The sequence below is a fragment of the Pinus tabuliformis genome, chromosome 5_1 (genome assembly GCF_031772625.1).
Source record: "Pinus tabuliformis cultivar Carrire ecotype Pingquan chromosome 5_1, CPIR1, whole genome shotgun sequence".
NCBI classification, from domain to species: Eukaryota; Viridiplantae; Streptophyta; class Pinopsida; order Pinales; family Pinaceae; genus Pinus; species Pinus tabuliformis.
Genome location: NC_142305.1, coordinates 948,992,486 through 949,064,574, shown reverse-complemented (window position 1 = coordinate 949,064,574; position 72,089 = coordinate 948,992,486).

The window sequence follows — 72,089 nt, the reverse complement described above, 5'->3', positions numbered from 1 at the left end:
ATCGTGAAGGATCATGAAACACTGCGTAAGATAACGAAATATTGTGAAAGATGATGAAAGATGAAGAAAGACTGTAAAAAAATCCTAAAATATCGTAAAATATGAAAAAAGACCGCAAAAGATGATGAAACATGATGAAATATCGTGAAACATGATGAAATATCGTGAAACATGATCAAAGATCGCGAAAGATGACAAAAGACTACAAAACATCCTAAAATATCTCCAAATATGAAGAAAGTTCACGAAAAATGACAAAAGGTCATGCAAGACCGCAAAATATCTAAAAATATGACAAAAACTGATGAAAGATTGCGGAAGAATGTGAAACATCCTAAAAGATCGTGAAAGATGATTAAAGATTGCAAAAGATTGTCAAGGTATGCGAAACATCCTAAAAGATCATGAAAGATCACAAAATATCACGAAAAATGAGAAAGACCTCAAAAAATGCTACATTATCATGAAAGATTACAAAACATCGTGTAAGATGACAAAAAATCACGCAACATGATGAAAGTTCACAAAATATGACCAAAGGTTGTGAAATATGATGAAAGATCATGAAAGATGATGAAATATTGCAAAGATTGCGAAAGTCCGCGAAACAACCTAAAAGATCACAAAAGATGACAAAATACCGTGAAAGTTGAGAAAGACTGCAAAACATCCTAAAATATCATGAAAGATGACAAAAGATTTCGAAAGATGCAAAACATCCTTAAAAAATGATGAAATATGGGGAAAGATGAAACATCAAGAAAGTTCGCAAAAAATCATAAAGTATCGCAAATAATGAAAAAATATTGCGAAAGGTGATGAAAGATGACAAAAGATCGTGATAGTCTACGAAAGATGACGAAATATCGTGAAAGATCACGAAAGATCACAAAACATCTAAAAGATGACAAAAGATGCTAAAAAATCAAGAAAGATCACAAAAGATGATGGAAAATCATGAAAGATCACGGATGATCCCAAAAGATAATGAAATATGAAGAAATATTACAAAAGATCATAAAAGACCATGAAATAACATGAAAGGTCACAGAAGATGGAAAAATACTGTGAAAGATGAAGAAAGATTATGAAAGATTAGGAAAAACTGCACAAAATTCTAAAAGATCACAAAAGATGAAAAAAGATCGCGAAAGATGATGAAATTTGATGAAAAATCATGAAAGATTATGAATGATCACGAAAGATCATGAAAGATAACAATAGAACGAAAAACTTCCTAAAATATCTCGAAAGATCATGAAAAATCATAATAGGTCATGAAAGACAACAAAACATCATAAAAGATGATGAAAGACCACGAAAGATGACAAAATATTTCAAGAGATTGCGAAAGATCCCAAGACATCCTAAAAGATTGCAAAATATGACTAAAGATTGCAAAAGATTTTAAAAGTTTGTGAAACTTCCTGAAAGATCATGAAAGATTGCAATAGACCGTGAAAGATAACAAAAGACTGCAAAACATCCTAAAATATCACGAAAGATGATGAAAAATCACAAAAGATGCAAAACATCCTTGAAAATTATGAAAGAAGACAGAAGATCGTTAAAGATAATGAAACATCAAATAAGTCCATGAAAAATATTAAAAGATCGCAAAAGATGATAAAAAAACACAAAAGATGATAAAGATCACGAAAGACCACAAAACATCCCAAAAGATGATGAAAGGTCTTAAAGGACGACGAAACGATGCAAAAGATGATGAAAAATCATGAAACACCACGAAAGATTGTCAAAGATCATAAAATATCACAAAACATCCTAAAAGATGATGAAAGATGACCAAAAATCACAAAAGATGGCAAGAGATGATGAAAATCATGAAAGACTACAAAAGATCATGAAAGACCGCGAAAGATTACGAAAGATTGTGAAAGATGATCAAAGATCATGAAAGACCGTAAAAAAACCTAAAAGATTAAAAAAGATGAAAAAACATTGTGAAAGATGATGAAAGATGATGAAATATTATGAAGCATGACGAAAGATGACAATAGATGACAAAATATCACGAAAGATGGAAAAAGATCACGAAAGACTACAAAAAATCCCTAAAGATGACTAAAGATGACAAAAAAGTACGAAAGACCATGAAATACCATGAAGCATCCTAAGAGACTGCAAAAGAGGATGAAATATTGTTGATGTCTGCTAAACATCCTAAAAGATCACAAAAGGCTGCGAAAGATGATGCAAGACCGCAAAACATCCTAAAATATCACAAAAGTTGTGAAACATTGTGAAAAATGATGAAAAAACACGAAAGATTGCCAAACATCCTAAAAAATGATGAAAGATCACAAAAGATGATGAAACATCAAGAAAGTCCATTAAAAATCATAAAAGATTGCAAAAGAAGAAAAAGATAGTGAGAGATGATGAAAGATCGGGAAAGACCACAAAATGTCTTGAAAGATGATGAAATATCTTAAAAGATGATAAAATGTCACGAAAAACAATGAAAATCACAATAGATCATGAAATACCACAAAATATCGCAAAAAATACAAAATATCCTAAAATATGACAAAAGATGATGAAAAATCACAAAATATTGCAAAAGATGATGAAAGATGATGAAAAATCACGAAATATCATAGAAAACCGTAAAACATCACGAAAGATGAAAGATCAAAAAAACTGAAAAGATCACAAAAGATGATGAAAAACATGAAAGATTGTGAAAGATGACGAAAGATCAAGAAAGACCACAAAAAAATCCTAAAATTTTGCAAAAGATGATGAAACATGATGAAATATCATGAAAGATTGTGAAAGATCATGAAAGATCACGAAAAATCATGAAACACCATAAAACATCCTAAAATATCACCAATGATGACAAAAGATAATGAAAGATGGAAAAAGGTCTCGAAAGACTGCAAAATATATGAAAATATGACGAAAAATCATGAAAGATTGCGAAAGACCATGAAATATCCTAAAAGATTGTGAAAGATGATGAAAGATCGCGAAAGATGATGAAAAATTGCAAAAGATTGTGAAAGTCCATGAAACATCCTATAAAGATCACGAAAGATCGTAAAATAACGCGAAAAATGATAAAGACAACAAAACATCCTAAAATATCTTGAAAGATGGAAAAACATCACGAAAAAGACAAAAAAGCAAGAAAGATCACGAAACATGGCAAAAGGTCACAAAAGACTGGACGAAAAGACCGTGAACATCCTAAAAGATCGTGAAAGATGATGAAACATCGCGAAAAATTATGAAAGATTGCAAAAGATTGTGAAAGTCCACAAAACATCCGAAAAGATCGTGAAAGATCATAAAATATCGCAAAAGATGATAAAATATCTCGAAAGATGAAAAACATCCTAAAAGATGATGAAACATCAAGAAAGCCCATGAAAAATCATAAAAGATCGCAAATGATGAAAGAAAATCGTGAAAGGTGATGAAAGATCATGATGGATTGTGAAAGGTGACGAAAAATCATGAAAGATGACAAAAGATGACAAAAGATCATGAAAGATCACAAAACATACTAAAAGATGATGAGAGATGATGGAAAATCAAGAAAGATCACAAAATATGACAAAAGATGATGAAAATCATGAAAGATCACAAAAGATGAAGAATTATTAAAAAGATCATGAATGACGATGGAATAACAAGAAAGATCTTTGAAGATGACAAAATACCGTGAAAGATGATGAAAGATTGCAAAAGATTATGAAAGATCAAGAAAGACTGCAGAAAATCCTAAAAGATTACAAAAGATGAGAAAAGATCACGAAAGATGATGAAACTTGATGAAAGATCGCAAAAGATGAGGAAATATCACGAAAGATCATGAAAGATAACGATAGACCCAAAAACATCCTAAAATATCTCGAAATATGACAAAAGATCACAATAGGTCATGAAATTATGCAAAACATCCTAAAGGATCATGAAAGCTCGCGAAAGATAACTAAAGATTGCAAAAGATTGCGGAAGTCTGCGAAACATCCTAAAAAATCACAAAATATTGCAAAAGACCGCGAAAGATAATGAAAGATGACAAAACATCCTAAAATACCATGAAAGATGACAAAAAATCACAAAAGATGCAAAACATCCTAAAAAATGATGAAAGATGACAAAGCATCATGAAAGATGATGAAACATCAAGACAGTCCATCAAAAATACTAAAAGATCATAAAAGATGAAAAAATATCGTGAAAGACCACAAAACATCCAAAAAGATGATGAAATATCTTGAAGGATGACAAAACATTGCAAAAGATGATGAAAAAAACACAAAAGATCATGAAAGACCTCGAACGATCGTAAAAGATCACGAAATATCGCAAATATCCTAAAAGATGACGAAAGATGATGGAAAATCACAAAAAATGGCAAAAGATGATGAAAGATGATGAAATATCATGAAAGACGGGAAAATATTACGAAAGATGTACAAAGATCACAAAAGATCGCAAAAGGCGGTGAAAGATCACAAAAGATGACGATATCACGTGAAAGATGACTAAAGATTGCGAAAGATGATTTTAGATCAAGAAAAACTGCAAAAAAATCCTAAAAGATCCCAAAGGTGACAAAAGACCGCAAAAGATGATGAAACATGATGAAAGATTGTGAAACGTTATGAATGATCACGAAAGATGACGAAAAATCACAAAAGATGAAAAAATCACGAAATATTGAAAAAGGTCACAAAAGACCACAAAACATCCTAAAAGATGACGAAGGATTATCAAAGACAACGAAAGATAACAAAAAATCACGAAAGATCGCGAAATATCCTTAAAGATCGCGAAATATGATGAAATATTTGGGATGTTCGTGAAACATCCTAAACAATCAGAAAAGATTGCAAAAGATGACAAAATACCGCAAAGCATCCTAAAATATCACAAAAGTTGACGAAACATCACGAAAGATGATGAAAAATCATGAATGATGATGAAAGATAGTGAAACATCACGAAATATCACAAAATATCCTAGAAAATGATGAAAGATGATGAGAGATCGTGAAATATGATGAAACATCAAGAAAGTCCATGAAAAATCCTAAAATATTACAAAAGATGAAAAATAGCGATATATGATGAAAGATGACAAAAGATAGGGAAAGAGCACAAAACATCCTAAAAGATTATGAATTATCTTGAAAGATGATAAAATGTCGCGAAAAATGATGAAAAGACACAAAAGATCATGAAAGATCGCAAAAGATCACGAAATATCAGAAAACATCCTAAAAGATGATGAAAGAGGATGAAAAATCATGAAAGATTGCAAAATATGATGAAAAATCATGAAATATCACAGAAAACCGGAAAGATCATGAAAGATGAAGAGAGATCACAAAAGACTGCGAAAGATCATAAAAGATGATGAAAGAACACAAAAGACAACGAAAGATAACGAAAAATCAATAAAGAATACAACAAATCCTAAAATATCGCAAAAGATGAAAACAGATCGTGAAATATGATGAAAGCTTGTGAAAAATGACGAAAAATTGCAAAAGATGACAAATGTTGGTATTATGGCTAATGTGTTGTCCTTGATGGCAACCTACTTCATAAAGATGTCAGCATGATTATTATGAAGATGCTACGGGTGATATGAACACAGGAATATCAGTTCAGAGACAGATGGATGGTAAAGGTAAAGTTTGAGAAAGTATACGCGGGTCTTATGAAGCAAGACCGCGTACATACGCACGTATGGTGAAGAGAAGTTGTGTACATAATCTGCACCATGGTATTATGAATACCAGGGGCCTTTATCATGGTATTGGCCCATAGTAATGAGCACAACAAAGGTTATTTGATCCATCAAAGAATACCAATGGCATCAAATAAGGACATGGGAAAATGGTGTGAGTTCCATAAGAGCTCCACTCACAACACAAGTGAGTGTCGGGCCAAGCAGTCACCAGTGGCCAAGTTGAAGGCTTCTAAATTAGATGCATGTTTCGACTCTAAGTTAGAACCTCATGATGGGAATGATAAAGGGAAGCAGATCATTGACGTGGAGCCCAGTGGCACCATGGCCACCACCAAGATCCAAAAGAATGAGCCTAAAGATCTAGAGGAGGGGGAATGCCTCTTCCACTCACAGATGTGGGTGAAAGGTTCTTCACTGTAGTTCATTGTCGACAACAGGAGACAAAACAACCCCATTTCAATAGAGGTTGTTAAGCGGCTAGGCCTACCAATGACAACACATCCGCAATCGTACACCGTCAAGTGGCTTCACCAAGGATGAGATCTTCACATCAGCCAACAATGTTACCTTCCCTACAACATCAATCCCTTCACAGATGAGGTACTGTGTGATGTTGCTCCTCTTGACATTTGTGATGTATTATTAAGACAACCATACTCATGGAAGAAACATGTTGTATATGAGTCTAGACCTCACTCTGTGATTATTACTTTGGGAAATAATTTGTACAGGATACTGGAGGTAGCCTCGCCTACTGCCATCTCTTTGATCACTACAAAGCAATGCAGTAAGATCATTTCCAAGACCATGAAATTTTTTTTCCTTATGATTCCCCCTTAGGGCAAGAAGAAGGTTGTGGCCATGACTTCCAGATAGAGCTCCTCCACACAACAACAACAACAAATGGACGAGGTCGTGGAGGAGTACATGGACATTTTCTCCTCACCTACAGGGGTACTTATGCACTATCAGTTCAAGCACTCCATCGATCTAACTCCAGACGCGCCATTATCTAATGGACCGATCTATCGAGGTTATGTTCTGGAGAATGATGAGATCAAGAGGAAAATTCAGGGGATGTTGCAGAAAGGGCACATTAGGCCAATCTCATCCCCCTCTAGGAGCCTGATTGTATTGGTACAGAAGAAGGACGGGACTTGGAGACCCTGTATTGACTATCAGGCACTGAACAAGATCATTGTCCGGAATAAGTACCCAGTCCCATGGATTGATGACCTTCTGAACCATCTCGAGTTGGGAAAATATTTCAACAAGATTGACTTGAAGTCCGGTTATCACCAGGTGCCTATCGAACCCTCCAATGTGTGGAAGACTACCTTCAAATCCAAGGAGGGCCTTTTCGAATGGTTGGTTGTGCCTTTTAGGTTGATGAATTTCCCCACAAACTTCGTGAGATTTATGGACGACATCTTGTGACCCTTCACCAATGCATTCGTGGTGCTATATTTAGATGACACCTTGATCTTTAGCTAGAGTTAGGAAGAGCACCTCCACCATATTCGATGGGTCATTCAAACCCTACGACAAAACAAGTTGTGTGCCAATTTGGAGAAATGCAGTTTTGGCATGACCCAGGTTAAATATCTGGGGTAAATCATTGATGAGCAGGGTGTGCATGTGGACCTAGCCAAGATATAAGTCATTCGGGATTGGCCAGCACCAACCACTCTAATAGAGCTCCGTAATTTTCTAGGTCTTATCAATTTCTACCGCAGGTTTGTGTTGGGGTTCTCTCATATCACTTGGAATTTAAGTCAAGTCACCAAGGGCAAAGAAAAAGAAAATATTTTTTGGTCTGAAACCCAACAAACGATCTTTGCTTAGTTGAAGCATCGCCTATGATCTACACCAGTGCTCACATTACCAAACCTGCAATAACCATTTGAGATTGAGACAAACATCTCTGACTATGCTATTGGTGAAGTTCTTACTCAGCGGGGGTATATAATGGCTTACCACAGTGAGACACTTTCAGACACAGTCTGAAAATATCCCACTTATGACAAAGAAATGTATGCCATTGTGTAGGACTATTGTCAATGGAAGAATTACATTCTGGGGAAGGAAACAATCATCCACACAAACCACTAACCCCTGCAGTTCATATAGGCACAAGGGAAGTTGCAGAACGATTGCCATAAAAAATGTTCCACATACCTACAAAAATTCCATTTGAACATTAAGTACAAGAATGGAAGCACCAATAATGTTGCAGACTGCGTCAACTGACCACCAGTCATCGCACTGATCACTGTGCTCAACTCCTGTGGGCATGAGACATTGGGGTGGCTGCATCTTTACGAGAGAAATCCAGAACTCAACATTACATACCAAGCACTCTTGGAAGGTAAGAAAGTTCCAAATTTTCACCTCCAGGATGCACTGTTATGCCACCTAGGACACATATGTGTTCCTTCAAGTGAGCGTGCCAAGACAAATTTGGAGGTGCACTACAGTTGAGTCGTTGGACATTTCAAAGTAGAGAAAATAGTGGCAGTACTACAAAAGTATTTTTATTGGCTGAACCTTCGTCGGGATGTTGGGAGGTACATTAAATCCTGCACTAGCTGTGCCATTACCAAACCAACCATCAAGAAGCAAGGCCTATATACTCATCTGCCTACTCCTAGTTTACCTTGGGAATCCATATCCATGGATTACATATTGGGCCTTCCTTCTACTAAGCACGACAATGATTGTGTTTTCGTGGACGTCAACAAATTCTCTAAGATGGCCATTATGGCAGCTTGCAAGAAGAGTATCACAGTAGAGGCCACTACTAAGATCTTCTTTGAGAAAGTGTGGGTACACTTTGGGATCCCACAACCCTTTGCCTCTTATCACGACATCATATTCCTATGTACATTTTGGTTAAGTCTCTAGTCTATGCGATACCAAACTCACTAAGTCCACGACTTTCCATCCCCAAACTGATGGCCAAACAGAAGTCGTCAACAGGATGATCGTGCACATTTTGAGCATGTACAACTTGAAGCATCCACGCACATGGGATGAAAGCCTCCCGTATGTTCAACACAACTACAACAAAGCTCTCTACAACTTAACAGGCCACAACCCATTTCAGGCAGGCCTAGTATTTCAGCCATTTTGACCCATTGATGTGACCATACCATTTGCAGCTACTCAGATAGATTCAACTCATGTCCAGTTTGAAGCTGACAGGGCTAACAACTTCATTGAGCTCATTCAACACATCCACCAACAGTTCCATGATATATTGGACATAGCTAATGCTAAGTACAAGCAGTTCCATGATCAACATCGGGTGTCGAACAAGTTCCAAGTGGGCGACAAAGTTTGGCTACATTTGCAGAAGGAGTGCCTCCCTGGATCCCATCGCAAGCTTCTCCAACTTTGATATGGCTCATACACCAATACCAAGGTTGTAGGGGACAATGCCTTCGAGCTCAGCATTCTATCATTCCTTGGTCTGCACTTAGTGTTCAATGTAGACCGCCTTCGACCATACTTTCCACCATTGTTGGACACATCCGACATTGCAGAATAACTCACACCAACAAAGCTTAACCCAGACTACATGGAACATGCCATAATTGATAGGATCACGGACACACAGATCAAGAACACTCGCCAGTAGAAGATCCAACTATATCGGGTTGTCAAAGTTCGCCAACACCTACACCAAGGCAAGTGGCTCTTCAGGGACCAAGTTCAACTAAAGTTTCCCCATCTCATGGAGGCACTCAATGCAATGGGGACCATTGCTTCCTAAGGGGGGAGGACTGATCTAGGTGATATTGGTGGTCATTCGCCTATTCCACTTGGACCCCCAAAACTGTCTCTTTTAGTTTTTCAGTTTCCTTAATTGTAGCATAATTTACTATTTTTGGCAGTTTTTTGGGTCCTAAAACTCCAGAGCCGTTTTGAGGCCATAAACAACGTTTTTAGGGAAAATGGAGAAACTGAAAAAGGTCCCCGACTATATTAGTATTTTTATTTTGCCCTCCTCTTAGAGATATTTGAAACGAGGTATTATGATAGCCAAATGGAGAATGTATGCCAAAGTTACGACCCCGGGAAGTTGATGTACCAATTTACCCAAACAGGGCCCACAATTTTGGCGCTTCACCTCCTAGGGTTAGGTTTTTGGATGTTTAGGGTTTTACATTGTTTCTAAACAATAAATAAGTCTTTGACCCTCATTGTAACATAGTTTAGAGACATGTAGCCACCACATCTCTTCTCAAAGATAAGCTACCATCGCCCAAGCTAGTTTATTTCCATTCTGTTTGTAAGCATATTTCAGTATTATGATATTAATGAAATGAAGTGTTATTTATGTTGAATTTATGTATTTATGGTTATATTTTTAATTTGTTATGTTCTTGTTTAAGTTCATATCAGATTCAAAACAATAGCATATACATTCTGACATATGTTTGATCAGTCTTTGTAGTGACAACATTTGGTTTCTGTGATGAACAATAAATGGTAGGGTATATTTATGAACGGTTGTAAATTCATATGATATGATATGGATTTGTTTGATCTAACTGCATTGGTTGAATAAGATCCAATGATTGATTTGATACTTCAGTTGGTTTAGTGATCATAATGATGTGATTCAGTGGTTAGTTTCAAAATTGCTACTTGGTATTGGGCTTAATGATGGAAGTGGATCTAGTATGAAAATATGATGAAAGGTGGCCTACAGGCTTGATGGTTTGAGTCAAGTGGATCCAGTATGAAATATTATGAAACATGGTCCATAAAGGTGTTGAGGGTTGGAGCCTTCAATGAGGGAGTCGAAGCTTCCTTCAGTGAGGGAGTGGTAGTTGGTAAATATTCTCAAGGGGTATGAGCTCCCTTATGGTAGTTGACGGTAAATGAGATCATGGGGTTGGAGCTCCCTTCCAGTGGGTGCTGGAGAATGAGAGAAGGTTGTATCCTTTTGCAGGTGGGTGCCTACATACTTGTATGAGTATGCACCAGTACAATATTGTAAGATGTTTTTCTTTATAATAAAAGGAAGACAAAGATGATGACAACGATGGTTTTCTCCCACATTATATTTCCACCTAAAATATTGGTGTTCATGTGTGTTGATATGTTTCCTCTGTGTTGATGATATATTTGCTTCTTACTACTCATGATTATTGTTTAATTAATGAATAATGAAGTAATGACACACTAGTTAGAAGATGAAAAGATGATGAAATATAAGAAAAGTAGTTAACTAGATATATGATGTTTTTATTCATCACAACCGCATACATATGTAGGTTATCTAAATGATAGTAGTGTATGGAAATCAACATTAGAAAAAAAAATTGAAGTTAGTTTAAAATGCTGATTCACCCCCTCCCCCCTCTCAGTATTTTTCTAAACAACAAAAGACCAAAAAACATCCTAATATATCATGAAAGATGAAGAAAGATCATGGAAGATGACAAAAGGTCATGAAATACCACAAAATATTCTAACAGATGACTAAAAATCATGAAAGATTGTGAAAAACAGTGAAGCTTCCTAAAAGGTCTTGAGAGACAATGAAAGATTATGAAGGATGATGAAAGATCGCGAAAGATGATTAAAGATTGTGAAAGTTAGGGAAACGTCCAAAAAAATCACGAAAGATTGCAAAACATCCTAAAATATCATGAAAGATGATGAGAAATCACAAAAGATCACAAAAGATGCAAAAAATCATAAAATATGATGAAAGATCACGATAGACCGTGAAATGTGACGAAAAATCGTTAAAGATCACAACATATCACGAAAGATCGAAAAACATCCTAAAATATGAAGAAAGATGATGGAAAATAATGAAATATTGAAAACATGATGAAAGATGATGAAAAATCATGAAATATAATGGAAGATCACGATAAATCCTAAAAGATCACAAAAGATGAAAAAATATCACAAAAATATGATGAAAATGACAAAAGATCATGAAAGATGACGAAAAATCAAGAAAAAACACAAAATATGATGAAAGACCCCAAAACATCCTAAAATATCACAAAAGATGACAAAAGATCATAAACATCTTAAAAGATGACAAAATATGACAAAAAATCATGAAATATTGGAAAAGATGACGAAAGATGATGAAAAATCACGAAAGATCACAAAATGGAGCAAAAGATCATGAAAGATGAAGAAAGATCATGAAAGATCACAAAAGAAGACAAAATAACATGAAAGACCGATAAAGATGATGAAAAATCACGAAAGAATATGAAAGATCAAGAAATACCACAAAAAATCCTAAAAGATAGAAAAATATGAAAAAAGATTGTGAAACATGATGAAAGATCACGAAATATGACGAAAGAATGCAAAAGGACATGAAAGATGGTGAAAGAATGCAAAACATCCTAAAATATCACCATGAAAGATGACGAAGGATCACAAAAATGACGAAAGAAAATGAAAAATCGAGAAAAATGACGAAAGATCACGAAAGATGATGAAAGATCAATATGTTTGCATTATGGCTAATGATCCGGATTTAGACAGGAACACAATAGATTACAGCAATAACCATAAATACAGAGATGCAATAACCATAAAAAACAAAGATGCAGCGGAAATAATACTCCATTTCATTACTGTAAAATACTAAAATATGCTTACAAATAGAAATGGAAATAACCCAGCTAGGGCGATGGTAGCTTATCTCTGAGAAGAGATGTGTCGGCTACATGCCTCTGAACTGTTCTCCCAAAAAATTGTGTTACAATGAGGCTCGAGGGCCTATTTATTGTTGAGAAACAATGGAAAACCCTTCACATTCCAAAACCTAACCCTAGAAGATGAAACGCCAAATTGTGGGCCTCGTTTTTGGGTAAGTTAGTACATCAACTTCCCGGGGTCGCGAATTGGTCGTACTATCTCCATTTGACGCGCATGATAGCCCGTTGGAAATATCTCTCCAAGGACTACGATGAAAAAGACGATTTTTAGTCAAAAAAATCGCTGGCGATGGATTTCCCAAAAAACGTTGTTTAGGGCCTCAAAACGGCTCCGGAAGTTTAGGACCCGAAAAACTGCTAAAAATAGTAAACTGTGCTATAATTAAGGAAACAGAAAAACTGAAAGAGGCAGTTGTGGGGGTCCAAATGGGATAGGTGGGTGGCCACCAACATCCACCTGGATCATCTAATGTGTTGTCCTTGATGGAAACCTACTTGATAAATATGTCAACATTGTGATAATAGGATAACTATGCAGACTAGTACATTTGTTACAGGCGATATGGACAAAGGAATTTATGTTCAGAGATAGATGGATGATAAAGGTAAAGTTTGAGAAATTATATGTGGGTCCTGAGGAGCAAGGTTGTGTACATACACAAGTATTATGAAGAAAAGTCACGTACAGAATCTGCACCATGGTAATTTGAATACCAACGGTCTTTACCATGGTATTGGCCCATAGTAATGGAAGTGATTATAATTATTTGATCCCATCAAAGAATACCAACGACATTACTAAGGGATTGGCCTAAGGCATTGGTTAATGCCAAAGCTATATAAGGATATGGATATCAAGGTGTTGTTTGTGAAAGTGATGGACTATGAATTATTTGATTTGAAAAATATGTGCACCAAGGAGCATGGAGGAGGCTTAGATCTGATAGATCTAAAAGTGTAGTGAAAACTAATGATAATACTGGCCTGATCTATTCATGTTTGTAATGTTAGATTTGTAGCTATGATGATGAATTGATCCAAATGTAGTAAAGCGTGTCGAGATCTGGTTTTAGAAAACGTTGTGATTTCTAGCAACTCAATAATTTGAGATCTGTACGCTAGTGTGTTTTTGAATAGTCACATACACACGTGGATCTGTCTCTGTAGGGTTGAGTATAAATGTTGTGAATTTATACTATATGTTGAGATATGTACATGCGTGTTATGCATGGTAGTCACGTACATATGCAAATATGTTTTGTGGAAGTCAATTATATATACTATGGTTTTGCAGTATAACTTGTTGATGACATTTGATCAGTTATGTTTTGTGTGTTGTTGTCTTCCAATGATGTCTCTATCATTATAATTTGTGTTTGATAATATTGATTGCGTTGAGTTGGTTATGGCATTGAATGTTGATTAGTGTTGATGCTACAATGTGGTGATCTATAATTGGTTCAGTGATTTGTGATTGTTTCAGTATAATATTCCGTGGTTGTTTCAATATTACCATGATTCAGATTCAATTGTCAGTGATTTGAGATCTGTATGGAAGTATTATAAAAAGTAAGCGTGTATATACGTGATAATGCTTCAGAACAATAATGTATACATTTTGAAGTATATATGATCAGGGTTTGTAGGAGAAAAACTGTGTTTCTGTGATGATGAACAATATATGGTTTGGTATATTCATGAATAGTTGTGCATTGGTATGATCTAATGGTTTATATATGATATGGAATGGTTTGATCTAGTTGTAATGGTTGATTGAGATGTAGTGATTTGTTTGCTGGTATTACATTGATTTAGCTAGTTTAGTGGTTATCTTTCAGATTCAGTATTCAGCTTGATATTGAGCTTAATGATGGGTGTGGGTCTAGTCTAAAACTATGATGAAAGGTGGCCTACAAGTTTTGATGTTTTGAGTTAGATGGATCCAGTATGAAATATTATGAAACGTGGTCCACAAGAGGAGCTGAGTGTTGGAACCTTCAATGAGAGAGTTGAAGCTTCCTTCCAGTGGTAGATGGTAAATTTATTTAGGGGGTAAGTGCTCCCTTCCGGTAGGAGCCAGTAAATGAGATCAATGGGTTGGATCTCCCTTCCAGTGGGTACTGGATAATGAGAGAAGGTTGTAGCCTTCTGCAAGTGGTTGCATGTGTTTGTTAAGACTCTGAACTAGTACAAGATTGTAAGAAGTTTTCTTAATAATAATAAAATGAAGACAAAAATGATGGCAGTGGTGGTTTTCTCCCACATTGTGTTTCCACCTAAAATCCTAGTGTTCATGTGTGTTGGTATGTTTCTTGTGTGTTGATTATCTATTTGCTCTTTACTGCTCATTATTTTTACTTAATGAACGAATAATGAAGTAATGATGCAATAACTAAGGATGAATAGTTAATGAACTAAATGATAAATTTGTTATATGGATATATGTGGTTTGCATTTACCACAATCACATACATATGGGTGTTTCCTAAATGATAGTAGCGTACAGAAAGCTAAATATGAAATGAAAAGTAAAATAGAGTTTAAAATATTGATTCACCTCCTCCCCCCCCCCCACCCCCTAAATATTTTTCCTAACACAAGAAAGATTGTGAAAAATCTTGAAATATTGCAAAAGATGAAAAATATCGTGAAAAATGATAGAAAATGATGAAAGATCACAAAATATGACGAAAGACCACAAAAAATCCTAAAATATCACAAAATATGACAAAAAATCATGAGATATGACAAAAAATCACGAAAGACAAAAGATGCAAAACATCTTAAAAAGGATAAAAGATGGAGAAAGATCAGGAAAGATAATGAAACATCAAGAAAGTCTAAGAAAAATCCAAAAATATCGTAAAAGATGAAAAAATATCGCGAGACATGATGAAAGATTGCGAAAGACCGCAAAACATCTTAAAACATGATGAAATATCTTGATAGATGACGAAACATCGCAAAAGATGACTAAAGATGACAAAAGACCACGAAAGATCACAAAACATCCTAAAAGATGATGAAAGACGAAAAATCACAAAAGATTGCAAAAGATGATCAAAGATGATGAAAAATCATGAAAAATTGTGGAAGATGGCACAAGATCACAAAATATTAAGAAAGATCACAAAAGATCATGAAAGGTAACAAAAGATGGTGATATATGACAAAAGAAAATGAAAGATCACAAAAGATAATGAAAGATCATGAACAATCACAAAAAATCTTGAAAGATGAAAAAAATCCGCGAAAGATGATGAAATATGATGAAAGACCATGAAAGATGACGAAAGACCGCAAAACATCCTAAAATATCACGAAAGATGAAAAAATATTACAAAATCATGGACAACCACAAAATATCATGAAAGATAAAGAAAGATCACAAAAGATTGCAAAAGACTTTGAAAGATCACGAAAGATGGAAAAATATGATGAAACATCACGAAAGATGACGAAAAAACATGAAAGATCAACATAGATGATGAAAGATCAAGAAAGACCACAAAAAAAACCTAAAATATTGGACAAGATGAAAAAAAATCGTGAAATATCATGAACATCGCAAAAGATCACGGAAGGTTGCAAAAGTGCATGAAAAATGGCACAATAGCACAAAACATCCTAAAATATCATTGCGAAAGATCACGAAATATGACAAAAGAACACAAAAGATCGAGAAAGATAAGGAAATATCATGAAAGATGATAAACGATCAACAAAGACCACAAAAAATCCTAAACTACCACGAAAGATGATTAAACATGATGAAAGATTGCAAAAGATGACGAAAAATCACAAAAGAGGCAAACATCATAAAAAGAATGAAAGATGACCAAAGATCACGAAATATAAAGAAACATCAAGAAAGTCTGCAAAAATCCTAAAATATCATAAAAGATGAAAAAGGATTATGAAAGATGATGAAATATCACAAAATATTGCAAAAGAGCACAAAACATTCTAAAAGATTACGAAAGATCTTGATACATGACAAAATGTCACAAAAGATGATGAAAAATCACAAAATATCATGAAAGATCTCGAAAGATCATGAAAGATCACAAAACATCCTAAAAGATTATCAAAGATGAAAAGTCACGAAAAATCGCAAAAGATAATGAAAAATCATGAAAGATCACATAAGATGGCAAAAATATCACAAAAGATGAAGAAAAATTACAAAAGATCATGAAAGACCCCAAAAGACCACGAAAGATCACAAAAGATCACGAAATATCACAAAAGATGACGAAAGAACATGAAAGATCACAAAAGATGATGAAAGATAAAGAAAGACCATAAAGAATACTAAAAGATTGCAAAAGATGGAATAATACCGTGAAAGATGATCAATCATGATAAAAGATTGCAAAATATGATGAGAGACCACAAAACATCCTTAAATATGATGAAAGATCACAAAAGATGATGAAAGTTCAAGAAAGTCCGCGAAAAATCCTAAATGATCACAAAAGATGAAGAAAGATCGTGAAAGATGACGAAATATCTCAAAAGATAATGAAAGATGATGAAAGATTGCAAAAGACCCTAAAGCATCCTAAAGATGATGATAGCCGTTAGCATTATAGTCGTTGGAATCTCTGCATGCTCTATTTAATCAAGCTAAGCCGGATTGGTTCTTCAACTTGTCCTGACGATGAACCACACTGGTTGGTTCGAAACGCGTCGACAAAAGATTGGTTATGTGATTTTTCCGAAGAATTTCTAAACAATGATGAAAGATCTTAAAAGACGACAAAAATTTAGGAAATATGACAAAAAATCTTGAAAGATCACGAAAGACGAAGAAATATCGTGAAAGATCATGAAAGATCACAAAATATCCTAAAAGATGATGAAATATGACAAAAAATTATGAAAAATCAGGAAAGATTGAAAAAGATGATGAAAAATAATGAAAGATCATGGAAGATCCAAAAATATCACGAAATATGAAGAAAAATCACAAAATATCATGAAAGATAATAAAATAACATGAAAGATCACAAAATATGACAAAAGACCGTGAAAGATCACGAAAGATCACAAAAGATGATGAAAGATCAAGAAACATTGCAGAAAATCCTAAAAGATCACAAAAGATTATGAAACTTGATGCAAGAATGCGAAGGATGATGAAATATCACAAAATATGACGAAAAATCATGAAATATGACAAAAGGTCACGAAAAACTGCAAAAAAATCCTAAAAGATGAAGGAAGATCGTGAAAAATCACAAAAGATCACGAAAGACCATGAAACATCCTAAAAGATCGAGAAAGATGATGAAAGATTGCGATAGTCCACGAAACAACCTAAAATATCACTAAAGATTGCGAAAGATGACAAATGGATGTAAATCATCTTAAAATATCACAAAAGATGAAGAAACATTGCAAATGATGACAAAAAATCATGAAAAACTGCAAAACATCCTAAAAGAATATGGAATATCTTGAAAGATGATGAAACATCATGAAAGATTACGAAAATAACGAAAGATAGTGAAAGATCACAAAAGCTCACAAAACCTCCTAAAATATCACAAAAGATGAAGAAATATCATGAAAGACCATGAAAGAACACAAAAGACTGTGAAATATGACAAAAGACAGTGAAAGATGATGAAATATAAAAAAAATGACTGTGAAAAATCCTAAAAGATCACAAAAGATGATGAAACATGATGAAAGATCATGAAAGATCACACAATATGACAAAAAACCGCAAAAGATCCTAAAATATCACGAAAGTTGACGAAATATCCTGAAAGATGACAAAAGGTCATGAGAAACCACAAAATACACGAAAATATGACAAAAAATCATGAAAGATCGTGAAAGCTTGTGAAACATCCTAAAATATCATGAAAGATGATGAAAGATTGCAAAAGATTGCGAAAGTCCACAAAACATCCTAAAAGATAACAAAATATCGTGAAAGATGATAAAGATCACAGCATCCAAAAATATTATGAAAGATGATGAAACATCATGTAAGATGACAAAAAATCATGAAATATGACGAAATATCTAGAAAGATGTAAAACATCCTTAAAATGATGAAAGATGACGAAAGATCACGAAATATGATGAAAGATCACGAAAGATCATGAAAGATGACGAAAGATCACGATAAATGATGAAAGGTGATGAAAGATCACGAAAGACCATGAAAGATCGCGAAAGATCATGAAATATCACTAAACATCCTAAAAGATGACGAAATATGTTTCTGGATTTTAGGCATATGTGGTTCATTTCTTTTGAGCTTAGTCTCGAAGTATCCACACTAGAAACCATATTTGTCAACGTTTCAAATCCCAACAGGGATCCATCATCACGATCAATTTGAATGATGATTGAAAATCAAGAAATATCACAAAAGATGATGAAAAATAAAGAAAGATCACGAAAGATGAAGAATGATCACAAAAGATCACGAAAGACAATGAAATAACACGAAAGATCACAGAAGATTGCAAAGGACCGTGAAAGATCACAAAAGATGATGAAAGATCAAGAAAGACCACAGAAAATCCTAAAAGATTACAAAAGATGAAAAAACCGTGAAAGATGATGAAACTTAATGCAAGATTGCAAAAGATGACGAAATATCACAAAATATGATGAAAGATCATGAAAGATAACAAAAGGTCACGGAAGACAACAAAAAATCCTAAAAGTTGACGAAATATCATGAAAGATGACAAAATATCATGAAAGATGATGAAAGATGATGAAAAATTATGAAAGATCATGAAATACCATGACACATCCCAAAAAATCGTGAAAGATGATGAAATATTGTAAAAGATTGCAAAAGTCCACGAAACATCCTAAAATAAAACTAGAGATCACTAAAGATCGTAGAAGATGACAAATGAATGCAAAACTTCCTAAAATATCACAAAAGATGATGAAACATCGCAAATGATGACGAAAAATCATGAAAAACAATAAAACATCCTAAAAGATGATGAAACGTCACGAAATATGACGAAAAATCACGAAAGACCACGAAAGATAGCGAAAGATCACAAAATATCACAAAAGATCCTAAAATATCACAAAATATGAAGAAAGATACAAAAAAGACCATGAAATAACACAAAAGATCGTGAAATTTGACGAAAGATCGTGAAAGATGATGAAAGATCAAGAAAGACCTCGAAAAATCCTAAAAGGTCACAAAAGATGAGAAATATCATAAAAAATGATGAAACATTATGAAAGATCATGAAACAATATGAAAGATCACGAAAGATCATGAAAGATCATGAAAGGTGATGAAAGATTGAAAAACATCCTAACATATCACCAAATATGACAAAATATCATGAAAGATGACAAACGACCATGAAAGATGACAAAAGATCACAAAAGACCTCAAAATATGATGAAGTATGACGAAAGATGACAAAAGATCATGAAACACAGAAAAGGTTCATAAAAGACCGCAAAACATCCTAAAATATGAAAAAATATCATCAAAGATGGTGAAAAATGATGAAAGATTACTAAAGACCATGAACTGTCCTAAAATATCGTGAAAGTTGATGAAAGATTGTGGATGTCTATACAACATCTTAAAAGATCATGAAACATCGCAAAAGGTTGTGAAAATTGATGAAAGATCGCAAAACATCCTAAAATATCGCAAAAGTTGACGAAAAATCACGAAAGATGACAAAAAATTACGAAATATCGCAAAACATCCTAGAAAATGATGAAAGATGATGAAAGGTCGTGAAAGATGAAGAAACATCAAGAAAATATGCGAAAAATCCTAAAAGATTATAAAATATGAAAAAAATAGCGAGAGATGATTAAATATGATGAAAGATCAGGAAAGACCACAAAACATCCTAAAATATCTTGAAAGATGATATAATGTCGTGAAAAATGACGAAAAATAACAGAAGATCACTAAAGATCACAAAACATCCTAAACGATGATGAAAGATAACATAAAATCACAAAATATTGCGAAAGATGATAAAAAATCACAAAATATCATAGAAATCGTAAAAGATCTCGAAAGATGAATAACGATAACAAAAGAACTCAAAAGATGATGAAAAAACACGAAAGACCACAAAAAATGACGAAAGATCAAGAAAGTCTACAAAAAATTATAAATGGTCGCAAAAGATTATGAAACGTGATGAAACATTGTGAAACATGATGAAAGATTACGAAAGGCCATGAAACATCCTAAAATATAACCAAATATGACAAAAGATCACGAAAGATGACAAAAGGTCATGGAAAACTGCCAAATATCCGAAAAGATGACGAAAAATCATGAAAGATTGTGAAAGACCACGATGTTGAACAATTGACTCTGTCTGATTGGATGGTGGCGCCTGGTATGTTGGCATTGATGAAAAGTAGGCTAGTTTTATATGCTTGATCATAAATTTGGAAACAAATCTCAGAAACATTAGAAAAAGAAGTCATATAAGAAAAAGGGGCTCTATTCCAAAGAAGATAGCTCAACACCAGTGTTAGACAATGAAAACTCTTCAAAGGATGATTCAGATAATTATTTACTTATGGAATTTGGAACAGACTCCAAGAAACAAAATATTATTGACTCTGAAGAGGAAGAAGAAGAAGAAGTATTGGTGGACCTTGAAGTAGAACTCATCAGTGCTCTTGATGAGTTAAATAAAGCAAGGAAAAATAATAAGCACCTAAAAGAATAGCTACAAACTGGCTAAAGAAGGTATGTACAACTACAACAATGAGGAGTTTGTTGATCAAAAATAAAAACTTGAAGAAGCCATTAAAAGAAAAGATAGTTTAGCCCTTCTACTATAAGAAAAAAAAGGAACATGTGAGAAACTAGAAGAAGAGAATAGGTAATTAAAGCAGGAGTTGTTCAAGGTAAAGAAGGAAACGATCTCAAAACATGCAAAGACAAAATTCTATCCTTGAAAGTCAAACAAGAAGCTAAACGAAAGGAAGAGTTTATTCAAGATTTAATCCATGAATAGAGGAGAATTGTCAGAGTCTCGAGGAAAATCTTGTCTCTTTGAGTATAGATCTTGAAAATGAAGATCGAAAAAGGCATAAAAGAAAATGTTTCCGAAGGAACAAGAAAGCTAGATCAGATTCTAAGTAGTCAGAGATATTTAGGAAACAAAACAAGAATCTTTTATGGGAAATATGAACTTCAGGTCTGCAAGATTTGAGGAACCTTAGAGAAATACAAATTTATATCAAGAAAGAATCAATGAATACAAAAAGGGAGCAAACCAGAGAGGATCCCATCACTGGAATAAGAACTTCATCTACCCTAAGGAACCACACCAACAGAGGATGAATTAATCAGCTAGACAACAGAGTTACCTTCATGTAAAAACTCATGAACCTTCCAACTTTAGGTACTCTCATTTATTTTATGGTCATTGTTTTCACATCTTTGGGCATAAGGGTGTTGATTGTAAAAGGATCAAAGTTGAAAGAGATGAAAATTTTAGATACAATAAGTATCAAAATTTTAGATCTCAAAACTCTACACTTAAAAATCGAAATGCTTTCTCTCCCCTAATGAGTGATGTTGAATGTTTTAAATGTAATAATTTTGGGCACAAGGAAAGTGAGTGTAGAAGTAAGATAGAGTATCCATCCAAGTCTCAGAACACTTGGTAGTCAATTGTTCGAAAGGATAAGGAGAATTGGAAATGAAAATCTAGAAAGAACATGGAATGTGGACTTGCTCTATCAACACAAAATCAAGAAAACAGATGGTATGTGGATAGTGGTTGCTCCAAGCATATGACTGGGGATAAGAGTAAGTTTATGTCACTAAAATAAAAGGACAAAGGGAATAATGTCACTTTCGGTAACAATGCTCCAGCAAGAATTAAGGGTAAAGGCATAGTCAGTCTTGATCAAAAGACAAAAGCACAAAATGTGCTGTATGTGGAAGGTCTCAAGCACAACTTGCTTAGTGTAAGCCAAATGTGTGATAATGGCTATGATGTGACCTTTCGATCCAAGGACTGTGAGATATACAATGTGAATGATGGAAAGTTGGTGGGAAAAGCAATCATAACTCACAATAATGTATATGTGTTTGATGAATCCAGATTAAATTTCTATTTAAGAATGATGAATGAAGCACGATTGTAGAACATGAGGCTTGGACATATGAATTTTTACAGTTACGATGGGAGTTGTGAGAGGATTTCCAAGACTGTCAAGGCCTGATAACTCAATTTACAAGTCATGTCAATTTGGTAATCAGACCAAGACTCATTTCAAGTCAAAAGAGCTCTCTTCATCTAGACCATTGGAACTAATTCACACAGATATTTGTGGCCCAAATAGAACAAAATACCTAAAAGGAGAAAGGTATTTTATGCTGCTCATTGATGATTTTACCAGGGCGACTTGGATCGTGCTCTTAAAAGAAAAATCAAAATCATTTAATCATTTTTAAAAATTTAAAGCTCAAGTAGAAAATGAGAAAGACTTAAAGATCAAATTCTTAAGATCAGACATAGGAGGAGAATACACTTCAAGAGAGTTCGAATAATTCTGTGAAGAGCATGGCATTAGGAGGCAATATTCAGTGGCTATAACACCACAACAAAATGGATTGGTGGAGAAAAATAACAAAATAATCCAGGAAATGACCAGAGCTATGTTCGAGGAAGCAAATGTATCCCACATCTTCTGGGTAGAAGCATCTCAAGCAGCAGTGTACCTATCAAACATAACTCAACTCAGACCTAATAGTGATAAAAATCCATACGAGTTGTGGAAGGGAAGACCTGCATCAATTAGACACTTCAAGGTGTTTGGGACCAAATGCTTTATCAAAAGGAATGATAAAAATACCAGAAAATTTGATTCACTCGTTGATGAGGGTATATTACTTGGGTACTCTGCTTGAAGAAAAGTATACAAGTGTTACATCAAACGAACAAAGAGGGTTGAAGATTTTATTGATGTACTAGTAGATGAAATCGCTTCACAACCTAGTTCCTCCAAAGGTTGTGATTCATATAATGAAGACATGGAAAAGAGCACAACTTAAAGGCCCAAAAAACCTTCCAGATATGTACAAAAAGGACATCCTGAAATTCAAATTCTTGGAGATCAAAGACTCGATGTTCAAACCAAGAGGAAGTTTGTTGGCAGTTCGAGTTCTGCAAACCTTGCCCTGTTGTCTTAGATTGAGCCTAAGAATCTCCACCAGGGAAGTGAGGACAAGTCTTGGGTAAGAGCTATGAATGAAGAACTTGACCAAATTGAGAAGAATGACACTTGGGAGCTTGTTACAAGACCCAAAGCGAAAAATGTCATAGGAACAAAATGGGTTTTCAAAAACAAGAAAAATGAGTAGGGTCAAGTTATTAGGAACAAGGCTCATTTATTCTACAAATGGAATGCCCAAATAGAGGGGGTAGATTTCGAGGAAACCTTTGCACCAGTACCAAGACTAGAAGCTATCAAAATGTTTCTTGCCTTTGCTAGTCATAAAAATGTCAAGGTATATCAGATGGATGTGAGGTCTACATTTCTCAATGGAGATCTGGAAGAAGAAGTTTATATTTGGCAACCAGAAGGATTCATGCCAACCAAAGATGAAGGATTTGTATGAAAACTGAAAAAGGCCCTATATGGACTCAAAGAGGCTCCTAGATCATGGTATGTAAGACTAGATCAATATCTTCAGCAAAAAGGCTTTGTGAATGGTACAGTAGACAACAATCTCTACACAAAGTCTGAAGATGATCATCAACTAATTGTAGTAGTCTACGTGGATGATATCATCTTTGGTAGTGACCTAGAAAAAATGGGACATCAATTTGCAAAATGTATGCGGATAGAGTTTGAGATGTCCATGATCAGAGAATTTTCCTTCTTAGGACTACAGATTTCTCAATAAAAAAATGGGGTATTTATCTCCCAATCCAAGTACCTACGAGAAAATTTAAAGAAGTTTGGGTTAGAATATTGCAAGCTAGTGAGCACACCTATGGTTATAGGCTACAAATTATGCAAAGAAGATGAGACACCACTAGTAAATCAGACTAAGTATAGATAAATAATAGGAATATTGTTGTATCTCACAGCTTCAAGACTAGACATGATGCAATTTGTGGTCTTGTGGCCATATTTCAATCTTTCCCTCGTGAAAGTCAAGTTATCACTGTAAAAATTATTTTCAAATATCCTCAAGGAACAACTGAGTATGGACTCTAGGCCACTAAAAGAAGAGAATTTAAGTTGAAAGCCTATACTGATGATAATTGGGAAGGCAATATTGATGACAGGAAGAGCACCTTAGGTGCAACATTCTTTGTGGGAGACTACTTAGTGTCCTGGGTCAGCAAGAAACAAACCTCCATCTCTTTATCAACTGTTGAAGCATAGTATATTAGAACTGCCACCTATTTCTCACAAATAGTATGGATGAAGCAGAACTTGAAGTACATTAAGGTAGCATTGACTAATACTATTCCAATCATGTGTGATAATACTAGTGCCATCGACATCTCTAAGAATCTTGTCATGCACTCAAAGACCAAGCAAATCCCTATCAAGTTCCATTTCTTAAGAGAGAAGGTTGCAACCAATGTTGTTCAACTTGAATATGTGACCAATAAATACCAACTCGTAGATATATTTACTAAGCCACTAACCAGATAACCCTTTGAATATCTCGGGCAACAGATAAGAGTTGTGACTCCTCCTCCCAAATGAATCAATTATGGTGTGTGTTTGCAACTACTCAACATGAGGGATTAATGGAAGATTAGGCTACAGTCGTTGAGGGGGAGTATTCAAGGGCATCCTTTTCCATTGATTTCAAAGGGGGAGAAGATTACTAATGAATCTGAGAAAAACAACAATGAGCAATACCATGTCTAGTTTCAAAGGGAGCTTGTGTTGTTGTCGTCGATGCCAAAGGGGGGGATTGTTGGATAATTGACTTTGTTTGATTGGATGGTGGCACTTGCTATGTTGGAATTGATGACAACTAAGCTATTTTTATATGCTTGATGTGTCAAGCTTAGGGGGAGTCATATAGTTGTTGTTGTATCTAGTAGATAATCAACATAGTAGCAGGCTTACTTGAGAAGCCATAAATATATGACTATGGTGTCCAGGAGGCCCATGATTTGGATTATATTCTTCCTCAAGAGATCAGCTTAGATACTCTTGTAGATGGCACATTTTTTTAGTGCTCTGAAATTGTTTTCCAACGGTATGTGGAAGTCCATAAATGGTCATCTTGATGAAAAGTTATTGATCGCCGAAATAAGGAGCTTGGAGCCCTTAGGAGGAGACCGAAATATCGGGAGGTCAACTTTTGGAATGCCAAAATATTGGAGTTTGGAGCACATCGAGACCCGATATCAGAACCTTGGGAACCTAGAGATTTCAGAACTTGAAATATCGAAGAAAGTCACAATATCGGGGGTTGGAGCCTTAGTTAATCAGAGCAGGAGAACATCGAGAGCTGATTTTTGAAAGGCTGGGGCCATCGAAACCTTGCAATATCGAAGGATAGAACCTCATAAGTCCTTATTAATGGAAGCTCTTGAAAGTGGCAAGGAGTGTAGGAAATGAAAATTAAAAAGGAACTTGTTGAAAAAAAACAAGGACCAAGAGGATCCCTTCTCACTCCTCTGTAGGACACATGGTAGCAGCTGATTGGCCCCTTAGGAGATGACGAAGTAAATGATGTAAGCATGACGTGGTAGTTCATAGGAAATGTGGCATCCAAATTCAAAAACATTGGGTGGCCTATGGGGAAAATCTTGGTGAAAAGTGTCACCATTTGATCAGAATCGAATCCATAAACGACTGTCATAGAACCGTGACTAAAACAGGTCGAACAAATCCTTGAAGAATCCAAAACAGCAATCGAAAACACCCTGAACCAATGGCCATGGCAGCCGGCGTGGAATGACAAGGACCTCGGTCAAAGCGCGTTGACTGAGGCCCATGGAGACTGCGCAGGAGGTCGATGTAGCCCCTAGGAGCCCCGGAATGGGAAAAGGAGCTGATTTTTTATGCGCGTTAGCACTAACGCGCATCGCTGGGCAAATAGGGCTGAAATGGTAAGGCTTAAGAACTCGGTCACGTTGGGAGCCAGAGGACCGTGGGTGGAGAACCGAAAAAGTGCCATCGTATGACGGTGGGACCCACAACCTAGAAACCGACAGTTTTACCCGGGGTGCCCTTGAACGTTAAGAGGTTTTGGAAAAAAGCGGAGCGAGCACACTCAACAATCGACGCGTGGTAGTGGAGGTGAGAAAAAAAACACCATGATCGCGCCTTATCGGTCGAGCAAGTCAACCATGCTTGACGTGCGAATGACGTTGTATCTGGAGGAGCCCAGATCGAACGGCTGAGATTGCGACCGATAGACAGAGCGGAATTGACAGGGAATTGAGCCGCAATTTAAAAGGATTTGGAATCCGTTGACTGCCACGATGGAAAGAGAAGCGAATCGACGAACAGGCTGTCACTGTTCCAGTGAGGACACATGGCTACTTCTCGAGCGATCATGCTGACGTCGAACAGGGAATTCCAAGCACACAAGCAACAGGCGGATCGACGCAGGCAGGAGAGGAAACGAACAGGCATGGAGGTCGAATGGTTAAAGCCACAAACAGAGACAATGAACGAGATTCGAGAAAAGAAAGAGAAAGAGTCCAAGAGACCAAGAGAGAGACAGTGAACAGTGAACCCTAAGAGGAGGATTGAGCACAGAGAGCAGTAAAGCCAAGCAGAGGAGACAGAGGGCCGAGCTGACCACAGGTAGCATCGAGCACCAAAGAGCTTGAAGGATCAAGCCTTCCCATAGAGGAATCTATCCGGACTGAGCATCACAGTTGGCTCTTTCCACTGTAGACCGAGGGTCATAGAGCTGGTAGGAAGAACAAGAGTCTGTGTACTCCGAGTGGCTTGGGGAATCCGAGAACCACCCTGCCAAGCAAACTCTGCTTCAGGAAAACTCATATTGAGTCCCTGCATTGTAATTTCTCTGCTGAAAGACATAATAAAACAAGGCCACCATTGAAGCTGGACGGGAGACGTAGCCCTGGAGAATAGGGTGAACTCCTTATAAAAACTTGCTTATGTCTTTGTGTCTGCTTACTGCATTTCTCTGTTGTCTTTCCATTCAAAATGTCTGTGTATTGGAAATTTGATCGATCCGTTGTTTTAGTAACATAGAACACACACACCAGCACATGAGTCTATAATACCTTTTGTTTAATAAATCTTTAACTGAGGTCACTCATAGGGCGATTATCAGATCAAGTGGTATCAGAGCTCTAGGCTGTAAGGTTAGACAAGCTTGTGTTGGTTTAACTGTGAATGATCACTAGATCAAAGCTCAAATTGGGAGAAGGATAATTGGTGGAAACTAATCCTGAAATTGGAAGAGTCTATTCTTGAAAGACAATGTCAGAAGAAGGTTCTGTAGGGCCAGACTCTCAATTCCTAGAAAGTTTCCTAGCTATAAAGTCCATGGTGGAAGAAATGTATAGGGACTTTAGAAAGCAAAAGAGTGAAGATTCATCAGGCTCTAAGCAAGATAAAGAAGAAGTTGAATCTCATTCCCATGACCACTCCAAAGGAAAGGGGAAAGAAGAAAGCTTCCCTACACCTCCTAGTAGCCCTGTGCATAATAAGAAAGCATCTTTGATTAAGTTAGATGTTAAATTTGATTTTCCTATATATGATGGAGATTTGAATGCTGATAAGTTGGACAATTGGATAAGATAAATTGATGTGTATTGCAGAGTACAAAATATAGACTCAGACAAGAGCAAGATTCAGCTGGCAAGCCTTTGCCTAGGGGGAACTGCCTTGGTTTGGTGGGAAGGTAGAACCCAAGCTGATGTGAAAAAGCATGGTAAGACCATCTCTGTCTGGAGTGACTTTGTTTCTGCCATCAGGAAGCAGTTCTATCCATTTTCCTACATGCAACAAGCCATGATGAGTTGGAAAACTCTTCGACAGTTGAAAGGGTAAAGTGTACAAGGGTATACTCAAGAGTTCAGAAAGAGAGCTTTGATGTTAGGTATTTCATTAGACTCACCAGAAACTCTTTTGATGTACATTGGGGGTCAACACAACTACATGAGGCACACTATCCTCATGTTTAATCCCACTAGTATAGATGAGGTATCTGTACAAGCTACTCATCTAGAAGCTAGAGGAAAGAATGGAAATCCAGAAGTTGGGGGACCATCCCAACCCACTGTAAGCAAGAGAAAGGAGAAAAGAAAGAAAAAATGGAAAGCAAGGAAGGCTAACACTGCACAGAAAGGCAAAGCCTTATGCACCCACTGTAAAAAGGAGGGGCATGATGATGAGCACTGTTGGATTCTGCATCTGGAGCTGAGGCCTAAGAAGTCCGAGGGCAAGAAGAAGACAACTGCTGCAGCTATTCAGATGGATTTGGGGTCAGACTCAGGAGATGAAACAATCATTGTAGCCACAGGTATGAAAGGTAAGAATTCTGAAGCATCTACTGGTAATTCTGCTCAATCTGTTACTGATGAAGAACATGAGAGAAAAGGGCGTGAGCTTTTCCATAATTGAGTTGTTTCCAAATATCAAAAGATTGATACTTTGTTTGATAGTGGCTCACAAGTAAATCTGATTTCTGAAGCAATTGTAAAGAAATTGGGATTAGCAACTACACCTCATAAGAGACCATACCCATTAGGATGGTTGAATGATAAAGCACAACTACAAGTGACTAGACAGTGCAAACTCAAGTTTTCTTTTGGGTCAACATTTGTAGATGAGGTTGAGTTAGATGTAATTCCTTTGGATATATGTGGAATTGTTTTAGGAAGTCCTTACTTGTATGATAGAAAGGCTATTTTCTATAGAGCTGAGAACAAGTATCTACTTGTTAAAGATGGAATCGAATACTTTGTAAGAGCTCATAAGCTCAAGAATAATTATACTCTCATAAACTCAAGACAGATGAAAAGAATGATAAATTCATGCAAACAGTTCTTACTCATGGTTGTAAAGGAAAAGAAAACTGATATAACCAATGTATTTGAGGGCTGTAATTCTGATCAGCAAGTTGATATAGAAAAGATTGTTTCAGAGTATGATGTCTTGTTTAAAGAACCTCAAGGTCTGCCACCCAAAAAGGGAATAGAACATGATCTTATTTTGCAACAAGATGTTCCTTTGCCTAACATTGGGATGTACAGGTTATCTGCTTTAGAGAATGCTGAAATCAAGAAGCAGGTGTAGGAGTTGCTCGAGAAAGGGTTCATAAGGCCTAGCACATCACCATGTGGGTCACCAATCGTTTTGGTGAGAAAGAAAGACGGCTCATGGAGAATGTGCATTGATTACCAAGCACTGAATAAAATAACGATAAAAAATCGTTACCCCCTTCCTCGCATAGATGATCTTTTAGATCAATTGACGGAAGTTGTTTATTTCACCAAGCTGGATTTGCACAGTTGATACCATCAGGTCAGAGTTGCAGAGCAAGATGCATGGAAGACTGCTTTCAAAACAAAGCAGGGATTGTATGAATGGCTGGTTATGCCTTTTGGCTTGACCAATGCCCCTACTACTTTCATGAGATTAATGAATGATGTACTCGGACCTTTTCTTGATGATTTTGTTATTGTGTATCTGGATGACATTTTGATTTTTAGTAAAATGTGGGAAGAACATTTAAGGGATGTTAAGCAGACATTAGATGTTTTGAAAAGAGAAAAACTTCATGTTAAACTCTCCAAATGTGAATTTGGCAAAACCTCTCTAAATTATTTGGGTCATATGGTAGGGGGAGGTGAATTGAAAATAGATCCCTCTAAAGTGGCAGTCATTGTAAACTGGCCTAAACCAAAGTCTGCTACAGAAGTGAGAAGCTTTTTAGGAGTAGCACAATATTGGAGGAAGTTCATTTCAAATTTCTCCTCAATTGCAGCTCGCTTACATGCTTTCATAGGATTGAACAAGGTGTTTCAGTGGGGTGACAAACAGCAGAAAGCCTTCGACACCTTGAAAGAAAAAATTAGTACAACACCCGTACTAGCACTGCCAGATCTACAAAGACCATTTTAGATCCAAACGGATGCCAGTGACTATGCCATGGGAGCAGTGTTGACACAGCACGGTAAACCCATATGTTATCATTCTGAGACTTTTAATCCTGCAGTAGTTAACTACCCTACCTATGGTAAAGAATTGTATGCATTAGTTCAGAGTGTGAAAAAGTGGAAACATTACTTAATGGGCAAAGAAACAATAATACATACTGATCATCAGCCACTTCAATACCTACACTCCCAAACTAAGTTGCAACAATCAAGACATTACAGATGGATGGGTTTTCTACAACAGTTTCATTTAGTCATCAGATATAAAAAGGGCATACATAACAAGGTTGTAGACATGTTATCTAGACCCATTATAAATGCATCTACCATACTTAAGCATAATTCTGTGCTACATGAAAGCTATATAGAACAGTATGCTCAGGATATGGACTTTAGAGATGTATATGCAACTTTGAGTCAAGGCAAAAGAGTAGAAGAATTGGACTATCATGTGAAGGACCGACTCTTATATCATTGTGGGAAACTCTACATTCCACAAACTAAGAGAGCAAAGATAATTAGGGAAGCACACTTCTCTGATATCAGGTCACTTTGGGGTAAGTAAAACAATTGCACAGCTGCAAAGGTTCTGTTATTGGTTGAGAATGAGTGAGACAGTTTATAGATATGTAAAGGGGTGTGCTATGTGTGCTAAAAGCAAGCCCAGCAACAGAAAACTAGGCTTGTACACTCCATTGCCAGTTCCTTCTCACCCTTGGGAGAGCATTTCCATGGATTTTGTTGGAGGACTGCCCAAATCTAGGAAAGGTCATGATTATCTATATGTTGCTGTGGATAGGTTCAACAAAATGTGTATTTTGATACCCTATAGTAAACAGATTACAGCTGAACAAACTGCAAGATTATTCTTTAAACATGTATGGGTTCATTTTGGATTACCCACTTCTATTATATCTGATCGAGACACCCGATTTGTGGGGAAGTTTTGGTCCAGTCTGTGGGAACTAATGGACACCAAATTAAAGAAAAGCACAACTTTTCATCCACAAACAGATGGCCAGACAGAAGTAGTTAACAGGACAATGATCCAGTTACTGAGAGGATATTGCAGCAAACATCCTAAGCTTTGGGATGAGCACTTGTGCTATGTGCAGCATGCTTACAATAGAGCCAAACACTCTTCTACACAGAGATCTCCTTTTGAGACCTACTTTGGTTTCATACCAAGGTCCCCCTGGATTTTGTCTTTGGTAAAGATACCATGGTTGATGGACACAGTGATGTGGACAAAGAAACTAGGTTCATTGAACAGATCCAGGAGATCCACCAGGAAGTACAGGAACAGCTGGAAAAGAGCCAGGCCAAGTACAAGGCTAGGCATGATAAGCATCAGATGGAGCATAGTTTTCAAGTTGGAGACCAAGTCTGGCTGTATATCAGCAAGGACAGGATGCAAGGTGAAGGTAAGAAGCTAAAACCTATCAGGTATGGACCCTTCAGGATACTTGAGAAGATTGGTGAAAATCATTTTCGCCTTGATCTACTAGCTTACATGCACATCTAATCAGTTGTGAACACAGATTGCTTGAGATTGTTTGAACCTTCAATGATTAAGGACCCTGAAGAGCAGAGTCAATTGCCTTCTGTTGATGACCTACTACTTGAATATCTTAATGAGTTGCAAGACGATACAGTGCTAGACAGGAAGGTAAGGACGACGTGCAGTGGACAAGTGGAAAACCTCAGAATTGGACTTAAAGGTTGGAAGCCGAGAAGTGTGAAGTGGATTGAGATTGGACAAGTGAGACAACAGTTTCCTCACTTAGTCGATGCTTGAAGAAAAACCAAATTTTGGTGGTCCAAAAGCTTTTCAGTTGGGACGCCGTGATCCGAATCGGATCCATAAACGACTGTCATAGAACCGTGAATAAAACAGGTCGAACAAATCCTTGAAGAATCCAAAACAGCAATTGAAAACACCCTGAACCAGTGGCCATGGCAGCCAGCGTGGAACAACAAGGACCTCGGTCAAAGCACGCTAACCGAGGCCCATGGAGACTGCGCAGGAGATCGATGTAGCCCTTGGGAGCCTCAGAATGGGAAAAGGATCTGATTTTCGATGCGCGTTAGCGCTTACGCGCATCGCTGGGTAAACAGGGCTGAAATGGTAAGGCTTAAGCACTTGGTCACGTTGGGAGCCAGAGGACCGTGGGCGGAGAACCGAAAAAGCGCCATCGTACGACGGTGGGACCCACAACCTGGAAACCAGCAGTTTTACCTGGGGTGCCCTTGAACGATAAGAGGTTTTGGAAAAAAGTGGAGTGAGCACACTCAGCGATTGACGCGTGGCAGCAGAGGTGAGATAAAAACCACGGTGATCACGCATTATCGGTCGAGCAAGTCAACTGCGCTCGACGTGTGAATGATGTTTGATTTGGAGGAGCCCAGATCGAACGGTTGAGATTGCGCCTGATAGACAGAGCGAAATTGACAGGGAATTGAGCCGCAATTTAAAAGGATTTGGAATCCATTGACTGCCACAATAGAAAGAGAAGTGAATCGACAAACAAGTTACCGTTGTTCCAGTGAGGACACATGGCTACTTCTCGAGCGATCATGCTGACGCCGAACAGGGAATTCCAAGCACACAGGCGACAGGCGGATCGACGCAGGCGGGAGAGGAAACGAACAGGCATGGAGGCCGAATGGTTAAAGCCACGAATAGAGACAGTGAATGGGATTCGAGAAAAGAAAGAGCAAGAGTCCAAGAGACCAAGAGAGAGACAGTGAATAGTGAACCCTAAGAGGAGGACTGTGCACAGAGAGCAATAAAGCCAAGCAGAGGAGACAGAGGGCCGAGCTGACCACAGGCAGCATCGAGCACCAAAGAGCTTGAAGGATCAAGCCTTCCCATAGAGGAATCTGTCTGGATTGAGCATCACAGTTGGCTCTTTCCACTGTAGACCGAGGGTCACAGAGCTGGTAGTAAGAACAAGAGTCTGTGTACTCCGAGTGGCTTGGGGAATCCAAGAACCACCCTGCCAAGCAAACTCTGCTTCAAGAGAACTCATATTGAGTCCCTGCATTATAATTTCTCTGCTGAAAGACATAATAAAACAAGGCCACCAGTGAAGCTGGACCGGAGACGTAGCCCTGGAGAATAGGGTGAACTCCTTATTAAAAGTTGCTTGTGTCTTTGTGTCTGCTTACTGCATTTCTCTGTTGTCTTTCCATTCAAAATGTCTGTGTATTGGCAATTTGATCGATCCGTTGTTTCAATAACACAGAACACACACACTAGCACATGAGTCTATAATACCTTTTGTTTAATAAATCTTTAACTGAGGTCACTCATAGGGTGATTATCAGATCACCATTAAGGAGATGCCATGTGGAAAGGATGACGACAACAACATGATGTCATTTCAGAGGTTGGAGATTTCGTAACTCCTATCTAATTGTTTTAAAGAAATGTTCTGATCCAATGAAAGGGGCTTTGATGTGGATTGGCACTTGGTCATGAAAGTTCATACAACCAAGGGTGGAAGAGAAAATACAAAGGGAGATAGGCCCCCAACATGTACTAAAGGGCTTAACACCTAAAATCTATGTCGTTGGTCATGGCACCTGGTCCCATGGTGAAAAACAAGAGAGGCTAAACAAGGGGCTCGAATATCAGAACCTTTATTTTTCGTAACAACAAAATAATAAGAAGTTACAATATGTGGGGAGCCTTGAAATTGCAGCACAGTGGAATATGAAGACACTGGTCACAAGCAGCGGCCCTATGGAAGGGAAATAGGAAAAGGGGCTAAGCAAGAAGGAACTAAAGGCACTTCAGAATATGGTAATATCGTAACTTTTTTTATTATAAAAGTTACGATGAGTGGGGCTTCGATATAGTAGTACAGAGATTTAAAAGATGAATAAGTTGGAAACTTGAGATTAAATGCAAGTCATAAAAGTTGATTAATGGAGTTAATGACATCTGTAGATATTGATGTGTCAAGGAAACAAGGACAACGATTCCCAAAGAATAATTGTTGGGCTTGTCCCGATATTGAAAAAAAGTCATCTCTGATCTCCCGTGTACACATTATAGACTTAAATGAGGAACATAGAATACATGCTGAAATACATTTCAAGCTCTGTGTGTGCTATGAATCAGAGATGAAAATACTTGTTGGAGTGTGCAGGTGGACTGAGATTAAATTATTAGCATGGATAATCACATAGAGGGTCGGTAAAGTGCTCAGGAGCCCATCCTTATGTGTAATGCAGTAGAAGAATTATAGCATCAGACACAATAATAGCATGGAAGAGACATATAGACGTACACTTAGGAAGTATGGAAATAGGCAGCAAAGGAAGAATTTAGCATTGTGAAACAGATGAATAAAACTAGTGATTTCCATTAAGAAAAGTGCGGAAGACAATATTGTTGTGTATTTGTTGAATAGTGTGGAGCTCAGAGTGAGCAGTCTAATTGGGCCAAGTATTGAACTGAAGCAAAGTGTTACAGAGAACCTGCGTGAGAGAAGGTCGAGAGCAGAGTATATGAAGTTATGAGAAGAGGATAGTGTGCTGCCATGTGAGGTTGAGAGAGTCTATGAAGTAGTAGAGAACCGAGAGAAGAAGTTTATGCAGTGAACCAGATTGGTATTTCTCTGTATATGTATCTACCTTTATTTTCAATTTGAAAATTATATGAAAGCTAGAATAATGGCTAGAGCAGGTGGTGGCCTATATTTATAAGAGGTTAGTACCTCTTAGTAAGTATGTTCTTGTTATCCTAAGGGGTCAGTGCCTCCTATGAGTGGGTGCTCACAAACAAACTGATTGGTGATTTTTTCCCTATGGGTTTCCACGTAAAAATATCGGTGTCAATATGTGTATGCTACTGATGTGATGGATTATTTGTACATATAAATGAATCATCTTGCTACTCATTTGTATTATGTATGAATGTGCTCATAATTAATAGACAGTAGACGAAGGAACTAAAGACATATCCATAAAAAAAAAATTAAGAACCTTACTATTACTGATTCATCCCCCCCCCCTCCCTCGGTAATTCCTTATTCCAACACATGAAACATCCTAAAATATCATGACATGTGATGAAATATCATAAAAGATGATGAAAGATGGCACAATATTGCGAAAGTCTGCCAAACATCCTTAAATATCATGAAAGATCACAAAAAATGAGAAAAACCACAAAACATCCTAAAATTTCATCAAAGATGACAAAACATCGTGAGAGATGACAAAAAATCACAAAAGATGAAAAAAAAAGTTACAAGAGATTGCACAGAAAGACCATGAAACATCCTAAAAGATCGTGAAAGAGGATGAAAGATTGCAAAGGATTGAGAAAGTCCAAGAAACATCCTATGAGATCATGAAATATTGTAAAATATCGTGAAAGATTAAAAGACTAAAAAACATCCTAAAATATCATGAAAGATGACAAAACATCGAAAAAGATGGCAAAAGATCTCGAAAAATGCAAAACATTCTGAAAAAATGATGAAAGATGACAAAAGATAATGAAACATCAATAAATTCCAAAAAAAATCATAAAATATCTCAAATGATAAAAACAGATCATGAAAGGTGATGAAATATCGCAATAGACTGTGCAAGGTGACAAAAAATCATGAAAGATGATGAAAGATTGCAGAAGATAGCGAAAGATCACAAAATATCAGAAAACCTCCAAAAAGATGACAAAAGATGATGAAAAATCAAGAAAGGTCACAAAAGATGACGAAATATGATGTAAAATCATGAAGGATCACACAAGATCATGAAAGATGAAGAAATATTACAAAAGATCACGAAAGACCATGAAACAACACAAAATATGACGAAAGACCGCAAAAATGATGAAACTTGATGAAAGACCGCGAAAGATGACAAAAAAACATGAAAGATCATGAAAGATAACCATAGACCGAAAAACATCCTAAAATACCTTGAAAGATGACTAAAGATCATGAAAGATTGCAAAAGTCTGTGAAACATACTAAAAAATCACAAAATATCACAAAATATGAGAAAGAGCGCAAACATTTCTAAAATATCATGAAGGATGACGAAACATCGCGAAAGATTATGAAACATCAAGAAGGTCCGTGAAAAATCATAAAATGTCACAATTGATTAAGCAAATCACGAAAGATGATGAAAGATGATGAAAGATCATGAAAGATGATGAAAGATCATGATAGACTACGAAAGGTGACAAAAATGATGAATGATCACAAAAGATCACAAAACATTGTAAAATATGATGAAAGATGATTGAAAATCAAAAAAGATTGCAAAAGATGACGAAAGATGATAAAATATCATGAAATATCGTAGAAGATCACAAAAGATCACGAAATATGAAGAAATATCATGAAAGATCATAGAAGATGACAAAAGACTGTGAAAGATGACGAAAGTTCGGGAAATATTATGAAAGATCGAGAAAGATTGCAGAAAATCCTAAAAGATCACAAAAAATGAAAAAAGAGCGCGAAAGATGATGAAACTTGATGAAAGATCATGAAAGATAATGATATACATAAAATCATCCTAAAATTTCTCGAAAGTGGACAAAATATCATGAAATATCAAAATAGGTCACTAAAGACTGCAAAACACCCTAAAAGATGAAAAAAGATCTCGAAAGAGAGTGAAACATTGTAAAAGATTGTGAAAGGGCCAATAGTGTATGGATTTATTGGTTGGCGCAACTAACTCTGAACCTGGGTCAGGACCCCCTAAACCAACAAATGGTTTTGTTGCTAGGACATGAATCTGCTTAAGAGATGTGTGATATCGCATCACTGGAATCTAGCTAAGAAAGAGATTGAGAAGTGGTTTGATAAGAAGATTCATGAGTTCATAGCTCAAGAAAAAAGGACTCCACGCCTGTCGAAGGAGGATTGGTTGAATAGGTATCTGTATACAGAGGTACAAAAAAAATTCTTTATCACTTTTCCAATTGAATTATATGAGTGGTAAGCTAAATTGGCAGTCAGTCAAGGAAGGTGGAAGCTCGACAGTCCTATAGTGTGGACGCCACAATTGGTGCAAAAACTAGAATCATTCGATAATAAGATCGCGCGGGCTTTCAATCACTGGCTTGATTGAATTCTGGGAGGATTTGTTACTGAATTTTCATTTGATACCTCATTTAGCTATAGCAACACAGAACGAAAATTCTTCAAAGGACTGCGAGGTAAGTACGTCAGGTCATTGAATACTTGGATTAAGATGTTGTTGTGTGAAAAGTAGAAAATGCCATTTCCTTGATGTTCAGAGCCACGTGAAGTAGAAGATTCTTTAGAAATTGTGAAGAATTAGGACCAGAGTATAGCCCATTGATTGGACCTCCTTCAAGTGATGACGAAGGGGTGGTGTAGACTACACCGCGAAGCGTTGTTCAACTAATAACTCAGGGTTTTACTAGAACACATCGTCCATCCACTCCACCTCCACCATTCAACATGGCGAATACAATGAAGATGTCAATCTTCAAGGGGATAGGAAGTAAAGATCCGGAGAAGTTCTAGTTTGTTGCAAGCGATGTATGGACAGTGCAACAGATTACAAATGATAATATAAAGATGGCGCAATTGGTTACCACCTTGCAGGATCGCCCACTAACATGGTACATTAAGTATTGTGCTGATAATCCTCAGGCATCGCTAGCAGAGACTCAGACAGCTTTGAACAAAGAATTTAGTAAGCCTAAGTCTGAAGCGCAGTCGGTTATTGAATTTAAGGAGATCCTAATGAGAGTCGATGAGACACCTTGGGACTTTGATCAGATGTTGAAGTATCAGATTAGACAGGTTAACATGCAAATCTCAGATACCCAGCACCGTGACTGGTTTATTGCATCACTTTTGTTGCACTTGAGAATCCCTCTGTCACAGCATAAGATAGAAACACAAGCATAAGCTTTGGAGATCGCGATGAGGCTGCACACATCACCTATTTAGGATACAAAACTCGGGGTACAACAGATTCACTCGAAGCTAGCAAGCCTGCACCTAGAATTACAAAGTCTAAAGAAATAAAAGGAGCCTAAGCCTGAAGTGCGAGTAGAGGTTTGGTGTTTGAAGTGAAAGGGCCATGGCACGATAAAGATCATTTTCTAATATAGGTGAATTATCTTATGGGGGGGGCAGCCCCCTTGAAGCCAGAATCCCCAGACGGGCCAAGCACAGGGGCTACACTATGGTGCATCATTTGTCAAGTCATTAGGAAACATGCAATGGATAACTGCCACTTACTTCAGAATTTCACTTAGACACCCCAACAATTGTTCTATAATTTCTGTAAATCTGTATGAGCTGATGATGGAAAGAACCCCTACTTACCATATGAAAGCAAAAATTCAACCTCCAAATCAAGGCATGGGAGAAGCGCATGGTGGTTTTCAAGGCCAAGGATGAGGACGAGGATGAGCACCTGGTAGAGGTTGTGGTCAGGTTATTTGTTATAACTGTAGGCAGCCGGGACACTTCACGTGAGATTGCCTGAATCCTACATACCCTTCGTGTCAATATTATAGACAATTCGACCATGCCATAGAAGAATGTCCGGTGCTAATAGCTAAAATACAAGAGAAGAAAACGAAGCCTCAACAGCCTACATAGAATTTACAAATGATGAGGGTTGAGCCCCACGAGGAGGATCAGAGCGTTAATATTACACTAAGAAGTGGTATGAAGACTGGTGCAGATAAAGGTAAGTAACCTAAAGAAGATGGATGGGTTCGCAAAGCTCCTGAGAAAAAAGTTGTCTTTGACCTTAATCATGCTAAGGAAACATTCATGGAGGCAAATAAGAGATTAGATGAGGCCTCCACCTCAGGAAGCCAGGAAAAGACACCAGAACCCGGTGCGACACAAGACGTTGATCCTTTTGTACTTACTACCTTTTTGGAAACTTGCATGAAGATACTGCGCGACAGAAAGGAAGGTTGTGGAAGGATTGCAAGACTTAATAGATAAGTGCACCAATAAGGAAAAGAATTCTATGGAGCAGCGCACAGTTAGAAATATTGTTAAACATAAGGCACGAACATGACGTGAGATGTAGTCACAGTGCAGATAAGCGATTATGAAATGGACCAGATCATTTTCGATCTAGGGTCCGATGCAAATATTCTACCAAAACAAACTTGGGAAAGGATGGGGATACCTGCACTGCAATGGTCTCCGATTCAGCTCAAAATGCAAAATCAGCAGAAAATCATCCCCATGGGACGATTATATGGAGTAACAGTTGATATCAAAGTTGCAAGTGCATTAGCGGACTTTGAAGTTATATAAATTGTTGATAACAGTAACCCCTACCCTGCGCTCCTAGGAATCAACTGGGCTATTGATATGAATGGGGTCATTAATTTGAAAAAGAGGATAATTTCATTTGAAAGGAAGTTGCTAAGGGTTATAGTGCCACTGGATCCTATGGAAGGGGCACGCTATACTGAACCAGTCCGCGATTATGTAGATAGTGACAATGAGCTGGATCAAATCTACAAGATAACAACGCGAGATCGGGATTAGATCAATGCAACGACGGATGGACGGATCGCATGGGACCGGGAGAGTTCCTGCACTTCTGACTTAGATGAGGAACTAGAGCATTGGCAAAACCACTTATATGAAGTTTCTACATTACGGTGCAATATGATGACGAAGTCATTGCGTTGTGTTTCATCGGAGGTAAGAAAGCAACCTTATTATGATAGTTTGACTAACATAAATATATTTTTAGATGAATTTGAGTGCGAAGTCCCTGAAGACCACCAGTTCCAACCATTGGAATTGGCGTTGCACGCTACACCCACACGATGGTGGGGTACACATAAGGATAGTTTTACTGGATGGAGAGATTACAGGTGAATGATGAAGTTACAATTTGGACATACTAATACAAGAATGACTGAGAAGTATAATGGGAAGGATGATCTGCGCAATCACCTGGAAAAGTGAACTAAGGCATGGGGGACGGAACCGCAGCCAGAATGGGTTTATATATTTTGTCACACTTTGGATACAATCCCCATGAATTAGTATCTCGAAACAAAGCTCCACCACGGCACTGCAGAATGGAATGTATGGAAGGAAGGGTTCTTATTAACTTTCAGCTTCGAGGACGGGTTTGCAACCATCGATGAAGTGCTTCAAGAAATTAAGGTTCTTATCTTCAGGACACCGAAGGAACCTGCTAGAGCCTAGATCGACCTCAGGCTGAAGGGAGGCAATCTTAGGATAACCACAAACCAAGCTTAACCTGGTAGCTAGCCCTACCAGGTCGGGAGAGGGCTCTCTCCTTGTCAATCTCAGTTGAGATGACTGAATCAAATATGGATTTTAGGCTAGGTATAGTACCTCTACGGTTTTTGGTTGATTTTGAAGGTTTTGTTGCTGGATCAAATGGAGCAGGCATCTTTGGGTCCATGAAATCAAGTCAGGAATGCAGGGTGTTCTGTGGGGTGAGGTAGGTAGGTGTTTTGGCACTTGGAATTGAGTGAGATGGTAGGTCTAAGACTGGTGAGGGGCTGAGGAGGGCATGCAAAGATCATGAGTCCTCTTCAAACAGCTGAAAACATCAAAAACTAAATGTATTCCCAAGGCAGAGCATTATTACCAATGTATTCTACCTATCTATATTGATTTCATTTAGTTAAGAAGAATGAAATAGATTTTGGCACATATAACATATGAGTAAAACTAATAACAGAAGGAGAAACGATGCAAAAACACATTACCACAAGAATCCCACAAAAATATCTACAAATCCTGGTTTATTTCTTTGCCAAACTGCTGTAGAGATGTGCCATGTAGCTCAAAGCATCCAAGAGAGTTCAACCTTTTCAAATGACTAAGAAAGTATATAATATAGGCATCAAACCACCTACGCTAGTCATCAAAGGTCGAATCCATGAGAAGAGGGTGGTTTCAACCATATCTAAACTAAGAACAAGAATATAGGTAGTGGAACAGCTTGCCTCTAAAACCAAAGAAACTTATTCATTTACCCCCAAACCACCTAAAAATGATGTATCTACCCACTAGAGTCATTTTACAATTATATTTACATAGGATAGCATCATTTACATTCATAAATTCATCCAAAATGAGAGTAAAAGTCAACCTGTAGAAAAACTAGGCGAAATTTTGATTTTTGAACAAAACTGGCAAAATTCATCTTATGCAGAGCACCACTAATCCTATGCGCAATGCTTTTTCAAACCTAGTTTTGGAGAACTTCCCCTGACCAAATTAGGCCCAAGATAGCTCGTCGGAAAGGTCTTCCTATCTAGTTTTTGGAACATCTTGAATTTTTTCATTTTAAGGTAATTTTCGCCCTCAAAGTGGAATCTCCCAAGACTGCTTCCTGTGTGTCCAAAAAGTGGTAGAGAGGGCATTTTTTTATGGTTTTTTGAGCTTTAGGTGACCAAGATTTGCTCCAAATTTGCTGAAACTTTCTAGGTTTGCTTATTTTTTCATGATGAATCCAAATATGCAAGCCATTCTTCCAAAAAGTGCCCCAGTCAAAAGCGCAGCGCCACCGCAATTTCCTGTGTTGAAAATTTTTATGCGCAATGCCACTGATTCTATGCACAACGCCACTTTCAGATCTAGTGTTGGAGGCCTTCCTGGTGTCAAAATTCGGTGCAGGATATCTCTTTGGAAATATTGTCAAGCCTACCCTCCCAAACATCTTGAATTTTTTAATTTGCAGTTCATTTGCGCTGTCAAAAGTCAAATCTCCCAAGACTGGTCAAAATGTGCAAAATAAGGCTGCCTAAATGCGGAGTGTTGTTATAGTCAACGTTTGAAGGTATTTCTAAACTCCAAATTGAGCTTAGGATAGCTCATTGGAAATATCTTTGTGTCTAACTATCATTTGAATCATCAAGAAAGTCATTTCACCAACCAGGCTAGGCGAAATCTTGATTTTTCCAAGGTCACTCCAGAGGTGCAGCAACCCTCCTGAGGCAACTGTATTTTTGACATTTCTATAAAACCATGACATATGTGTAAAAAGTGAAGGAGGTTTTTCTTCCTTGGCCTATTATGGACAAAAAAATCTCTCACGTTTGTCAAATTCATCTTCTATTTCTCAGAAACATCATTTGAGTAAAACCTATCCCGATGTGTGGAACAGGGGATTTGTAGAAATGAAGGGAAATGAAGGGGATAAGGGGCTGATAAATTCTTGAGAAGATTTTGGAAAATAGGGAGGGATGTTAGGAAGGAAGGGAAAGTGGAATTTCAAATATTGAGTAAGGGGAAAGGGTCCAAAAGGGCAAAACACAGGCCTAGCCTAGAAAATTGTCAAATTGTAGCAAGAAGCTAGGGTTTGTGGGAAAATGATGAATTTGAAGGATATCAGTGATGGAAAGTGCTTAAGAAGGTACATTAAGGATAGGGGAAGGTGTATGAGCATCAAGATACAAGTTTTGTTGATGATTTGACCATCCAAGAGAAATTACCTTCAAAACCCTAGGAGAGGGAAATGAGCCTTACCCAAGTACAACTGAAGCACGAACAAGGTGTAAAATGACCCATTGTAACCTGAAATGATGATGACAACTCTCTGAATGATGGTACACTCAGTTGAATGGTGACATGGACCAACATTTGGACAACTTTGAAAGGAGTGAAAACAAATCCTATACCTAATACCTAGTGACCAAATTTTACTTGAAGACTCACTGAAATGACAAAATTTGACTTTGGCACCCTAAGACCACTTTGTAAGAGCATGTTTGATCACTGGTGGAAGGCTTCAAAGACTAACACTAACAAAACCGATGGAATGGACCCAACCGGATTGGAGCACCCAGCTGCGCCACCCATTAGAATGCTATAATGTGACCACTGAAGAGGAGGAAGAAGAACAGAGGAATATCAATGTTCCGGAGACAAAAGGGCATCACGAAGTAGAAGGACCGCAAGTAGAGAACCCATACATCTCTGCACCTTTGAAAAAAAGACAAGTAAACATTGGCACTGAAGACGAACCGAAGTTTGTGAAGATTGGAGACTATTGGGATGACGCTACAGTAGAAAAGGTTGCTTAATTACTTCGCGAATACCAGGATCTCTTCCCCACTAAGTTTTCATATTTAAAGGGCATACTTGGTAATTTGGGCATTATGAGGATCGCATTGAAGCCGGACGCGAAGCCTATCAAATAGAGGCCTTATCGCCTTAATCCTAAGTATAAGCAGAAGGTTCGCTAAGCACTGGATAAAATGCTGGAGGCAGGAATGATAGAACCTATTGAGGATTCTAATTGGGTAAGCCCGATGGTAGTCCAAGAGAAGAAACAAAAGGGAAAAATAAGGATCTGCGTAGATCTACAAAAGCTTAATGATGCATATGTTCATGATCCATTTCCGACGTCGTTTACAAATGAAGTGTTAGACAATGTCGGAGGGAAAGAGGCCTATTCCTTTACTGACGGGTTTTCTGGTTATCATAAAATTAAGATTGCACTAGAGGATAAAAGCAAAACCACCTTCGCGATAGAATGGGGGTGATTTGAGTACACTGTTATTCCATTTGGATTAAAGAATGCGCCTGAAATATTTCTCGTGTAGTCATAGCAGCGTTCAAAGAATTCATTCATATGTTTCTGGAAGTATACTTCAATGACTGGATTGTGTTTGGATTTGTAAAATACCATGTAGCATGTCTACGCCTTATGTTGGATACATGTCAAAGATACCAGATCGTTGAATTTGGAAAAATGTATATTTTGCATTCCTTTTACGATCTTGTTGGGTCATGTTGTGTGTAAGCAAGAATTGATGGTGGACCCTGCAAAGATCACGGTGATTGTGAACTTGGATGCCCCTAGGAATGTAAAGCAATTACGCACGACATTGGGACACACGGGATACTATAGAAAATTCATTAAAGCTTATGCTCAAATTACCGTGCCCATGGAAAAACTGCTAAAAAAGGATGTGACATTCTATTGGGATGAGGAATGTCAACGCAACTTTGATGTGTTAAAGGAAAAAAAAGTGACTGCGCCAATCCTGGTATTTTCCTGTTGCAAAAAGGAGCTTTATGTACATGTGGATGCTTCTTGCATTGCACTGGGTGTGGTACTAACACAGGCAGGTGAAGGAGAACTGGGCCATCATATAGCCTTCGCAAGTAGGAAGTTGTCAAAGGCTAAGAAAAACTATTCAACGATAGAGTGTGACGAGTTAGCCATGGTCTACGTGCTGCAAAAATTCAGGTATTATCTGTTAGGGGGACATTTCAAGATGTATATAGATCATTCTGCCCATAAGTACCTGGTCAATAAGCCTGTGTTGGGAGGAAAGATTTGCAGGTGGTTGTTGTTATTTCAATGGTACGATTTTGAAGTAATTGTGAAGTCAGGGAGGTTGAATGTTGGACCTGACCATCTGTCAAGAATTGAAACAGGCGAAGAACCCAGTAATTTGGAGGAATGGTTGCCACAAGTGCAACTCTTTGTGGTACGCGTAGCTGATGTCCATTTTTCTGACATTATTCACTTCTTAACTATAGGGATGGCGCCTGAAGGATATACAAATCAACAAAAGAAAGAATTAGTAGTTTGTGCAACCGATTTTACGGTCATTGCGGGACATTTGTATAAAATGGGGGCAGATGAAATATTGTGGAGGCATGTGCCAGAATTCGAACGTGATATTATTCTTGTTGAAGCTCATGGGGGAGTTGCAAGAAGCCATTATGCAAGGAAAGCAACCGCACAGGAGATTTTACGCGCAAGATTATGGTGGCTAGCATTTCACAAGGATTCCAAAGCATACTATAAGGCATGCGATGCATGTCAAAGGGTTGGAAGACCATCATGAAGGAATGAACTATCGCTACATCCTCAGGTATCTTTACAAGCATTTGAGAAGTGAGCGATTGATTTTATTGGGCCAATTCAGTGACCTAGAAAGAAAACAGGTGCGTGCTACATTATCACTACAACGGAATATTTAACTACAGAGGCTACGATACCGAAATTCTTGTTTGAACATTTCTTAACACAGTTCGGATGCCCGAAAGTATTAATGAGTGATTGGAGAATGCACTTTCTGAATGAAACAATTAGCGCACTGATAGATGAATTCCAGGTCTAACATCAGAAGTGTACACCATATCACCCGCAAGCTAATGGGACAGTGGAAGCTTTTAACAAAATTTTGGAGAATGCGTTGACAAATATATGTAACGCACAGTGGAATGGCTGGGATGTGCGCATACCTACAGTGATGTGGGCCTATAGGACAACCTATAAGAAGCTGACACGACAAACTTCGTTCAGATTGGTCTATGGGGTCAAAGCGGTGATCTCTATGGAGTACATTGTGCCTAGCCTGCGCATAGCGGCTTTGACAGATATTGCGGATCGCGAGGATTTGGAGGAAAAAATCACAAAGTTAATGGAGTTAGAGGAAGACCGATTTTTGGTAGGATTCCACCAACAAGTACAGAAGGAACATGAAAAATCATGGCATGGTCGCAATATCAAGCTTCACACATTCAAGGTAAATTATCTTGTGTTGTTATATGATAGTAAGTTCACTAAATTTCCAAGTAAATTCCATATGCATTGGTTAGGACCATATATTGTCAAGAAAATTACAGACGGTGGCGCAGTTCAACTCGTGAAGCTGAATGGGGAGCCATTCCCAGGAAGAGTGAATGGGAGCAGGCTGAAGTTGTATATGGGGGATCCTGCACAATGACTATATGGCAGTAGGACAATCTTAGTGCTCCAAGAAGTTGCAAGGGAGCACGGGACTATAAACTACACTACCCGATTTGGAGGACACGACAGCGACCAAGATAAGCAAAAATTGATGAGGGTGTGCCAGTTGAAGTTGCGCTCAGGACACTTCACCATGGAGGAGGGTGTCGCGTAGCCCACCAGTAAAATGAACATTGGAGTTACTACTCATGATTTGATGGCTAAAAAGTGGTTAAGACGAGCGGGGAGGCGGAAATTAAGGAAAATTTCTTTGAAGATATTCCATCAAAGCAGCATTTATCATCCGAATGTGGGGGGAACAGTTGGATTTGAATTCAAATTCCCCTACAAATTATGCATGTTGGTCCAATAGAGAACACTTTTCATTCTAGGAGTTGCTGGAGCATTTTGCTGTCTGACGCATATGAACTGAGCGTTCTAGGAAGAATTTGTGATGCTCCCCTCGTTTGCGAACTATTCTGCAGTAGCCCAAGAAAGATTCATTGAGAAGATGACTTCTTCCAACACTGTTGAAGCCATCAATTCTGAAGCAGTTATGTCTGACACACAAGGTCCCGAAGTATCTAGTCTAGAGGCTACACCTATTGTGCCCACTACACTGAGGTCGCCTAGGCTGAAACAAACTGTGACAAAAGAAAAGAAGCCTGCCATGAAAGAAAATCAATCAGTCATGAAATAAAAATAGAAGAAGTTGGTGTCGATGTGAATGTCACCAAGGAAGCATAAAGAGGCATAGTCAAAGGAGAAAAAGGACAAGCAACCAGAGAAAGTGGTGGATTTAGAAGAAGAGGAGTACCAAGGTGTCAAAGAAGTCGATGTCGAGGGGGTTGAACCTATCTCTATGCTGCCTAAGTACATCCCTCCGTGGAAGGGAAAAACTAAAGTGACCAAGGATCCTAATTCTGGAAAGTTTGGAGTATCCACTCCCCTGCTGCCGGAACAAGTCACATTTGAAGGACTTAAGCTCGTGCGCATCCCACTGTTGAAAATGGAGGACTGGGACCTCGTGGATCGTGAAAAATTTCTACATCTAGAGACCTATAAGTATATGATGAGATATACTATGATGAAACAGGAGTTACACAGTTAGAACCCATGAAGTGGGTCTGCGGTGTTCAAAAGTCGAGGCTGCTGAACATGCTTTTAGTACCACATCTTCACCGCTCACCTATCAATACGATTTGTGTGCGCGAGCTCCTCACATTAGTGCATGATGGGATCTTGTGGCTAAGGAAGCCTATTCCAATAATTGACATGTTGATCCACAGGATAACAAAGTTTCCTTACAAAGGAGCAGACCCTACCAAGGAGTTTTCAGGGAAAACCAGGGAAAAGGAGCTAGCTGGTAAAATGAAGAAGAAGTATTGTGAAAAAACCGCGAGGATACTCTATCATGTGAATTCAAGACCAGGTAGTCCAATTCACTGCTCAGATCCTCACAGGCAAGGTTATGAGGAAGTGTCGCATGGAAAAAGTTCCAGCGCCGGTAGTGTCACTTGTTGCATAGTGCACGAAGGGTGTGCAGTATAATTGGTCTAATTATCTCTGCCAGTAGTTCCTCAAGAATTGCCGAGAAGCCCAAGAAGAAAGCAAGCCATTTCATCATGCTTGGATTCTATTTTCTATTGTATTAGTTGTGTGGAGGTTGTCAGAGGAAAGCCATTTTCTTCCGCACAAGAACGAATTGCCCGAGGCAGCATGGTTCGCCTCGTTCTGGTCTACAAAGGATACAACACGCATCAAGGAAATGAATATTTCTAGATCCTTATGGAGATGGACCTTCGGATGGTGATCAATCAGAGGCCAATGTTGTCCCTAACCTTGTTCGGGCAATTAAAAACCTACGCAGTTCAAGGCTGACTTTCACAACGTCTCAATCTGTGCATGGAAGGACCCAGAAGGAACTTGGCATGTGTTGCCTTATTTAGTGTCTAAGATGGATGTGCAGGAAGTTGTAGGGTATTGGCCACTAGAGTGGTGTGAACCTACAACACTGGAGGTGGGAACCAGCAAAAGTTCAGAAAGCTCTGTTGCACAGAAGTGAAAGTACGTTGCTCAGAAATTTGTGCACAACTTGTCCGAACAAAAGAAAAAGGAGGCTGCTAAGGTAGATGCAAAGAAGGCATGTATCGAGGAAGAGTGGGATGCTAAAGAGTAGGATGAGAAAGAACAAAAGGATGTTGAGGAGAGTGAGAAGTCTACTTCGCATCATACTGATGAGCATGAGCTATCAGATCAGGAAGGAGGCTGAGGTGAGGAGCAGAGCACTCCTTTCATCTTGAAGAGGCGCGGTCAGAAACAGACAGGTGGACAACAAAAGAAACATAATTCTGATAGGCAGACACATATTGATCCCATGGTGCTGACAGAAGGCGATCTTGATGAGATCGGCGACAAGATAGGAGACACAATGACGAAAGTGCTGCAACAATCCAAGAAGAAATACATGTAGACATTAGGGAGCATCCAAAAGGATCTACTCGAACGGCAAATCCAGGCGAGCAGGATTCAAGTGGGTTTCGGGAAGGCGAGTGGCATGCAAGCGAGCCTAACATAGGGAAGTGGCGAAGTAGCAGATATTGAATGGACTTTGGATCTCAGAGTCATTTCTTTGCCAGAGGGGTCCGTCCGCATTGAATCGGACAAGGATCACATTGTGCTCAACACAATGAAGGATATGAGACTGAACCTTTCTACACTGCCACTTCAGACCCTTCATGCGTTGTATAAGGGGGTCTCAGATGAGTTGAAGATCAGAGAACAACACACACTCACCATCGTCAGTGAGTTTAAAATCAACAATGAGCACCTTTTTCGCAGAAAAAACTCAGATGCTGAAGGAACAGGAGGAATTGCGGACACGACACCAGAACCTGGTAACAAAAATTGAATAGGCCTGCAAGTCTGTGACTGAGTTGAATGTACAAGAGGATGCATAGGCCTCAGCCAAAGTGAGGAAATTGGTCGTTGCAGTACGTGCTTCAAAGGAGAAAGTCAATAAAGTGACTTTCGATTTTCAGATGCAAATAGCTGAGCTCCATTTGAAGTTGCAGCTGACCACACCGCCAGAAGTTTGGGAACAAAGAGACGCAGCTATAAAAGAGTCCATGGGCCAACTAGAGGTCGCAGTTCAGAGTTGTGACCAACTCTTCACTCAAGAAATGGGCTTATGGGACACACTGCAAGAGGATCCTACGCTACAATAGTTGAACACAAAGATCAGGGAAGTGCAACAACAATAGGATGAGATCAGTACGACAACGCGCATGTTGGCACCAGTCTAGCGCTTCGCGCACTTGCAAGAAAGCAAGGAAAAGTTGATACACATCCAAGAGTTGCAGAAAAAGCAGTTCTTGCTCAGAGACTGGCTTCATCCTTAGACAGGGTAAGCCAACCAACTATCACAGAGAATTCATGAGAGGCTCAAGGCCATGCAACAGACCCAGAGGACTACGTGACTTGCCGTAGAGGGACCAACCATAGAGAAACTGGTCCAGGAAGTACTGAAAGCAGTAGCACAGAGTACCGCGGAGCTTCAAACATTGACCAAGGCATTCAACGATCTCCGCCAAAAAGTGGAAAAACCAGTTGAGTGACTCGAGGGAAAGTCATGATCTTTATGTTGGGGGCCTGTTGCGATGGGGTCCCTGGGGGTAGAATTGAATTAACTTAGTCATTTTTGTAAATAATTTTGTAAAAGATGTAAAGTTTCCACGAAATGTTGATGCAGAGCGCACAGATAGATAGGAGTCAAAGGGGTCTTAGCCCCTTGTTTTGGTCAGTTCGGAAGACTCACCCATGAGCTGGGGACCATGGTATTGTATTAGAAAAGCTATAAATAGCTGAGTCATAGTGAGTCTTAGAAGTTACTTTGGATAGAGAATTGGGTACATTGAAGAGGCTTTCTTGGGCAAGTGCTAAGGCAAGAAGGCTCTGCTTCCTATGCTTAGGTAGGGAAGGGAAGGCTCCTGCATCTGAGTGCATAGGAGGCCTAGGTAGAGTCTGCAATTGAGTGTGCGGACCCCTGCAGCTGTGTGTGCAGGGTCAAGAGTCTATAATCTATGAATGAAAGATCAATGAATATAAATTTTTGAAGAATCACTGTGTATTTCCATTGAGACTATTTATGTTATCTTTCGACAATTGAATTATATGTCTTATGAAATAATGAATGAATACTGTGCAAATGCACTGGATCTATCTTAATAATGAATGTTATGAATAATTATCTAGTTCCGTGAAGTTAGAAGCTAGTTCTCTTATGTTTTCTATCGAATTAAGTAGATCTATGCGTATGCGAACTCCAATCTAGGTTTGCTTGTTGATGCACGAAAGTAGGTAAATCACCTGTTTAAGGTCCGCAATTACTGATTGTGAGCATTCATGAAGGTCTGAAAGCTAGTTAACATAGTTATAGTAAAAGAGCCCTAGAATTCTATTAATATGTACGGAAGCATATCTAAGTTATTGGAAGATATCACACTAATCTTTGGATGCAGAAACTTGGTTCTTGCATCTCCCCATACTACTTCGGGTGAGACTACAGCCTGCGCTACGCAAGTTGTTGCCAAAAGGGCCAGTAGTGTAGGGTTTTGTTGGTTAACGCAACTAACTCTGAACCTGGGTCAGGACCCCCTAAGACAACATGTCTTCATCGTGTTGATCTTTGTCTGACAGTGTTCATTGGGTTGAATGTGGAATGGAATATTGATTAGTAATGGTGCTTCTGTTTGAGTGATCTATCAATGGTTCAATGATTTGTGAATGATTCAATACTCGATCCAGTGGTTGGTTTAATGTTACAGTCATTTAGTTAGCTAAATGATTTAGTTTCAATAATATGATATTTGTACATAGGTGTTATACAAAGGAAGCACGTATATACACGGGATTTATTCTGAATAGTAGCGTATACGCTTTGAAGTTAAATGTGGTTTGGGTTTTCAGTGTTCCTAGTTGATGATAGTTGATGGGTTCTATGTACTTGTTATGATGACTGATATGGATGGTTTATATCTATTATGGATTGGTTTGATGTGCTTGCAAAATTTGGTTGAGATTCAGTGATTGTTTTGTTGGCCCCCTTAGTAAGAAGCTTATTGAGAGTAACCCTCTCACCCCTAGAATTTATGGTCTTCCTAAGATTCATAAGGACGGCATCCCCATTAGACCTATTTTCAACACAATAGGTGGGCCTACTTATCTTCTTTCCAAGTTCCTGGCTCAAAAGCTTAAACCTCTAGTTGGAAACTCTAGCTCCTTTGTTAAGGACTCTACTTCCTTTATCAATCAGCTTAAAGGTATCAAGCTTGACCATGGGGATTTTCTTGTTAGCTTTGTTGTTATTCCCTTTACACAAAAATCCCCATTAATGAGGCTATTAATGTCATTAATCAAATTATTGATGATGGCACTGCCAATTTGATTGGACTTTTCCCGACATCTACCTTTTTTAGCTTCTAGGGTGAATTCTATGAGAAAAAAAGTAGTGTCTCCATGGGTTCTCTGCTCTCTCCTATGGATGCTAACTTATTCATGGAGGATTTTGAGACGAAAGCTTTGGCCTTTACTCAATTTCAGCGCATACTCTGGAAAAGGTTTGTTGATGACACTTGTGTTGTCTGGCCCCATGGTCATCAAAAATTGGATTTGTTCCTTTCTCACCTTAATTCTCAATATAACTCCATCAAATTCACAATGGAAGTTGAAGTTGATGGTATTCTTCCTTTCCTCGATGTTCTCCTCACCATAATGGATGATGATTCCTTGTCACACCAGGTGTTCCACAAGAAAACTCACATTGAACAATATCTTCATGCCAATTATCACCATTTCCCAGCTCAAAAAATTGGAATTCTCCACACCCTTGCTACCTGTGTGCTGAGGATTTCAGATGAAAATCACCTAGAAGATGAGAAATCACACCTTTTGAATGTTTCTGAAAACAATGGATATAGTAGACATCAAGCTACTTCTTGCCACACCAGGTGTTACACAAGAAATCTCACACTAAACAATATCTTCATGCCAATTCTCACCATTTCCCAGTGAAAAAATTAAGAGTTCTCAACACCCTTTCTACCTATGAACTAAGGATTTCGGATGAAAACCACCTGGAAGATGAGAAATCACACATTCAGAATGTTTTTGAAAACAATGGCTATAGTAGACATCAAGGTCTTCCCACTTTCCAAAAATCCAATAAATTATCTTGGATTAAGAAGTCTCGTGATGAATATTATTGAAATGTTCTTCTTCCATTCATCCTTGGAACCATAGATAAGATTGCTTGGGTTCTTAAGAAGAATAATGTGACTACCACCTTCAAGCCCCTTAATACTATTATGAGATCCCTTAGATCAGTTAAGGACTCGGTGGACCCTAAAGACATGAAAGGGGTTTATTCAATCCCTTGCTCATGTAGTACTCCATACATCGGAGAAACCGGTTGCTCCATTAATTAGAGGATTTTGGAGCATGCCACAGACATCAGGCATAATCACTACCGCTCCTTAGTTATTGCTGAACATGCGGAGAAAACTGAACACCATGTATACATTTAAGAGTCTAAATTCATTGCAAATATTGATCATTTCCACTATAGGAAGTTGAGAAGGCCATTGAAATTGAGAAACATGCCAAAAATCTCAATAGGGACGATGGTTGGAAGCTAAGCAAGAGTTGGTTTCCCGCCCTTTCTTTGTGAGTTATTGTTGTTGTTGTTTTTTTTTTTCTATTTCTATTTATTTTATTCTTATTTCCTTTTACTCTTAGTGTTTTTCTTAGTTTTCTCTTACTTTTATTTATTTATTCTAAAATATCAGAAAAGTTGAAGAAACATTGTGAAAGATGATGAAAAATTGTGAAAGATCGCGAAAGATGACAAAATATGACAAACTAATGTGAAAGATGATGAAAAATCAATAAATACCACAAAAAATCCTAAAATATCACAAAATATGAAAAAGAACGTGAAAGATGATGAAACATCATGAAAGATCGTTAAACATGATGAAAGATCACGAAAGATGATAAAAGATCACAAAAGATGTCAAAAGATCACGAAAGATGGAAAAAGTTTACGAAAGACCACAAAACATCCTAAAAGAAGACAAAATATCATCAAAGAAGATGAAAGATGACTAAAATCACGAAAGATCATGACAGGCCACGAAACATCCTAAAAGATCGCGAAAGATGATGAAAGATTGTGAAATTACACGAAACATCTTAAAAGAGCATGAAAGATCACAAAAGACTGTGAAAAATGACGAAAGATTGCAAAAAATCCTAAAATATCACAAATGTTGATGAAACATTTCAAACTATCATGAAAGATCGCAAAACATCCTAGAAAATGATGAAAGATGACAAAAGATCGCAAAAGATAATGAAACATCAAGACAGTTCGTGAAGATTCCTAAAAGATCGCAAAAGATGAGAAAGGATAGTAAGAGATGATGAAATATCTTGAAAGATGATAAAAATATTGCAAAAATTTATGAAAAATCACAAAATATTGAACACCTAATCCTCTAACGGTTGGTGTGGAAGTTGAATAGTCTAAGGAAGTCCAAGAGACCTTGGAATACGAAACCAAAGGTCATATGAATGTACTATAAATGTATATCATTTGTTAATAATAGACATACTCTCATGCTTATCTTTCATATTCTGCCTTCGCCATGTATGTGTTTAACATCGTGTCAGAGTAGGCATACTCCTGCCTTGCTCATATTTGAGCCACTTGTTTTATGGCCTTTCTATGCAGGTCATTTCTGCCATCAGTTCTGCATTTCATGAATGTTTTCTCAGCTAAATTATAGTTGCAACCTCTGCCATTGTTCCATTCTTTGCAGGTTATCGAATATGATTAATTCATTCACTGCATTCTAATGCCTAGTCTCATTCACTGCATTGTAAAACCTATGCTTCGCTCTCCATAATCTTCTATAATTTCTAGACAAAACCATGAAGCCTTGTATATTCAACTGCTGAATTCCACCAAAACCATTTTCAGTGCCTGTTGGAGAAGAAGAAAAAGATGCACGGGAAGAAGAAACGTCAAATCTTGGAAGAAAAAGAATGTTGGATACCGCCATGATCTTAATGGAATGCCAATCCCGACTAAGAATGAATCACTGCAGCCATGACCATGAGAAATGGTGACAACACTCCTCTTGGCGCTAGAAGGAGAAGAATTTCGACATCTTCACTTTGAGGAAAGAAATGATATTCGACATTTCCGTAGAAGGAATGAAGGGAACAAGTTGGGCAAAGGAATTGGGAGTGATAAAAAAATGGTAAGGGTTCTGAGTAATTTCACTGTAATTCTCTCACAGCTACATAGGTCAATTATATAAATACTAAAGGGACTGAAAAGGTCAGAAAAATTGTTGTAATCGAGCTGAAAGGGCCAAGACGTTGTAATTTCCATTTTATCAAATATCACAGTCGATTAATATTGAGCTTAAGAGTCTTTATTAAAATATGAATTAAGCATGTGGGTAGTATTCGGCAAGTGGTAAGCGGTATCTCGCACGCACTAAAGGCTGGAAATGGTATTCCTAAATTTCACGCGATTAGCCTTAGCGGGTGACACGTAGCACAAGAAAACCACTTTTCTCGCATGCTCTCGACCAAATATTGGTCATGCAAAATTTCACATGAGATTGTGTGACAGTCGTTCTATTGGACACGTCCCATCGACGGTGGAGATCGTCCAGGTTAGTTGGTGAGCGGACAACATGATATCCGTTGGATCTGGAGAAGTGAGATCAACGGCGTGGATTGAAGCGCTTGATAAAAGGAGAAGTCAACAAGGGACCGATAGTGATTGGTCAGACAAGCAGGACCCTCAGGGGAAAATAACATGTTGTGGATAGAACTGCTATTATTGTGTGCATGCCTATTTCATACTGCACACTGTCCGGCTGACCTCTCTCAACTAGATTTGTGCTGGAGGTTGAACGTTGTGCATTGAAACCAAAACTGGCACACCATTTGGTATGTTATTGCAGTTGATATGTTATTATTCATAAGTTGATTGATATTATGTTGTGATGAAGTGATTTGTATAAATGTTGTGTATGCATAGCTATTACCACGGATATGCACAGTTATTGCAGTTGCAGTATATTGGTTTAACGCCATACCATTTCTTTGCATTACCATATCTCCTCCCACTGCAAACAACTCTTGGCATTCCTCAGTTCCATCTTTGGATTCTCTGCCTCCACCAGCGGCTCTTTTAATGCTATATGCACAATTATTACCACTAAACGCTACCACTCTCCATCCAGTCAGAACATTGTCTCCATATATAATGTTGTCTCCCCATATATAATGTTGGTATATATACAATGTTGTTTGGCTTCAACATCTACTCCATTTGGTGCAGCATCTACTCCAACATTTGGAAGCACTCCATCTCCTTTTGGTCAGAGTTTAACTTTTGGAGCTCAGTCAACGACTCCAACATTTGGCAGCCCGGGATTTGGACAAACTACCTTTGGTGGACAGTGCAGAGGTAGTAGAGTGGCACCATACAAATGAGGTAAATTTCACATGGAAGATCAACGACGTAGAAAGAATTAAACAGCAAAGAATGGGAGCCATCGAATCAGCCAGATCAACAGACAACATTGATAGAATAGGATCGGCGGAGATCTTATCGTGCAAAATAAAGTCAAGAAATGAAGGGATCAGATTAAGCCACGTGACAGCAAAATAAGGGAGTGGTCTAAGAAAGTGGTAAGTAGTATCTCGTGCGGTCTCAAAATGGTAAACGGTATTTTACAAATTCACGCGATTAACCTAAGGGGTTGACACATAGCACACCCAAAACAACTTTTCTCGCATGCTTTCAGAGTATTAACTATCGTGCTTGTTATCGCGCGATATGGCGCGATCACTGTTGGATTGAGGTAGTAGAAATAAATGGTGGAGATTGGCTCAGACTAGTTGGCACGAGTTATTGCACAATAACCATCAGATTGAGGAATGAGATCAATGGCAAAGATTTAATGCATTAAGGAGAGCATCGATATATGTTCAAAGGTTTGTGGAGTGGAAGAAAGGTAAAGTTTAAGTGTGGTTTATGAAATATTTCTATTATATGGGAATTCTAATAGAAACAAGTAGGATTAATGTATTATGGTTTAAGTTGAGTTTTAACCAAAGTGTAAAATCCATGGTATTATAAATATGCACGGGTAATAAGAATTAACTAAAGATTATGAAGGATTTATAAGGTTCCGCTCAAAGGTTTATAAAGGTACAGACTTTGGATAGCTAAATCAAACATTTCCACATAGAGTTTATTAAAGGAGCATTAAACCTTGACTTGTGAAGACCTTGTATACTCCTGCGAAATCTTTGTGCATTGATGAATTCTTATGTCGTAAGTACATGTTGTTGGACACAACTACTCTTCCAGACAGAGATAGCTTTGATGAGCTAACGAGATTGGGTGCCATAACTCGATCTATTGCAGATGATATTACTCAGATTATCAATGTCAGCTTTGGTATGTGTCAGATCTGTGCATACTTAGTTATAAAGATGATTGCATCTGTGAATCTTGAATGAAAAGATGTTTTGTAAGTAGGCTCTAGAACTATCAGATAAATCTCATTTGAAAAGAAAGTAGAAGATTGGCTCTTCTTTTCTACAGTGTGAGTAATTTGAGAAGCAAGTGCATTGAAGCATCATTTGCTACATTGAAATTAGTACTGGGCCGTCTGCTATAATGAATTGGTCATATTGGTACCTTGCTACTCATGTAATAGTTGCAACTATTTATCATTTTATAGGTCAATTTGTGGTTGAAGATAACATCATTTCACAGATTATATTGGTTTGAAATGGATCGAATGGATGATGTATTGAAACTACTGAATAATTTAATACATTCCATTATTGATGAGATGGTTAAAATCAACAAGGGCAACTCTTTTTGATATTAAAACATGTCTGCAGAATACACAGGAAAAAATAGACTTTTTGAAGCTTGAATCTCAACTACAACAGCAAGAATTACAGCAGTGGAGTCATCATTCTAAACCTGTTTCTGTTCAGAAGATTGAAACACACTCCTATAAACAACAAAACAATAATCTTACAGTTGATTCAGATCTAGTACCCAATGAAGCAAAGTCACATGTAGATGCAGAAGCTCAGTGTGCACTTCCCAAGTCGGTCATCAGACCTTGAGAAGAGCTTGTCCACAATAAGCACAGAACAGGTCTTGGATACGATAAGGAGGTTTCCTTTCATATTCCAGATTACTCAAAGCCCATTCAGTTTCAGAGTGTTGGATTCCTTCATGACAGTTCAACTTCAGATGTTCCAGATTCTGCTCCTCTTCCACAACAACAACAAGTTGTTAAATGCCAACACTGTGACAGAGTTGGCCATATGAGAGATTATTGTTTTGATCTTCATTCATGTAAACACTGTCATAAAACCAGTCATTCTTCAAACAGATGCTTCAAAAACAAACCTCCTGCAAGAACAGATTCATCTTGGATGGATCACTTCTTGGCAATGGGCATCAACAACCAAGAAGATATTCCAGTCATATGTCAGGATTTGTTCTCAAGTATTGAACAGTCTTGCAGATGAATTTTCTCCATCATCTCACCTTGTATCTGACAGGGGGGGAAATGATGTTCATATACAAGCTTCAAAGCCACATCAAGCGAGCCTGAGCCACAACCTGCCATATCAGATTCAGAGTTGTAGCCAGAGACAAATATGCCCTTGAGCATGCCTTCAGTTGGTGATGCATCTTCAAAGAATTTGAGACACTTCCTCTAGCAGAATACTTCAACTTCTTGCCAGTTTTGGAGGAGTTCCAGGAATTGCATTAAGCATTCTAGAGTTGTTGGTAATCCTTAAACCATCACAAGTTGAGACCTCCCTTTTCAGGTTGAGGGTCTCCCTTTTATGTGGGGTGAGACGTCCCTTTCATGGTTGAAGGTTTCCCTCTTCAAAATATTAGGAGCACTTCCTCTAGCAGAAGACTTGAGCTTCATGCCAAACTTGGTTGAGTTCTGGGAACTGCACTAAGCATTCCAGTGTTGGTGGTCATCCTTAAACCACTGCCCTTTATACCAACATTTTAGAGAGCACATTCAGCCTAGTGCTACCAAGCATTTTTGCATGTTTTGTATTACATCTCTCTTCTTGGACTCATACATAACCCTTCAGATTAAGGGGGGGAATGTTGGACACCTAAACCTCTAAGGGTTGGTGTGGAAGTTGAATAGTCTAAGGAAGTCCAAGAGACCTTGGAATACAAAAGCAAAGGTCATATGAATGTATTATAAATGTATATCATTTGTTAATAATAGACATACTCTCATGCTTATCTTTCACATTCTGCGTTCGCCATATATGTGTTTAACACAAAAGATCATGAAAGATCCAAAATATGAAGAAATATGACGAAAAATCACGAATGATTACAAAAGATCACGAAAAATGAAGAAATATCACAAAAGACTACAAAAAGATGATGAAAGAACATGAAAGACCAGAAAGAACACGAAAGACTATGAAAGATGATGAAAGATCGCGAAAATCGTAGAAAACCGCAAAACATGAAAAAAGATCGCAAAAGATGACGAAAGATCATGAAAGACCACAAAACATCGTAATATATCACGAAAGATGACAAAAGGTCACAAACTACTACAAAATATCCTAAAGATGACGAAAAATCATGAAGGATTGTGAAAGATAGTGAAATATCCTAAAATATAGCAAAAGATGATGAAAGATATACAAAGATTGTGAAACGTCCTAAAAGATCACGAAAGATCACAAAATACCCCAAAAGATGAGAAAGACCACAAAACATCCTAAAATATCATGAAATATGATGAAAAATAACAAAAGATCATAGAAGATCACGAAATATGAAAAAAATCTTTAAAAAAAAACATGAAAGATGATGAAACATCAAGAAATTCCGCAAAAAATCCTAAAAGATCGAAAAAAGATGAAAAAAGATTGCAAAGATGAGAAAATATCACAAAAAATTGTGATAGACAGCGAAAGGTAATGAAAAATCATTAATGATCACAAAACACAACAAAAGATCGCAAAAAATCCTAAAAGATGATGAAGATGAAGAAAGATCACAAAATATCATGAAAGATCACGAAAGCTCATGAAAGATGACGAAATATGGTAAAAGATTATGAAATAAAACGAAAGATCACAAAAGATGATGAGAGATCAAGAAAGACCACAAAAATCCTAAAAGATTGCAAAAAATGAAAAAAGACAGCGAAATATAATGAAAGATTACGAAAGATGATGAATGACCACAAAATATCTTAAAATATTATTGTTTTGAAAGATGAAAAAATATCACCAAATCTGACAAAAGGTCACAAAAGACTGCAAAACATCCTAAAGGTTATGGAAGATGACAAAAATCATGAAAGATCACGAAAAGTCATGAAACATCCTAAAATATCGTGAAGGTTGATGAAAGATTACAGAAGATTATGAAAGTTTGTGGAACATCCTAAAAGATCACAAAAGATGAAGAAATATCGTGAAAGATGATTAAATATCGTGAATAATGGAAAAACATCTTAAAAGATGATGAAAGATCTTGAAAGATGACGAAACATTGAAAAAGATGATGAAACATGATGAGATATTGTGAAAGATGATGAAAGATCAAGAAAGGTCGTGAAATATGAAAGACTAAAAATCATCCTAAAATATCATGAAAGATGACAAAAGATCACGAAAGATCACAAAACATCCTAAAAGATGACGAAAAATCATGAAAGGTCGCAAAAGAGGACAAAAGATGTTGAAAAATCATGAAATATCACGAAAGGATGCAAAACATCATGAAAGATGAAGAAATGTCACAAAAGATCACAAAAGACCGTGAAAGATCACGAAACATGACAAAAGTTGATGAAAGAAAATGAAAGATCTACAAAGATGAAAACAGATCACGAAACATGATGAAAGATCAAGAAAGATTGCAAAAAGTCCTAAAGGATTAAAAAGATGAAAACAGATCACAAAATATGAAGAAACATGATAAAATATTGTAAAAGATGACAAAATAGTGCAAAAAAACACAAAAGATGACGAAAGACCACAAAGCATCCTAAAATATCACTTCGAAAAATGATGAAAGATCACAAAAGACAAAAAAAAGATGATAAAAATTACAAAAGAACACAAAACATCAAGAAAGATGACGAAAGATCGCAAAAGACGATAAAAGATAAAATAAAATAAAAACCAAAAAAATTCTAAAAGATCACAAAAGATGAAAAAAGATTGCGAAAGATGACGAAACATCAAGAAAGTCTGTGAAAAATCCTAAAATATCATAAAGTGATGAAATAACATGAGAGGTTGTGAAAGATTATGGAAGATCAAGGAAGACTAAAAAAAAATCCTAAAAGATCATAAAATATGAAAAAAGACCACGAAAGATCATAAAACATGATGAAAGATTGTAAAAGATGATGAAAGAACGCAAAAAAAATCCTAAAATATCACGAAAGATGATGAAATATCACAAAATATCATGAGAGATCAAGAAATATGACAAAGGATCGTGAAATATTACAAAATGTCAAAAAAGGCTGCAAAACATCCTAAAAGATGATCAAACATCATGTAAGATGACCCAAATTTTGAAAGATCACAAAATGTTGTGAAACATCCTAAAAGATTGGGAAAGATGATGAAAGATTGCAAAAGTCTGTGAAATTCCATGAAACATCCTAAAAGATCACGAAATATGATGAAAGACCGCGAAAGATGACGGAATAATACAAATCTTAAAATATCACAAAAGATGATGAAAATCGTGAAATATGACTAAAAATCACGAAAGATCACGAAAAATTAGAAAGCATCCTAAAAACTGATCAAAGATGACAAAAGATCACAAAAGATGATGAAACATCAAGAAAGTGCACGAAAAATCCTAAAATTGAAAAATATGAAAAAATATTATGAAAGATGACGAAATATCGTGAAAGACAACAAAACATCCTAAAAGATGATGAAAAATACTGAAAGATCACGAAAAATCATGAAATATGACGAAAAATCACAAAATATCACAAAAGATTAAGAATGATCACAAAAGACCAAAAATACCATGAATGATGACAAAAGATGATGAAAGAACACCAAAGATTGAGAAAGCTAACGAAAGATCATGAAAGATGATGAAAGATTAAGAAAGACCGCATAAGATGCAAAAAAATTGCTAAAGATGATGAAACATGATGAAAAAATCATGAAAGATTATGAAAGATCAATAAAGACCACGAAAGATGATTAAAGACTACAAAACATCTTAAAATATCATGAAAATTTATGAAAGATCACGAAAGATGACAAAAGATCACGAAAGATGACAAAAGATCACGAAAGATGACAAAAGATCATGAAAGATGACAAAAGGTCACGAAAGACCGCAAAACATCCTAAAATATGACGAAAGATCATGAAACATGACAAAAGATCATGAAATATGACGAAAGATCATGAAAAATCATGAAATATCATGAAAGACGACGAACATACTAAAATATCGCGAAAGGTGATGAAGGAATGAGAAAGTGTTGGAGTCACAGTTGACATTGTTTGGATGGCTAGTTGTTGCAAGTCTGTTGGCATTGATGTCAACAATCATGTTGGGAGATGTGTTGGGCAATTGGTATTGTTTGAAAGTCGGCAAGAGTGTTGGCATTGAAGTCAACTAGACCATCATGATAGTCTACAACAGTAGATGTTAGCTTTGATGTCCCCTAGCCTAGTTGTGATGGTAAGTGGGCTATAATTTATGTGCTTCATGTGTCAAGCTCAGGGGGAGTCCCACAGTTGTTGTAGTACTTTGTAGAGAATCATCATAGTAGTAGGCTTAATGGAGAAGCCATAAAATGATGGGTATGGTGGTTTGGAATCCATCCCATGGTTATTGTAGTCTCTTGTAGAGAATCATCAGAGTAGTAGGCTTATTTGAGAAACCATAAAAATATGACTATGATGGTTAGGAGTCCCGGACTTTGGAGGAGGTTCTTCCTCAAGAGATTAGCTCAGATATTCTTGGAGTTGGCACAGTTGGCTAGTGCTCGAAAATATGTCTCCAATAGTATGTGGAACCTTGCAAAATACCTCTGAAGAGAAGGTTCTAGGAAGAAGAGTAAGAGCCAAGGTGGAAAGAATGGAAGAGAGTTTGCAGCCATTTTTTAGGTAACATATGAGCTCAATGACTACATCAGATATTTTCCACTAGAAAGTGCTCTAAAGAGCTTTCCATTAGTATTTGGAAGTCCAAGAGTGGCCATCGGGATCAAAAGTTATTAACAGTCAAAGTTAGGGTCTTGAAGTCCTCAGCGTGCCGAATTTCAGACCACGAATTTTCGAAGGATGGTCATATGGGAACCTCAGAGACTCGATATGCCAAAATATCGGAAGGGCGAATATTGCAACAGGAAAAATTCGAAAGGAGAAATATTAGAGGTTAGAAAATTGAAACCTTGGAGGTTTGGAAACTTAGGGCCACAAAACATCGGATGCTGAATTTTGAAAGGCCTTATATCAGAAGGCTCAGAGCATCAGGGCCTGATATCGGAGGGACTAAGCAGGTCATATCAGAGGATGGATCAGATGGCATAGGAAGGAATTTTGGAACCTCAGAATTTTGTAAGTCCTTGTAAATTTAATTCTTTTGAAAGCACCAAGATTGGGGGCAACAAAGTTTACAAAGGAATTCATTGAAAAACCAAAGGATTGAGGAACCATTTCTCTCTCCTCCGGTAGGACACATGGCGGTAGGTGATTGGACCTAAGGAGTTGAAGTGGAAAATGATGTCAACATGATGTGTTTGTACTATGGACATGTGGAAGTCAAATTTAGCAAAATTCGGTGGCCTAATAAGGCAAATACAAGTGACACATGTCACCACTAGGGAGATGTCATGTGGAGTTGATGACATCATCATGATGTCATCTAAAAGGTCAAAACTTCGGAGGTTGGAGTTTTCGTAACTCCCTCATAATTGGATTTTAAAGACATGTTTTGATCTAATGATATGTGGTGCTCTGATATAGTGTTTCCATCTGGTCGTAGAAGCCAGAGAACCGAGGGCGCATTGCTAGAATACAAGGATATATGCCCCTAATAAGTCCTAAAGGGCTTAGCAGCTAAAAGTTATGACATTGGTCATGGCACCCGGCCCAATCGTGAAAAACAAGAGAGGCTAACCAAGAGGGGCTCAGAATATTAGAATCTCTCATTTTCATAACAACAAAATAATAAAAATTTATGATATATGGGGAGACGCGAAATCGTATAACGGCGGAGTATGAAGCCACTGGTCATAGGAAATGGTCCTATGGATGGGAAACGGGAAAAAGGGCTAATAAAGAAGGAGATAAATGCATCGAAATATTGTAATATCGTAACATTATTTTAATAAACGTTACGATAAGTGGACCTCTGATAGTGCAACACAGAGGTGTTAAAGGATGAATGGTTTGGCAGCAGAGTAAATGTGTGCACATTGAGCTTGGTTGATGGAGTCAATGGCGATTTTTGAAAGCAGGAGACCATGACAGAGAGGACCACGGTTGCACAAGATGAAGGGTTGGGCCTGTCATGAGCTGAGACATGCCTCAATGAATTAAATGAAGTGCAGAGAAGCCATCCTGAGGTACAATCAAGCTCAAAGAGCCATGAATAAGTATGGAGAGCCTCATTGAGTGTGCAGGTGGACTGAGGATTTATTTCTCAGTATGGAGAAGTACTCAGAATCCCATTCTCAGTGGTTAATGAGGCAACATTGGTTAGGTCATACGCAATAATAGGATGGAGAATCCATGCATATGTACACTTAGGTAGATTGAATGACAGAGTGATGTGCAACGAAGGAATAAAACAAAGGAGCAAAATTGAGCAATAGGGTGGAATGAAACATAGTTTCCTATGAGCTAACTGTGGAGAGTTCTATGTTTGTGAGTGTGTTGCTGAGGAAAGGCTGAGTGAGCCTAGTCTGTAGAGAAAGGATGAGTGAGCCTAGTCTGTAGAGAAAGGTTGAGAGTACCTAATAAAAATAAAGAGACATAGAGAGAGAGAGGTTGTGCTGCTATGATATGTTGTGAGAGAGAGAGAGACTATGTGCTATGTGAAAGGCCGAGTGTTGACTGTATGTGTTGAGAGAAAAAGGCTAAGAGCAGAAATCCCCGATGAGTAAGTTTCTGCAGAGTGGGAAAATTGCTGAGAAAGATTAGATGAGTGATTGATGTTAAGCATAACAATTGGCTGCTACAGAATGAGCATAGTGAGCAGAGGATAGAAAATAGAGCTAAGATCAGGCAGAGTTGCTACCAATTATAATGAACATTGAGTTTCTTTTGAGTGTGGATTGGAGCCTGCATACAAGATTTTTTTGCTTCCATCTCTAGTGGGTGCTTGAGAAGGCTTGGGGGTTGGTGCCTCCTGAAATTTGGTGCTTGCATAAATCAAAGGAGATTCAAGTTGGTGCCTGCAACAAATACATGATGTTGGTGCTTCACATGGTGCTTTGGGTAAGTTGAACAAGTGTCTACAAATGGAGGGAGTTGGTGCTTTCGGCTCATGGGTGCTACCAAACAATCAAAGGGAGTTGGTGCTTCCTATGAGTAGTGGCTCACAAATAGATTGATGAAATAGAGTAAGTGCTCTTATTTTACATCAATAACAACAACAAGCATTGTTGGTTTTTTCCCGAAAGGATTTACACATAAAACCTCGTTGTCTCATGTGTTTTCTGCTCAATATGTGTATGCTTGTATGGGTTGATATGGCTGCTAATATGGTTTGTTAATGGTTTCTCACATATAACGGATGCCAAGTTTGAATGAAGAAATATTAATTGGCATAAAGTTAAAATTAGATTTAATAGTGATTCACCCCCCTCTTAGTATTAACATTATTTCCAACAGAAAGTCTGCGAAACATCCTAAAAGATCATGAAAGATCATGAAATACTGCAAAACATTCTGAAAAATGATGAAAGATGACGAAATATCGCAAAAGATGATGAAACTTCAAGAATTACATGAAAATTCCTAAAATATTGCAGAAGATGAAAAAAATCACTAAAGATGACGAAAGATCATGAAAAATAACAAAATATTGTGAAAGACCACAAAACATCATAAAAGATGATGAAAGATATTGAAAGATGACGAAATGTCGTGAATGATGATGAAAAATCATGAAAGATCACAAAAAATCCTAAAACATCACGAAAGATGAAAAAAGATCACAAAATGGCACAAAAGAACACAAAAGACTACAAAAGATGATGAAAAATCGCGAAAGATCATGAAAGATCATGAAGGACTACAAAAAAATCCTAAAAGATCACAAAATATGAAAAAATATTATGAAAACATGATGAAAGATCATGAAATATCAACAAAGTTGACGAAAGATCAGAAAACATACTAAAAGATCATGAAAGATGAACAAAGATCACAAAATGCCACGAAAGAACACAAAAGACAATGAAAGATAACAAAAGACCGTGAAAGATAATGAAAGGTCAAGAAAGATAGTGAAAAATCCTAAAAGATTGCAAAAGTTGAAAAAATATCGCGAACGATGAAAAAACATGATGAAAAATCACAAAATATCGCAAAAGATGACGAAAGATCGTTAAATATGACAAAAGAACAGAAAACATTCTAAAAATCATGAAATATGATAAAAGGTCACGATAGACTGTTGGGTAGCGGAGGTCCCGTGTAACAGTTTTGGGTCTAATAGCCTAGAAATTAGGATAAAAATATTGTAAATCTCCGAAATATGCGGAGCGCAAAATGTAAAAGGTCGAGTCAAAGGGTTGTCCGCCCAAGAAATAATATAGAATAATAGGAAGTAAGTCGGTCCGCGGACCATTTTTAGATCTAAAATGTAATGGGTTTTTGAGGAGAAAAAATCAGAAAGCGTCTGTAGTCTGAGTCGAGGATTTGGGTAGTGGATAGAGGCTCTGCAGCTGTGTGCGCAAAGGCCTGGAAGAGTCCACAGCTGTGTACGCGGATCCCTGCAGCTGAGTGCGCAGGGTGGATCTGAATGTATTGGTGACAAAGTGGAACTAAAGATAAGTTTCTTCTGTAAATTCTGTGTTAAATCTGAATTATAGCGGATCTGACTTTTTGTATGGTTAATAAACTGTTGATCTATGCGCATGTGCTTACATTACGAATGTATGTGAATTTGAGTTTATTCTAAGTGCACGAACTGGTTAAATCTGTTAAATGTTTGCTTAAATACCCGGCTAAGTAGATCTGAATTATACAAAGTAATTAATATCACGAATTAACTTGGATTTGGATCTACTCTGAAGTATAGCAGCGCAAGGCTGCAGGACGGCGCACGAACCCTCCAGAACACATATAGACATCCCCAGGGTGCGGAAACCTGGCTCCGGCACCCTTCCCTGCTACCTCGGGTGAGACCTCAGTCTGCACTTCACGGGCGGTTGCCGAAAGGGTCAGTAGCTACGGGATTTGTTTGGCTAAATAATTTTTCCGAACCTGGGTCAGGTCCATATAAGCCAACAAATGGTTCCGTTGCGAGGACTAGATCTGCCTAAGGGGTGTCTGATGTGGAGTGTGGGGACTCTGTAGAAAAAGAGTTGAAGGATCGAAGGGACCAGGAACAGTAGTAGTTCGGAGTACGGTGGCAGAGTTGACAATGACGAGCGCGATCCAGCTACTGGTATTCAAAGGAGTGGGAAGCGAAGACCCAGAACAATTTTGGTTCATGCTAACCTCAGTATGTAATGCACATAGAATTCCAGATGATAATATCAGAAAGGCTACCTTAGTTAGCACGCTGCAGGACTGGGCGCTGACATGGTACATAAAGTACTCGAGCAATCACCCAAGTGCGGGGATAGCAGAAATCCAAATCGAACTAAAGAAGGAGTTTAGTCAGCCAAATTCAAAAACACAGTCGATCATAGGGTTCAAAGAGATCGCGATGATGCCTAGTGAAACCCCGTGGGATTTGGACCAAAGACTAAAAAGTACTATTCGCGAGGCTAACATGACATTGACAGATGCGCAACATTGTGCTTGGTTTATGGCATCCTTAACACCACATCTGAGGACGGCTCTGTCCCAACAGAAGACCTCAACCCAGGCTGAAGCATTAGAGACAACGATGAGGTTGTACGAAACTCCGTTACAAAACCCGGGGTTGGGAGTTCAGCAAATCCAAGCGCATATCCAAAATTTGTGTTTGGAAATGAAGAAATTAAAACAAGAACAGGCACTGCGACTAGAAGTCCGGGAGGAAGTATGGTGTATAAAGTGCAGGAGCCAAGGGCAGAATAAATATCACTGCCCAGTCTCAGTGAATTATGTGGCAACGGGGGGGCCAACACCATTGCGACCAGAGGCACAGGCAGGGCCGAGCACAACAACCCCACTCTAGTGCGCAATCTGTCAGGTGGGAGGAAAGCACAACATGGATAATTGTCATCTGCTGCCAAAATACAACCAGACCTCCCAGCAACTATTTTTCAACTTTTGCATATTGGTGGCCCACGAGGAAAGAGACTGTCGTAGCTACCAATTATTAATGGATCAGTCACCTGCTTAAAGAATGCAGACTGAGGCGCGAGGTCAGGATCCAACTACGGTGATCGTGGGTGGTGGGTTCCAAGGCCGTGGACGAGGACAGGGTGGAATGGGGCCAGGAAGGGGTCACAGGCAGCTAATCTGTTACAACTGCGGAGGTCGAGGACATTACGCATGGGATTGTACCAACCCAACTAGAATTTCATGCAATTATTGTAAGTAATTCGATCATGAGCTGATAGATTGTCCTACACTGATAGCATAGATTCGGGAAAAAAGGGCAGTGCAACCAGCAATGACCCAGAACGTGTAGATGATGACGTCCGAACCTCGCGCGGAAGATCCCAAAGTAAACATGGTGCTGAAGAGTGACACGGCCACAGGAGCAGATAGAAGGAACTTAAGTAAGGAAGACATAGGGGTTGGTAAGGAGGTATATCTGGAAGCTCGAGAGAGCTTCGCGGAGGTCTCTACCCCAGGTAGTAGGGATCAGCTAGAGCCGGATAGGGATCCCTCAATGATAACTACCTTTTTAGAGACATGTATAAAATTGCTTTGTGACAGTAGGGCAGTTAAAGACTTACAGGAATTGATGAATAGATGCGCAAGATGGAGTGAACCTCGCGTAGTTCGGAAGTTGAGAAGACATGCATTGCGAACCGGGAGGGAAATGCGACTAACAGCGTAGATCGGCAATTATGAGATGGATCAGGTCATTTTGGATCTGGGCTCAGATGCCAATGTATTGCCTAAACAGAATTGGGAGTGCATGGGTAAGCATACACTACAATGGTCCCCTATCCAATTGCAAATGGCAAACCAGCAGAAGGTCCTGCCCATGGGAAGGTTGCAAGGAATTACGATAGATATTGATGGCGCAAGTACTCAAACGGAATTTGAAGTGATCGAAATCATGGATGAAAGTACACCTTATCTTGCGTTGTTAGGAATAGACTGGGCTATCGACATGAATGGGGTTATAAATTTAAAGAAGCGGACAATGATATTTGAAACAAAGTCGCTCTATGTAGTCGTTCCGCTAGATCCAGCTAAAGGACCGCGCTATATTGAACCTGTGCACAACAAAGAAAGCGATGATGAATTAGATGGTATCTACAGAATAGCTGCACAAAGACAAGAATGGGTCAAGACAACAGAGGACAAAAGAATATCACGGGGCTATGTAGAATCTTGCAGCACCGATTCAGATGAAGAAGACGAGCGGTGGTGTAATAGGTTGAACGGAGTGACCGCGCTACACTGCAATATGATGACTAAATCTCTGTACTGTGTAAGGGCCCAGGATTGCAAATTGCCGACGTATGATGGGCTGAAAATAATAGATGAATTCCTGACCAAATTTTAAATCGCAGTACCAGATCACCAACGGTTTAATGCGTTGAAGTGGGCATTGCACGCGATGTCTGCGCGATGGTGGGGCACACATGAAGGGACTTTTGAAGATTGGCGCGACTGCAGGCGCATGATGAAGATAAAATTTGGGAAGCCAGAACTATGGATAAAAGAGAAATACGATGGACGTGATGACCTGCGCATGCACCTTACCAGATGGATCAAAGCCTACGGAGAGGAACCTCAGCCAGAATGGGTGCACTTATTTTATCACACCCTGGATGTCATTCCCAGAAACTGGTATACTGAAGCAGAGCTCCGGCATGACACAGGTGAGTGGGATATCTTGCGCGAAGGGTTCTTGTCGACATTCCTCTTTGAAGATCAATGGATGGACCCCGTGGATGACGCGTTACAGCTGGTAAAGGCCGCATTTTCAAGATGCCACTGGAACCAAAAGAAACTGTGCAGCCCGACTAGTCGCGACAGCTGAGCCAGGCTCTCGAATGCTATAATGTCTAGGTAGAAGATGATGAGGACGATCCGCGAAATGTCAATATTCCGGAATCAGAGGGGAGCTGTGAGGTGTGCGGACCCGAAATCAAAGATCCAGATATCACGGCGCCATTGAAAATGACACAAGTCAATATCAGAATAGAAGAGGAGCTAAAATATGCAACGCTTGGGGACTATTGGGACGACGCCACAGTGGAGAAGATCGTCAAATTGCTTCAGGAATATCGAGATTTATTCCTAACAAAAATCACAGAGCTAAAATGGATCCTAGGAGACCTGGGCATGATGAAGATAACATTGAAACCAGACGCGAAACCAGTTAAGCAGCGACCCTACCATTTGAATCAAAAATATAAAGCAAAGGTCCGTGAAGAACTGGACAAGATGCTGGCAGTAGGAATCATTGAACCAGTCGAGTCCGACTGGGTAAGTCCGATGGTTGTGCAGGAGAAGAAACAGAAGGGTGAGATTCGCATTTGCGTGGATCTCAAGAAGCTCAATGACGCCTTTGTTAACGATCCATTTCCAACATCGTTTACAGATGAGGTACTGGAAAATGTGGCGGGGCAGGAAGCCTACTCCTTCACGGATGGGTTCTCAGGATACCACCAGATCAAGATCACGCCAGAAGATAGGAGTAAAACAATGTTCGCCACCAAATGGGGTTGCTTTCAATACACAGTGATGCCCTTTGGACTAAAGAACGTGCCGGCGATATTTTTATGAATAGTGGTAGCGGCATTCAAGGAATTTATACACAAGTTCTTAGAGGTCTCTCTTGATGACTGGACCGTATTCAGACTAGTTAAGGAACATGTAGCGAGCTTACAGTTAATGTTGGATACTTGCCGCCAACACCAGATTGCGCTAAGCCTAAATATGTGTACTTTCCTTGTCCCATTCGGGAACCTGCTGGGCCATGTGGTCTGTAAGCAGGGCCTGATGGTGGATCCGGCAAAGATCGCTGTCATACTCAATTTGCAAGTGCCACGAAGTGTCAAACAACTACGCACCACACTGGGACACATGGGTTACTATAGAAAGTTCATCAAAAGCTACGCCCAGATCACGGCTCCGATGGAACAGTTGCTAAAGAAGGATGCTACTTATTGCTGGAATGAGGAATGCAACAAAAGTCTAGAGACACTTAAGGAAAAGATGGCATCCGTCCCGATATTGTTCTTTACGAAATAAGACGTCGAATTTCATGTGCATGTCAACGCGTCATGTATCGTGTTGGGGGCGGTACTTACTCAACCAGGAGTGGAAGGAATTGACCATCCGATTGCGTTCGCAAGTCGCTGGTTGTCAAAAGCGGAGAAGAATTACTCCACTACCAAGCGAGTGGGATTAGCGATGGTATACGCACTTCAAAATTCCACCACTATCTGCTCGGGGGCCACTTTAAGATGTATACCGATCACTCTGTGTTTAGTCAATAAGCCTGTGTTGGGGGGCGCATTTGTAGATGGTTGCTGTTATTCTAGTAATATGACTTTGAGGTCATCGTAAAGCTAGGACATCTCAACGCAGGCCCAGATCAACTGTCCTGAATTGAAACCAGCGAAGAGCCCACAAATTTAGAGGACAAACTCCCGGATGCACAGCTATATGCGGTGCACGTAGCGGATGGCCATTTTGAGGATATAATTCATTTATTAACTACAGGAACCGCGCCGCAGGGATATTCGGTTCAGCAAAAGAAGGAATTGGTGATACGCACAGCAGATTTCACTGTGATTGCAGGACACCTCTATAAAATGGGAAATGACGAAATATTACGTAGGTATGTCCCGGAGTTCGAGCAAGGACAGATCCTGGCCGAAGCACATGGGGGGGTTGCTAGCAGACATTATGCGGGTTGCGCCATAGCCCAAAATATTCTTCGTGCAGGATTATGGTGGCCCACTCTACATCAAGATTTGAAAGCATACTGCCGAGCCTGCGACATATGTCAACGGATGGGGAAACCATCGCGGAGAGATGAAATTCCGCTCCAGCCGCAAATGATGCTACAACCATTCAAGAAGTGGGCAATCGACTTCGCAGGACCTATCGAGCCACGAGGGAAGAGGAGCGTGCACTATATCATCATCACGACAGAATATTTGACCCGATGGGCAGAGGCATAACCGGTTAAGGACTGCATGGCTGCAACAGCTGTGAAGTTTTTATTCGAGAATGTACTAACAAGGTTTGGATGTCCCAAAATTCTCATGAGCTATCGGGGAACGCATTTTCTGAATGAAAC